This window comes from Pinus tabuliformis, chromosome 6, assembly GCF_031772625.1.
Source record: "Pinus tabuliformis cultivar Carrire ecotype Pingquan chromosome 6, CPIR1, whole genome shotgun sequence".
Classification (NCBI taxonomy): Eukaryota; Viridiplantae; Streptophyta; class Pinopsida; order Pinales; family Pinaceae; genus Pinus; species Pinus tabuliformis.
In genome coordinates this window covers 61,099,810-61,171,898 of record NC_142292.1, presented here as the reverse complement: position 1 = coordinate 61,171,898, position 72,089 = coordinate 61,099,810, and the positions used below count along the sequence as shown (strand labels likewise).

The window sequence follows — 72,089 nt, the reverse complement described above, 5'->3', positions numbered from 1 at the left end:
ATAATTAGTGATTCCACAATTGTCATAGATTGGAAAAGGGAAATTGATATGCAGAATATGACTCTCTCTCCTATTACAAAAAAATAAAACAATGAATTTCTCAAAAAATCCTTTCAATCGTGTATGTAAGATTGAATGATGGAACTATCAAAGGATCCTAGTTCTGGTTTGGTGAACAATTTGTTTCCCCAACTGTGTGTGTTCAAGTCTTCTGAAACATGTTATAACTAGCCCATATGTGGCATTTATGAAATAGTTGTATCTAGTGTAATAATGGGGACCAATGTTTTGAATCAAAGTTATTGATTGCTGAGAAATCTAGGGGGGCAACAAGTGTAGGCGATTTCTTTTACTTTGATAAATGCTTGTGATGTATTTTTACTTTACTTGATTAACTTCTTCTTTCATTTATTATTATTAGTGTTCTCTATCATCAAACAACTACTAAATCATAAAGAACAATGAGACAATAGGACACAAGATATAGGTGATCAACCAGGGCCAAAACCTCTCCAACTGAGAGGAAAACCCACCAAAATCCTTCTCTTCTTATAGAACTTCAATTGATGAATTCCAAGACCTATGACCCTTGACCAAGACCTTCCAAGACCAAGTCATCCTTCCTTCTTGATGAGCTTTCCTTACACCACTTCCAACAACAAACTTTGACCTTCCAGCAACTTCGTCCCGAGCAACAACTTATGCAGCTTCGACCTAGTAGCTTTAGCAACACCTAGCAACATCAACAACTTCGACCTTAATGCAGCTTCACAGCTTCGATCTAAAGGCAGCTTCGATGCAACTTCTGAATTTCATCTAGCCCAAAAATTGTAGAAACCCTAACAAAAGAGAGAGAAAGAGAGAGAGAGACTTCCAAAACTTCGATCTTGATCTTCTTCTTCTTCTTCGTCCTTCTCCAACTTCTATCTTGAGAAGAACGAACTTTCTTGAGTGAGTTTCCAAATGAGGTCGAATTCCTTATTATTTATAGCCTTGTGAGAGGTACGAATTACTATCTTGAGGTTGATTTGTCCCTTCATGTAGACTGACTTGATCTTTATGCCATGACAAGGTCTTGGAGGGTCTTTTGACTCTATTTTGACTCTAATTTTTTATTTACAATATGTAACATGCCCAAATGGACCTTCAATATATAACAATGACTCAATTGACTTTATGAAAACCCTATAAGTACTCAATGGGTGCTTGACCTAAAAATAAATTTCCCTTGAGCATGAAACCCATGCCTCAAGAATATAAATAATAAATTTATTTATCTTTTCTTAAATACATAAAATCATGATTACATATGCCATTATGAAGACCAAACCTAGTTACATATTTCAATATCAATTCTCCTAATATTCTCATTCTGGTGAGAGAGAGTATCGATCTTTCGAATTAAAGTTACTTATTCTCTATAAATCCACATTTGTTAATTTTAGGTATGTTCTATGCTTAGAGCAATTTATTTCAATTTTCATAGTTAGCTCAATATATTTTCCAGATTAGCAATCACATCAGCATTAAAGTAAACTGCAGATAGAACCTAAACATAAATCGCAGAAGACAAGCCAAGACAAGAAGACACAAGATGTGGCGCTAGCCAAGGACGAACCCGAATGTGGGGAAACCCTTGATAAATTCTTCTTATATGTTCTTCAATAGTTCAGCACAGGAAGAGAGAGATAGTACATTTACAACAAAAGTCAACACTTTGACCTATCTAGATAAGAGCATAGATAATCTCTAAGAAGATGATACATGAGATCAGTTGAAGACATGCGGCTTCAACTGATTCTCCAAGGTGATTCCTTCACCTATCATTGTGTTGCATTTCATCATCATGTTGCACATCACCGCGCTGCACATGCTGCACCCATCATCACTATGTTGCATCTCATCACGCTTCATTAATCATGATTGTACCCATCACTGTACTGCATTATGTGCCATTGTTGCACCATGTTGCCATACTGACCTATGTGTAGGTTTCACCTTGCTTGCTTGTTGTCCCTTGCTTAGTTGTTGTCCCTAGCATGCTTGTTGTTTCATGCTAGCTGTCCCTTGCATGTTAGTTGTAACATTGCATGCTTGGTGTATTTGCTGCTAAGTACCATACAATAATCCCAATGTTAGTTAGTTGTCCCTTGCATGCTGCTCTCCTTCGGAGAAAGATGCTCCAGCTGTTTCGGTTGTTCCCGGCAGTTCCCGACAATTCCGGCTTTTTCCCTCTGCGTCAGCTTTCTCGGCTGTTCCGGTGGTTCCCGACAGTTTCGGCTTCTACCCTCTGCGTCAACTGTCCCGGCTGTTCCGACAATTCTAATTGTTCCGACTTCTTCCCTCTACGTCAGCTTTCCTGGTTGTTTCGGCAGTTCCCCGCTGTTCCAGTAGTTCCCGGTAGTTCCAGCTATTCCCGACAGTTCCGGCTTCTACCCTCTACGTCAGCGTTCCTGGCAGTTCCAGCTTCTGCCCTCTACATCAGCTTTCCTGACAGTTCTGACAATTCCCGACAATTCCAGTTGTTCCCGATAGTTTCGGCTTATGCCCTCTATGTCAGCTTTCCCGACAATTCCCAACAGTTCCAGCTTCTACCCTCTGCGTCAACTTTCCCAGCTGTTCCGACAGTTCCGGCATCTTCCCTCTTGATTAGGGCAGCGTTATCCCTTAGGATATATCCTCCTACTAAAACCCAAAGACAAGTAGAGAGGAAGAGATCCAAAGTGTGTTGAAATGACTTGAAGGCCACCTCTATTTATATTAAAACGTTGAGCACAAGTAGGGTTTATTTGGTTGTTAGCTGACCTTGACGAATTGTCCCATAACACAAATAAATTCATATCTGCATGAATACTTATTGGAATCGGATGATCTTTAAATCAATCCTACACCTCTCGATGAGAGGGATCCAAGAAAAATATCAGCTTCCATTAATAAGATGACCCGTATGGAGTTTGGCCCTAGTTGCCAATTTTAACACTCTCTCTCAACTAGGGAGAATTCCATCCGCTGATCCATATGTCCGACTGTACTATCTCTGCGATCAGTGCCCTGCACTGCTCTGCTCTGTTGAGCTTTGCTTTTCTCTACTCTGTTGAACCATGAAGAAGAAGAATTGATCGAGAATGTCTCATACCATTCTCTACTGACCCGAAGTCAGTTTCATCTGAAGAGAGTGTGTCACATCACTCTTACTGGCCCGAAGTCATTTTTATTGATCCCAGATCAACATCACAAGAGAGTGTCTCAAACCACTCATACTAATCCCAGATCAATGGAGGTCATCCTAGCATAGGGATTACGATACATCAATGTGTCCATCGATAGTACTACTATGGTCCCTAACCCCAATTCCCTGCTCATTGATCAAATGAGAGGTACTTCCCATGAGTCCCAGACTGCATGGGTAGGACGCCTCGACAGGAGAACTAATCATCCTGTCCACAGGAGAACAAATCATCCTACCCCCCAGTCACCATGGGAGAACTAATCATCCCGGCCCACAGGAGAACTAATCAACATGTTTCACAGTTGCCACGAGAGAACTAATCATCCCGGCCCACAGGAAAACTAATCATCATGTTTCACAATTGTCGCGAGAGAACTAATCATCCTGGCCCACAGGAGAACTAATCATCTTGTTCCACAGTTGCCACGGGGTATCACAGGGGAAGGTTGAACCTGTCATCCTATACAGAGCGCACAACCAGGGGAGGGTCAGTCGCCCTGTGGTCGTATGTTTCTCCAGTAAGTACCCCAATCCCCTCAGAGCTCCGAGAGCTCAATGCATGCAACATGCAGGACCCTTATAATAAGGTCTCTCAACAACTCCAAGTCATTCGGGAAAGTCACAGATTTGACCTTTCCCCGAGGCTTTGACAAAATTTCTGCGACCTATACATCAGTGTCAATGCAATGGAGCCTCCTCGCTCATCGACTTACCATATCCCAGATAAGGCAGTATCTGGTGTCTATCTGCTGGAGAAATCATCGAATACAAGATTCCTCAATAATCAAATCCCCCCTCTGGTTATCACAGAGAATCACAGTGGTATTCATCATGTGTACAAACAACGCACTTAAGAGCTTCCGCAACCATGCAATGTCACACGAGATCATACTCGTAGCTATGTATTCGGTCTCGACGGTGCTTATAGCAACCGACTTCTACTTCCTGCTCATCCATGATATCGAAGAAAAATCCAAAGAGAACCAACATTAAGAAGTGCTCTAATGATCCTCCACACTCCCTGCCCAATCATCATTCGAATAATCATGCAGTTTCATATTTCCGGCAGTGTATCTCAATCCATGAGAGATTGTGCCCCGAAGATATCTCAAGAGATTCTTGGCACCAATCTAATGAGACTCAACCAAATATTAGCTCACCATGCTAACTGCAAAACATATGACCGGACAGAAGTTCACCAAGAACATCAACACGAATGAGTTTATGAAACTCAGAGGCATTTCCCAAATCTGGTCCGACATCACTGCCATATAACTTCTGAAAGTTAAGATCCTCGAGGTAGTCACAGGCTTGCAATTTATCATTCCACATCCGAAATCCAACTCCCTCTTACTTCTACAAATGAGAGGATCTACACCTGTCAAAAATAGGTCGTCCTCATAAGGTGTCGGTATGAGAGTTCTATCATCCACAACCTTCGAGTAATGGTTTGGATCGGTTTCACTCCTAGTGAATCTCAGCTTCATCAGACAACTATCAATCCTCTCATACTACGCCCAAGGTGTTTTTCTTCAAGCCATAGATGGCTTTCTTCCACCTATATACATGAAATTCTCGATCATGAATCTCAAACTCCTCGGGTTGTTCCAAACTTGTGGACCTGTTGCATGAGGGGAATGGTCCCCTTAAAAGATTTTCCTTCGGTACATCTCAGACATGTACCTTCATGCTCTTCTTGAATTCAAGCATCCCTATCACCATCTGACTCACATTGAGTAGGGCCCCATAGGTAGACCTCTGGTGTTATAGATGCGATATGTCAATTGACATGATCCCCAATGGACCATCATGCAACTTGATACAAATTTCCAACCCTGAACCCATGAGAAAAAGCATCTTTTAAAATTCTATTTTTAACATGTACCTTTCCATCGATGAATGCCACCTTGAAACCTTTGACTTCCATTTCCAAGATGGACACCAGGTTCTTCTTGCGATTAGGTACATAAAACAGATTTTTGTAAATGAATAGAGTTACCCTCATTCAATTGAGGGTTAACATTCCCTACACCCTTTCCAGGATAGGTGGCATCGACTCCAAGTATAATCCCAGGGTTGTTTCCGTCTCTACCAAATTCGAGAGAGCACCCTTCTATCCGATGAGGTGCCTTGAAGCACTACGATCAATAAGCCAGATTCCCAAAAAATCTGAAGGAGAGGGCCAATACAAGATAACGCTTCTTTATCTTATCAGAAACAACATTTGATTCTTCATACCTAGGGTTCCTTGCTTTCTCTGAAGAGTCGGTCGTTTCTTTGATGACCTACATTACTTGTCATTCCTCTAATCATTGAAGATGTCCCTGGAATCATTGTTATCATCATCAAGTGATGTGTCCCTGCCTCAGACACTCCTTCACATAATGGTCGAACTTGTTACAACCAAGGCATCTGCCTTTCCTTCCACCCTTAGATCTCAACTTCCCATTGAAGTGATCTTTAGGTAGGCCATCAGAAACTTTTTTTGCGCCATTTTGATAATATTCTCTGCTTCGACTTCACCCTTGGTGAATTTGAAGAGGGATGAGGAATCCATTGATCATTTTTTCCTTTCGTAACTGTCTTCGGTGATTGCTCTTTCACTCATGCTTGGGCATTGTCTTCACCTTAGCTCTGTTACCATGTTAATTTTAGGTATGTTCTATGTATGCTTAGAGCAATTTATTTCAATTTTCACAATTAGCTCAATATCTTTTCTAGATTAGCAATCACATCGACATTAAAATAAACTGCAAATAAAACATAAACATAAATAGCAAAAGACAAGCCAAGACAAGAGGAAACAAGATGTGGCACTCGCCAGGGACAAACCCCAATGTGGGGAAACCCTTGATCAATTCTTCTTATATGTTCTTCAATAGTTCAGCAGAGAGAGAGATATATAGTACGTTTACAACAGAAGTCAACACTTTGACTTATCTAGATAAGAGCATAGATCATCTCTAAGAAGATGATACATGAGATCAGTTGAAGACATGCGGCTTCAACTGATTCTCTAAGGTGACTCCTGCACCTATCGTTGTGATGCATTTCGTCATCATGTTTCACCTCACCGTGTTGCACCATGTTGCACCCATCATCACTATGCTGCATCTCATCACGCTTCATTAATCATGACTGTGCCCATCATTGTACTGCAGTATGTGCCATTGTTGCACCATGTTGCCATACTGACCTATGTGTAGGCTGCACTTTGCTTGCTTGTCCCTTGCTTGCTTGTTGTCCCTAGCATGCTTTTTTTCCTTAGCATGCTTGTTGTTGCATGCTAGTTGTCCCTTGCATGCTAGTTGTAACATTGCATGCTTGGTGTATTTGTTGCTAAGTACCATACAACTGTCCCAATGTTAGTTAGTTGTCCCTTACATGCTGCTCTTCTTCGAACATAGATGCACCGGCTGTTCCAGCAGTTCCCGGCAGTTCCGGCTGTTCTCGACAGTTCCAATTATTCCGGCTATTCCTCCCAGTTCCCGACTGTTCCCGCCAGTTCCAGCTTCTGCCCTCTGCGTCAACTTTCCCGACTGTTCCGACTTCTGCCCTCTGCGTCAACTTTCCCAGCTGTTCCGGTAGTTCTAGCAGTTCCAGCTATTCCCGGCAGTTGCGGCTTCTACCCTCTGCATCAACTTTCCCGGCAGTTCCGGCTTCTACCCTCTACATCAACTTTTCCGGCAGTTCCCACAGTTCCAGGCAATTCCGATTGTTCCCGACAGTTCCGACCTCTGCCCTCTACATCAGCTTTCCCAGCAATTCTGACAGTTCTCGGCAATTCTGATTGTTCGCGGTAGTTCCAGCAGTTCCGAAGGTTCTCGGCAGTTTTGGCTTCTACCCTCTATGTCAGCTTTCCCAACAGTTCCGGCTTCTGCCCTCTGGATTAAGGCAGCGTTATCCCTTAGGATCTCTCCTCCTATTAAAACCTAAAGACAAGTAGAGAGGAAGATATCCCAATTGTGTTGAAATGACTTGAAGGCCATCTCTATTTATACTAAAACGTTGAGCACAAGTGGGGTTTATTTGGTTGTTGGCCGACCTTGACAAATTGTCCCATAACACAAATAAATTCACATCTCCATGAGTACTTATTGTAATCCTACACCTCTCAATGAGAGGGATCCAAGAAAAATATCAATGTCCATTAATAAGATGGTGCACATGGAGTTTAGCCCTAGTTGCCAATTTTAGCAACATTCCAATGAGAGAGAGAGAGAGATTGAATGATGGAACTGATATACTCTCTAAAATATCTCTCTTCATCCAATTTGTTTCAGGTTAGGAGGTAGGCAACAACTTCTAGCAATAAAATCCATAAATTCTTTCAATCATGTATAAAGAGAATTGAATAATGGAACTAGTGTACTTTCTTAAAAAATTCCCTCTCTTCATCCAAGTTGTTTCAGGTCAGAAAAAGAGGAGTTGGGCAACCAACTTCCAACAATTTATAGATCCATTTATGATTATTCTCTCCCACTGAACGCAAGCATATTTGAAAATTGGCAGAGGAAAATCTGATCTCACTATGGACATGAGACTTTTTGTGTTTTGCATGTAAAGCCTACTATGGCTTTCTTTCATTTGGATCATTGCATAATCACAATGAATAGGACATAATCTATTTAGTTTTGTTAAGTTATTGATGCTCCTAAAAAAACGTTTTTAAGTGCCATTATGCACATACAATATATTCAAACTGGAATATTAGATATATTTTTTTCTCAAATGTTATTAATTATTAAAAAACAATTAAAAAATTGTCATCCTACTATAATATTTGAAAATTGTAATTGATACTTTTTCAAAAGTGCCCCCTTGATCCAAAAGTCTTCCCATTTTTCAGTTTCCAATATGTTCTTGAACAATATTGACTTTTAGATCATTGTTGGCAAGTCTATGGGTTTTTAGATCCATAGGGATTCATTTGGTTAGATTATCAACATACTAAGCACATATTGGAAATTGAAAAATGGGTATGTGTTTACCATATTTGCTCATTTTTGCAACAAGTTTCTTTTCCAAAAATGTTCAACTTGAAATGTCAATTATTTAATCATTATATAGCTTGACAATCATATTATTATTTTTTGAGTTAAAAAATTACCATATCAACTTGTTTTTCATCAAGTTTTCATTTTCGAAATTTTCAACTCAAAATTGTCAATTTGCCTCATTATAGAGCTTAACAATCGTATTATTATTTGTCATTGGGAAACCAATCACTTTCTTTCTTTTCACAATCATATTTCTCCTTTTTATAAGATTGCATATCCCATACCTTTATTTAATCTTTATTCCATACCTTTAATTGATCAACCTCTTATTTGGCTCAACGAATTGTTCATAAATCTCATTTTCTTTTTTTTTATTGTTGAGTTGTGTTATATTATTTCCACGACTAACCTATGTAGTGAACCGGGGAATTAGAGGAGGGGCGGAGCCCCCCCTTTGTTGTGTCGATTGTGCAGCGAGGGCAGGGCTAGGCAACCCTTTCTGTCCAAGGGGTTGCTCGCCCCCCTTTACGGGGTCTGGGGCAGCACCCCAGGAAAAAAAAATTGGACTCTATATTAGATTGGGCAAACCTACCTATGGTTTTCGTTCCATAGTTTTGAATGCGATGGTTTTCGGTCCATGGTATTGGATGCTTCGGCATGTATATATATGTATTGTAACATTGAAAGGAATATAATAAAAATCAAGCTCATAGTCTCAGTTTTGGGATCCAAAGGAAAATCTCTGTGTATATGTGTTTTATGTGTTATGCTCTCACATTGTTTATTTTCTGTGTTTTTTTAGAATTCGTATAGAGTAGTTTTAGCTTCAAGGGGACACCTTTGTCGCTGAGGGGTTTCACTCGGGGCTATGGTAAACCCTGTTCAGTGGAAGATCTACGAGATCGATTCTGGTGGTGAAAGAAGATGGCGAGCAGTGAAAAGATAGAGATCGAAAAATTTAATGGTCAGAGTTTTGAGTTGTGGAAACTCAAGATGGAGGATCTGTTGGTGGATAAAGATCAGTGGATCGCAGTAGATCCGGGTATTAAACCAACAGGAGTGTCTGATGAAGAATGGAAAAAATTGGATCGGAAAGCAAAGAGCACAATACGATTGTGTGTCTCAGATTCAGTATTGATGAATGTATCAGGGGAAGCTACAGTGAAGGCTTTGTGGGACAAGTTAGGGACTTTGTACCAATCGAAGTCTCTGGTGAATAAACTAATCCTGCGAAAAAAAATTGTATAACCTGAGGATGAAAGATGGAGACTCTGTGACAGAGCATCTGAATGTGTTTAACACTGTGGTAAGTCAGTTATCGTCTGTTGATATCAAATTTCAGATGAAAAAAAGTGCATTGGTTTGTTGTATTCTCTACCAGATTCGTGGAATAGTCTGGTTATTGCAATAGGTAACAATGCAACTGCCTTGCAGTTTGATGAAATAGTCTCAGCCTTGCTAACGGAGGAGATGAGACGGAAAAATATGGAAAGCCAGAATGGTGATGCCTTATCTGTACGAGGACGGTCTCAGAACAGAAACAAAAATAAGTCATCCAGTGGGAGATCTAAATCTCCACAAAAACCTGTAAAGGTGGTGTGCTGAAAATGCAAAAATGAAGGGCACTTCAAAAGGGAATGTAAATCTAAAACTCCTAACAAAAGAAAGGGATCTGATGATGCTCTTTCTGTAGAGGCGAAAACCAGTGCACAGTGATGTGTTTGGACCTGTGAAGATTCCATCACTAGGTAAGTCTGTGTACTGTGTATTATTTATAGATGACTTCTCAAGGAATACATGGATATATTCCCTTAAGAAGAAATATGAAGTCTTTGACAGGTTTAAATAATTTAAGGCTCTCGTGGAAAATCACATAGAGAAGAAGATAAAGGTGTTGAGAACAGATAATGGTGGAGAGTTTTGCAGCAAGGAATTTGAAGAATTCTATAAGAAATGTGGTATAACATGACAGAAGACTACTCCATATACACCTCAGCAAAATGGAGTTGCAGAAAAAATGAATAAGACGTTGATGGAAAGGGCAAGACGCATGCTCAGTGGTGCCGGGTTAAAATAGAAATTTTGGGCAGAGGCGGTGGAGACAGCGTGTTACGTGGTCAACAGATCACCTTCATCAGCGTTGGAAGATAAGACTCCACAAGAAGTATGGACTGGTAAGAAACCCTTTCTTTCACATCTGAGAGTATTTGGATGTGATGCATATGTACATGTTCCAAAGGAGAAACGAACAAAGTTGGATAGTAAATCTGAAAAGTGCGTCTTTATTGGGTATAAGGAGGGTTTAAAGGGTTATAAGCTTTGGAACCCAGCGACAAGAAAGGTTGTGTACAGCCGAGATGTGGTGTTCAGAGAGGTGAAAGATGTTATTAAACATTAAGTCCAACGAAAGGAACCTAAGAAGATAGAGTTTGAGCTAAAGGACGAAGAATCAAACTCTACAACAGAGGAGGAATCAGAAGATGAAGAGCCACAAACTCCGGGTGTAAGAAGATTAGTGCGAGAAAGAAGACAGCCAGAAAGGTATAGTCCATCTGCTTTCTGTTCAAATTTTGTTTTATCTATTACTGATGATGATCCCAGAGCTGTGAAGGAAGCAGTGGATTCAGAGGATGGAAAACTCTGGAAAGAGGTCATTGTTGATGAAATGGCATCTTTGCACAAAAATTAAGCTTGGGATCTGGTGGAGTTGCCAGCTAGAAGGAAACCCATTGGCAGCAAATGGGTGTTCAAGAAGAAGACAAATGCAGAAGGAAAGGTGGAGAAATACAAAGCTCCGTTGATAGTAAAAGGTTATTCCCAGGTGTCGAGAATTGATTTTGGTGATATTTTTTCTCATGTTGCCAAGGAAACCTCTATTAAGTTACTTTTATATGTTGTTGCTACTTTTGATTTTGAGGTAGAACATATGGATGTGAAAACCGCATTTCTTCACGGAGATTTGGAAGAGGAGATCTACATGAAGCGACCTGAAGGCTTTGCAGTAAAGGGTAAGAAAGCACTGGTATGCAAATTAAAGAAATCTCTGTATGGGTTAAAACAGTCACCAAGGATGTGGTATCAGAAATTTGATGCATTTATGCGAGGATTTGGCTTCACTAGAAGCAAAACAGATCACTGTGTGTATTTTAAATTAAATGGTGACCGTGTTATTTATCTAGTCTTGTATGTGGATGATATGTTGTTGGTTGGAAATGACAAAGAAATTATCCAAGATTTGAAAACCCAATTGTCCTCCAAATTCAACATGAAAAATCTTCGTGTTGCAAACTATATTTTGGGCATGGAAATTAAAAGAGATCGGGCAAAGAAGAAGCTCTGGTTAAACCAAAAGAAGTATGTCGAGACAATAATACAGAGGTTTAATATGCAGGATAGTAAACCAGTGAAGGTTCCTATTCTTGTAGGTGTAAAATTATCTGTTGAACAGTGTCCCAAGACACAAGAAGAGGAAGAGGATATGTCCCGTGTTCCATATGCAAGTGCAGTGGGTAGTCTGATATATGCAATGGTCTGTACTAGACCAGAGATTGCACATGCAGTGGGAGTATTAAGCAGGTTTATGTCAAAACCAGGGAAGGAGCATTAGACAGCAGTGAAGCGGGTTTTCAGGTATTTGCATGGCACTAGTGATTATGGTTTGTGCTACCAAGGAAGACCAGGATTGGACAGAGTTTTATATATTCGTGGCTTTGTTGATGCAGACTGGGCTGGAGATTTGGATCAGAGAAGATCTACAAGCGGGTATGTGTTTAACCTATTTGGAAGTGCAGTCAGTTAGATGAGTAAAACACAATTTGTAGTGGCACTATCAACTACGGAGGCAAAATACATGACAGCGACTCATGCAAGCAAGGAAGCAGTGTGGTTGCAGAGATTGTGTTCAGGTATGGGGTTAGTACAGGGAACTATAAGGATAGACTGTGACAGAAGTGCAATTTTCTTGGCAAAAAAACCTGCTTATCATTCAAAGACAAAGCACATTGATGTTCAGTATCACTTTGTGATGGATATGATAGAAGACAAAAAGGTGTTGCTGGTAAAGATGGACAATTTGAAAAATACTGCAGATGCATTGACAAAATCTGTGAGCTCTAAGAAGTTCTCCTGGTGTAGAGAAACAATGGGCATTTCAGGGCTGGAAAAATGACTAAGCTCTCCTATGGCCCCCTGTGGAAAGAAAACAAGTGGGAGAATGTTAGGTTGTGTTATATTCTTTCCACGACTAACCTACGTAGTGAACCGGGGGGTTAGAGGAGGGACAGAGCCCCCCCTTCATTGCACCGATTGCGCAACAAGGGGGGGGGGGGTCACAAGGTGGGCAACAACGCCCCTGTCCAAGGGGTTTGAGGGGGGCGAGCGGGCAGCCCCCCTCTACGGGGCCTAGGACAGTGCCCCAACAACAACCAAAACCAAAAAAAAAAAAGAAAAAATAAATAAAATAAAATAGAATTGGACCCTATATTAGGTTGGGCGAACCTACCTATGGTTTTCAGTCCATGGTTTTAGACGCAATGGTTTTCGATCCATGGTATTGGATGCTTCAGCGTTATATATATGTATTGTAACATTGAAATGAATATAATGAAAAATCAAACTGATAGTCCCGGTTTTGGGATCCAGGGGAAAATCTCTGTGTATGTGTTTTATGTGTTGAGCTCTCGCATTATTTATTTTCTGTGTTTTTTTTAAATTCATATGAAGGTAATTTTTGTACAAGGTTAAAACCTAGATTCATCAACTCATTTTCTGATGTTCTTCATTAAGTTATTGATGAAGATGCTCATTGATTACTGTCAATCTAACACTTTTATGTTGATTTGTGCTCCTACAAAAACTTGCTCATTGTTTAATTCTCATTCTTCCCATCTTGTAGAATCTCAGTTCCTTTTAAGGACTCGGGTGACATACAAAAACTAACATACATTTATTTTACTATAAATTGCCTCAGTCATGCATACGGTCTCTCATGAATTCACTCTTCAGGGCTTTGCCCACTGACATTTTGGAAAATAACTTCAATATCTCCTAAACATCCTACAAACACAATTTCTTCAGCAAAGAGAACTCTTTGCAATCTTTTCAGGTCCAACCTTTAAGTCATGACCAGCCAACCTGAGTCGTGACCTGAACTTTCAAAAACTCTTTGCAATCTTTTCAGATCCGCCCTTGGAGTCATGACCTGACCTTTCAAAAACCAAGATTTGACCCCATTTTCAAATTGTATGGCCCAGAAATTGTTATGCTCTTAACCTGCAAAGTAATATCGAACATAGAATATGCGAAGAAAAGATACCCAGAACACAGAATATGCGAAGAAAATATACCCAAAACACAGAATAACAATGATTTTATTACTCAGAGAGAAATGTTCACAGGCCTCTTCGAGGGGGCAACCTCCAATAGAGCAGAGCTCGATTACAAAACAAGACACGATACTCCTCGCAGGGAGTCTCTATCCTTTATATATGACTCATACATGCGATACCACGGGCCAATACCGTGGGTTTTATTAATACCATCTATCTAATACTACCGCCCATTTACCATCTATCTAATACTACCGCCCATTTGCAACTAACTGTGGTCCCGTTATTAATTGCGGGTTAACCACTTACAAATATTAATAAGGGCTTTATTGACTCTTGACTATGATGTGATCCCATGACATAAATAAGGGGGTTAGGGTGGGACCCTAACATGCCCTCCCCCTTAAGACTAGCCTTGTCCTCAAGGCTGAAGCTGCGGAAACTGCTGAAGAATAGTGGCTGGTTCCCAAGTTGCATCTTCCGGAGAGGTGTCTTTCCATTTGACGAGGACCTCCTTAATCATGCGGTCGCGCAGGTGCTTGTCTCGTGTGTCTAGAACCTGTTCGGGTTGAAGCCAGATTGACCCTTCTTCGTCCAATTCAGGTAGACTGGTTTGAACTCGGCAATTGTTCCCAATCACTTTCTTGAGGCACGATACATGGAAAACTGGGTGGATTTTTGCTGTAGGTGGCAAAGCCAACTTGTAAGCCACTTCTCCAATGCGTTGAAGTACTTGGTATGGTCCGTAGAATTTTGGAGAGAGCTTTTGACAACCCTTGTCTTTGAGTGATGTTTGCTTATATGGTTGCAGCCTCAAAAAGCCCTGATCCCCTTCTTGAAATTGGCGCTCTGAGCGATGTTGGTCAGCCTGTTGCTTCATACGGTTCTGAGCTTGATGAAGATTCTCGCGCAGATGGGCGAGCATGGTTGCGCGGTGTTGTAGGAGTTGATCCACGGCTTGTACTTTGGAGCACCCCGTGAGATAAGAAGTAGGGGAAGGCGGAAGTTGACCATAGACTGCTTCATAGGGAGTCATTTTGGTGGTGGCATGATAGTTGGTGTTATACCACCATTCCGCCAGAGGTAACCACTGTACCCAAAGGTGTTGCTTTTCTGAAGTGAAACACCTAAGGTAGGTTTCTAGACATTTGTTGACGGCTTCGGTTTGACCATCTGTTTGCGGATGATATGAAGTACTGAGTTTGAGTTGAGTGCCTTGTATTCTTAAGAGCTCCTGCCAAAAATTACTGGTGAAGATTGGGTCGCGGTCGGACACAATAGAAGTGGGCATGCCATGCAATTTGAAAATCTGATCCATGAAAGTTTGAGCAACCAAAGTTGGTGTAAATGGTTGGGGTAGGGCGCAGAAATGAGCATACTTCGACAGTCGGTCCACAACCACCATGATGACTGACTTGTTCCCAGACTTTGGAAGACCTGTAATGAAATCCATGGAGACCTCCGTCCAAATTGACGCCGGAATGGGCAATGGTTGTAATGTGCCTGGTGTGTTGACGGTTTCCCCTTTGTGGCGTTGACAAACGTCACATTCTGCTACGAAAGTAAGGATGTCCTGTTTCATGCCGGTCCAAAAAAATGATCTTCTGGTGCGAGCATACGTCTTCTGAAAGCCCGAATGTCCTACAATGGGAGATGAGTGCAATTCTGCCAAAATGCGACTTTTGAGGGTGGATGTTGGGGATATTACGACTCTGTCCTTGTAGCGAAGAATATCATTCTGCCACGAGTAGCCCTTGCTGGAATTAGGATCTCCCTGCAATTGAGAAATGAGTTGGGAGAACCCGGGATGTGAAAACCATTCCCTGCGAGCCTCTTCAATCCAGTCTGGAATGGGGAGGGAAATTGCGAGCAGAGTACTTTCCTCCTCAAATTGGCGCGACAATGCATCTGCTACACGGTTGTCTTTCCCTTTCTTGTAAATGATCTCATAATCATATCCCAGCATTTTGGCTAACCATTTATTTTGTTGTGGGGAAGATAGGCGTTGCTCCAAAAAATATTTAAGACTGTGATGATCTGTGCAGATTTGGAAACGTCACCCCAACAAGTAAGGTCGCCAGGTCTCGACTACATGTAAGATGGTCATCAGTTCCTTCTCGTAGGTAGATTGGCCCAGATTCCTCCCACTTAGTTGTTGGCTGGTGAAGGCCAATGGTCGCCCTTCCTGCATTAAGACCGCTCCAATACCTGTACCCGAAGCATCACATTCAATGACAAATGATTTGGTGAAGTCCGGTAGTGCTAAGACGGGAGTGGAACACATGGCGGTTTTGAGAGCAGTAAATGCCTGTTGTGCTTCCTCGTTCCAGAAGAAGGAATTTTTCTTTAGGAGTTGCATTAGGGGCTTCGCTATGCGGCCATAGTTGCGGACAAATTTACGATAATAGCCTGTGAGACCCAAAAATCCTCTCAAGATTTTCAAGGTCTTAGGTTGAGGCCATTCTTGCATTGCCTGGATCTTTTTGGGGTCCACCTTCACTCCTTCACACCCCACAATGTGGCCCAAATACTCAACTTCTTCCATGCCAAACGAACACTTAGACATCTTGACAAATAATTTATGCGTGCGGAGCAGTTGCAAGAGTAGATCTACATGTTGAAGATGTGCCACCCAAGTGCCACTATAGATGAGGATGTCATCGAAGAAGACAAGGACAAATTTTCTGAGATATGGTTTGAGGAGGTGATTCATAAGGCTCTGAAAAGTAGAGGGGGCATTACAGAGACCAAATGGCATGACCAGGAACTCATAATGGCCTTCATGAGTTCTGAAAGCCGTCTTGGGAATGTCGACTTCCTTCATGCGAATTTGGTGGTAGCCTGAGCGAAGATCCAACTTAGTGAAGAATTGAGCCCCATTGAGTTCGTCCAGCAAATCGTCAACCACCGGGATGGGAAATTTATCTTTGACTGTTAACTTATTGAGGGCCCTGAAGTCGGGACACATCCGCCACTCCCCATCTTTCTTGAGGACCATGACCACTGGGGATGAATAAGGACTAATGCTGGGACGAATGACACCTGCTTCCAACAATTCCTTGATGATTTTTTCTATTTCATTCTTTTGGGTGAACGGATATCTGTATGGCCGCACATTTGGGGGTTGGGCCCCTAGAACCAATGTGATGCTATGATCATGTTCCCCTCGCGAGGGTGGAAGCTCATGAGGCTTGTCAAAGACCGTTTTATTTAAAATCTGTTGCATCTCAAGATGAATTGGCAGAGACATGGTGTCGACTACTTGGATGGCATTAAATTGAGCTACCACTCCGTGATGGCCCTTTTTTAACAATTTTTCCATCCTATGCGAGCTGATGATAGAGGGGGCTCCCGCCTGTAGTCCACGGAGGGTATGTGTGGAGTTGTTATGCTTAAAACTCATGTATAACTCCTGGAAATCCATTGTGATTGGCCCAAGAGTGCGGAGCCATTCCGCGCCTAGGACAATGTCGCAACCCCCCATGTGTATTGCAAACATGTGGGTTTTCAATTGATAATCCCCCATTTGAAGTTTGACATTTTCACAGTGACCTTCACATTTCATTGTGCCCCCATCTGCAATCTGGACTTGGAAATTAGAAACTGCCTGGACGAAACAATGTGCTGCTTCAGCGATCTTTTGATGGATGAAATTATGGGTACTTCCACTATCAATCAAGACTACTACTGGGCGATGTTTAAGAAAACCCCTGATTTTGAGAGTTTGAGGGGAAGAAATTCCTGCCAATGCATTTAGCGAAATAATTGGTTCATCAGACACAATCTCCTTTTGGTTATCTTCTTAGATCGCCTCCGGTTCCTCAAGTGGTGGATCTTCCTCGGTGGAGCTGTAGTCAGTGGCATCTATTTGAAAAAACTTGGGCTCTTTGCATTTATGACCCGGGGAATATTTTTCATCACAGTAGTAACATAGTCCTTGCTTCCTTCTTTCGGCCATTTCCGCAGGTGACACCTTTTGAATCTTAAGTGTCTGAGTCGTATTGGGAGCCTGTGAGGGACGACCTTTAGCAGTGAAGTTGGGGCGGCTGGATTAGGATGTTAATGCACGTTCCACCTTACGAGCTACCTGGCAAGCCTCTGTCCATGTGGAAGGGTGGTGGAGTAGAACCTGAGCTTTGATGGCTTCTTTAAGACCGTTGATAAAGCATTCCATGTAGAACTCATCTGTGAGACCCCTAGTGCGGAAGGCTAAGGCTTCAAAAGCAGTAATATATTCCTCCACTGTACTCGTCTGTCGGAGCTTAGTGAGACGCCCCAAAAAAGAGTCTTCCTGTTCAAAGCGACTTCAAAGAGCTTTGGCAAATTGGGCCCAATTCTGAAAATGTCCATTGCAACGCTGATGCCATTCTTTCCATTGCCATCGTTCATTGACCAAGTACATGGTGCCCACCATAAGCTTAGTCCCCTCATTTATGATATGATTCAATTGGAAATACTGCTCCATTTGTGCTAGCGATGCGGACGTGTGAGAACCGTCAAATTTATGCATATCCAACTTGGGAGGTCGCTGACTGGGTGGTGGATGGGTGTGCCAAACGTGATGAGAGTGGCTAGACTCACCCTCATGGTATTCATGGCCATTATACGCCTCCTCGTGGGCTGGCTCCTTGCCCTTTGGGAGTGCATCATGTATCTGGAGACTTATTCCTTTAAGCTCAAGTTCAATATTCTTCACCGCAGTTTGGAGGGAGTTCACATGGTCTTCAATTTTGTCTATCCTTTCATTGGCCATCGCTTGAGCGCAAGTTTCTACCATACACCAACCTGATGAAAAATTGGGACCGCCTAAAAATTTTTTACTAAGAAATTGAATGGTACCACCTTGCTCAGCTCGTCATCCTAATTCTAACGGAGTTTTACTCCTTCCTGATCAATATTGCAGTCGCCAAATCCTCAGAATGTCAATGCCGCCAAAAGTCCTGCGAAAATTATATCCAGGGACAGGAACCCTTCACAACTACTCCGATCTGGTGGATCTGAGAGATCTGAATGGTGGAACAACTGCTGCTGCTGATCTGATGGAGCTGCGGGACTGATGTCGGCTGCTGCTGCACTTGCTGATCTGGAATAGGTGATGTGTGATCCCCCGATAGAAAGGGAACTATGGTCTTGAGGAGTGTCAGGTGCTACAGATCGCAATATACATAAGGGTCTGACAGTAGTACTCGGCCCAATGTTTCAGGGCTCTAACTAAGGAGGATCAACCGTACCCTTAGCCGTACAACCCGACTACCCTATCGTACGGGCGAGTAATCTCTCTGAGTGCTGTTCTCGGTGTACTGTAGCCACAAGACGGCCGAAGGTTTATCTATAGCGAGGTTTCAAGGGAGCTAGGGGGCTTCCTATATACCCAGAGGGTACGTGGAAGACAGTCCGTGCGCGGTTCTGTCTAATGCGCTACTACTCGAAGGGGTACCCACAGGGGTTACAAGGGAGTCCAACAGACGTGACCACCTCTTGTATTTCCTGCATGCATGCCTCCCCAAATCCGCAGGTTTATGCGCTTAACGACAGATCCCGTGGTTTAAAGACGTCGAAACACGTCTCTAGCCAAAAAAAAAATTGCTAAAATTTGGAGATCCCACCGAGTCCTGGAAAGTGCTCTGATACCACTTGTTATGCTCTTAACCTGCAAAGTAATACCGAACATAGAATATGCGAAGAAAAGATACCCAGAACACAGAATATGCGAAAAAATTATACCCAGAACACAGAATAGCAATGATTTTATTACTCAGAGAGAAATGTTCACAGGCCTCTTCGAGGGGGCAACCTCCAATAGAGCAGAGCTCGATTACAAAACAAGACACGATACTCCTCGCAGGGAGTCTCTATCCTTTATATATGACTCATACATGCGATACCACGGACCAATACCGTGGGTTTTATTAATACCATCTATCTAATACTACCGCCAATTTACCATCTATCTAATACTACCGCCCATTTGCAACTAACTGTGGTCCCGTTATTAATTGCGGGTTAACCACTTACAAATATTAATATGGGCTTTATTGACTCTTGAGTATGATGTGATCCCATGACATAAATAAGGGGGTTAGGGTGGGACCCTAACAGAAATCAAATCACGGGTAAAACAAACCTCCCTGCCTCTCGGAATATAAAGCGGGGACCAACCTAACCAATGAAGCCCGCTCATAACCAACTATTCAATAGGTTTTCTAATCAAAACCAAGATAATTTTGAGGATTAATAATCACGTATTGCTTCCGTGAGTTCACTCTCTTCGTATCTCCAAGCATAAGCCCTGTAAAACATACGTTCACTGAGTTTTTCATAGTTATCCATTGTGACAATGGAGAATATGTCCATTATCACCAGCAAACACTAAATAGTTGTCACGAGGGTGCCAAGCACCCAATCAATAATAATCACAATAGATCACATATTTCACATTAATGTTAAAATGTAAAATATAACGCCACATTTATACCCCACAATGCCCATAGAGGGTTAGTTAAATATTGGCCTACATGGAAAACGCTGGGAGAGTCATCTCAACAAGATGACAACAGTAATAACAGCCATGTACTTCACCAATGAGGTTCGAGTTGTTTGAGGTATGCATGTCTACAAGAGGCGTTGGTGGAATCGGGATGAGAACGAACCTAAGCCAAGGTCATCATCAAATACAATTAAGGCATGTGGCCATCATCAAATACAATTAAGGCACAACATGCCGCTCAAAACAAGGCACTGCCTGCAGCATTAGAGGCACCCACATTACATAATTCTACTGTTTTTGCACCGAGTGGGACAGAGGGGCACCCCAATACTAGCAGATGAAATTTTTCATCAAAGTTTCGTACTTTCAGGACCATGATATGAGTTAGGATGTAACAATATCAACCTAAAAATGATAGCGCAAAAGATGGGAACTGATACGAAGGGCTAGGACCTCAATAATAACACAAAAGCAAAATGTCAGAATGAAAGTTCAATAATAGCTCAAAGTCGAAGAAAAATGTCCACCCATGAAGTCTGCAATTGCAAACTTCCTACAACTCCCTCAAGTCTATCTCGATAGAATATGATAAATACAATAACATTGACAAATATTTTCCAGATTAGTGTAAATTAATTGAATATGATGTTAGCGATGAGATACAGAATACAGCTTCATATTTCCCAGGACATGTTGACCTCGTTAAAAATCCTGCCAATTCAAGATCTAAATGCAAGCATCCTCCCATGCCTCTACATATTCAGACCTCTTTGTGCATGCCTGCCCTATCAAGTATGGATAGTACTTTTCTATACTGAAGCACCTAGATAATTTACCATTGTTCATTATTACCAAAAAGCATATATAAAAAAAGGAAGATCCTCCAAAGAATCAAATAGGCGTCTCTTTCCCTGAATGCAGCCAACCAAAATCCCTGTTGTGCAGATGATCCATGAATTCCATGTGAATGAGGATTCATAGTACTGGCTTCCAGAATACAAACACCGTAAATTAAAACCAATTTTTCACTGAGAAATTTACACAAAATGCCTACTTAAGTATTAAAAAAAACTTTCTACTATGGCATTACAACTTGCCAACAAAATCATATAGGGACAAGTATAGGTCTATAAAAATGTCAGAAGTTTGTTGCATGAAAAATGCCTACTTATATTCACAAGGTTGAACAATAATTCGATTAAGAGCATAAACAATTCAAGGCTGCTTAATAGTGCCATCAATAGCATAAAGACCTGTGCATGCAACCGTGTCACAGTTTAACATCTTTCTTTGCTAAGTTTGTGTACCACAACAGACAAATAACAGTCCTTTTTCAAATTCCATGAATAGTAGATAGCACAATAATTTACAATCTTGAGCAATCCAAAATTTGGCATACATAATGTTTGCACTTTGGATTACAGAAGCAGGAACACATATAAGAGACTTCACTATTAAAATGAAACATTTAAGCATTGCTACAGGTTCTTTAGCTTGCTCTCAAGAAAGAAAACCTGATTATACAATGCCATTCTATACAAGGGTACGCTGCAAGGGAAGATCCAGCTCAAAGGACAAATGCCAGACAAACTCCCAAGTTTATGAGAACACAACTGATACACTCATTTGGCAACATCGATGTGCTCAGTTCTGTTTCAATTGAGTGATATCTAAAATTGCTTTTCACTGAATGCACCAGCAACTGTAATCCTGCTGCTGAGGTACAACACCAAAAATTTACAGGTGTCATGAAAATTGCCTATGCAAAATAGAGCCCAGGGTGCTGTTCTGTCCAGGTGATTTCAAGCATCTCCCACAAGGTAGAATTTGTCTGCATCACAGAGAGATAATCATAAGATTAACAACATCAACAGTATTAGTATTACTGATAGAACACTCATAATAAGGCACTGTGATAGCACCAGCTGTCATGGAATTTATCCGTGCATAAGAAGACCATAATACCAGTGTCTATTATCATCTGTGTTCCTGCTGGAACTAATTTTCGATGTGACAAATTTTGATCTCCCTCTTCCTTTACTGCTACCAGAAGCTTTTGAACTGCTGCCTTTAACTCCAGCTTGTCCATTGTTCACATCTGACAGGCCGTTCTCCAAAGCTTGAACAAGATTCTCAAAATAATTGCGTGTTACACTGCATCTCAGTCAAAAATTAGTGAAGGTCAATGGAGATAGAATGAAACACAGGCAATCACCAAGAAAAAACAAATCAGAATTAGGAAATACCTTGTGAGTCCTGCAAGCTTTGTACGAAAATCATTAAAATCCTTTGCAGGGCTGTCACCATCAATATATCCTTGTAGCTCTTTCTCAGCACACTGATGAAGCCGTTCTAAACCAGATTCGGCTTCACCTGAAAGAACAGACAAAAGGCTCAGCAACTATGCAAAGAATTACTACACTGCTAGATATAGCTGAAATAAGAAGCTTACCTTGCAAGTACTCGAAGAATTGTCTTTTAGCGTGCTCATGTTCTGGAAGATAATAACCGTATGCATATGTCCACTTCAAAACACGTCTACATTCAACTATCTGTAATCACAAATAATAAAGAGAACAAATAAGCATCTGTTCATCTCAAAAAGCAAATAAACAACCAAGATAAATAACCAAGTAATGCTGTTGAATGATATGTTTTAACCAATTCATAACTTGAGTAACCATTTTACAACCAACGTATTTCAGAAAGCAGATTAAGAAAAAGCAGAGAATGGCAGATTTATGACATCCTCGAGATTTGCACTGATTACATCAGAGTGGTTTTCTAATTCTGCTGCAGATAAGACTTCTCATCTTACACATCAAGGTCTCCATCGGTTTTACTCAGTATCTTTAATTAGTTCTAATCTCCTAAAGATGCCTTTGGCACCCCTAAACATTAACATTATTGCTTGATGTGTTTCAAATCCCATTAACCTAATTTTGTACCTGTTGACATTAGTTATGATTACTTTCTTTCTCTCTTTCAAACTGTCCATACTAAAAGTCTTACAATTATTTTAAAATTATTCTAATCAATTCAAAGGCATGGGAAGTTTTCTCCACTATTTGCACAACAAACTGACATTATCTTCATAGTCATTCGTTGTACATCTTACTGGTCAGATGTGAAGCACATTGGTGTTAGTGGTAACCCCCAGGGGTACACACCTCAAATTAGCATCCACATCATGAGTAACCCTAAGACCTATTTACAAAGGAGCCTTAGCCTCATTTGTACTTGTCTCACTTGAGAAAATACAACATTATTGATATTAAATTACCGCATTTATTTTACACATAAATAAAGTCATGTACTGGGTTATCTTTCTTAGAAATTATTATTAGTGACTTGAGCTTAATATGTCATACCATTTCTAACAAAGCAGAGTCTCCACATTGCCCTAAAGGCAGCCATATCTAGCTCATTGAAATCAAAACATGTAGAGTGAAAAAAAAAGTATGCATATGCCATGATAGTATAGTTTCACTTTCCAATATTACAAATGAACACCAAATTCGAATTAGAGACCACAAAGCCACCCTAAACAGTTAGGGAAAAATGTCAAGTCTGACATGTAGCTAAAGGTTTCTCAATTTCCATCTGAAACAATACAATTGAAATAATTAATAAAATATTAAATATCGTTAACAATGTTTTCTCGAATTGTACAGATACCTGTAACCATGCTTCAGTAACGAATTTCAGTTGTGAAACAGGTTGACACTGTCTATCACTTAACTTCTCAATCTGCATAGTCCACGGCAATAATATAAGCATCATTATGAAATAAATGGCAACCAAATCGGCATCAGCAAGAACATTTCTATATTTCAACCCCCTTCTATTTACATGGAAGAATAGCATCTTTGCACATCTAAATTTGAAGTTTATCAAGAAGCAACATAAAGATGCATGCTTTTGTATTTCCATTTCTATTCCCAAGTTGCTTGCCACTGTATTGAAAAAGAATGCACTACATCGAAACAGACAAAGGCAACAAGCAAATACACAATGCAACATCATATATGCCCATAGCAAGCCAAAGATGGCTGTAAGAATACTCAAGGACAGAAAAATCCCGAGGAATTCTAATTCACCGAATACAATGCATAACAACCTCATTTGTTCATAAACAGTTTTTTACCACCAGCATAGATCCATCTCAACTCCAGATCTATTAAGCACCGAGACGGATCAAAAAGTATCGAGATCCAAATCTCTCAGTGCCTAAAAGCTCTTGTTATGATAGATATACACTGCTCTCTCTCTCTCTCTCTCTCTCTCTATATATATATATATATATGGGTTAGCTCAACCAGTTGTCACTGATGTTTTTGTGCATTTGACTAGCTCTGTGCCAGCAGGTACCTAGTTCAAATCCCCATGGGTTAGGCACACTAGTATCAACCAATGGCTTTGATAGGGATGCCATCCATAAAAGACTTTTTAAAATTTAAATATTATACTGGACCAACTTATGTCATGTGTCACACAATGTAAGGCACAAACGTTGCACATGCTTCATACCAAGTTGTAGAATGCACCTTGCTTCTCTCAGTGCAAACAGTTTAGAAAATAATATGAATATAGCAGAACCCTTCTGCCTGCAGCTCCTCTATTTTGGAAGGGCACCAGATGGGACAAAGGCAAAGAGTCTTAACGACCATACTTGGACATTCGGGGAAACTCCAATAGACAAATGCAGTGCACAGTCCGTATGCTTTTAGTACCTAAAATCATGTTTATAGTAATGATAAAACATCTGAATGCAAGGAGGCTTTCAGTGCACCCATAATACAGATTTTGCCCCCATCTGCAAAAAGAGAATAAAAAATAAATAGAAGCAGCATCCTCCGTAGACCCTAAAAAGGACTCCAGCAAGGAAAAAGGCAAGCAGCCTTAAAGGTTTAGATCCCTATCATTTTCAGACTACAAATACAACAATCTACTGCTTTCAAGTTCCAATACATAGGCAATGGTACTTTGAATTATATTTGTGGGGCAGTATCGTCCAAAGCTGACATATAAATGTGGGACCAAGTTCCACACTCTCAAGTATATTCTTTTAGCTTTAGTGGCTGAGCTTTTGAAGGATGTGCAATTTAAGCAAAGGTAATAATGACAACCATATAAACAGTGGACCAAACTGACACCTAAATTTTGAAAACAGCATTGAATGTGCATTGTTGCTCTGTATTTCCTATTGTAGCTTTCTAAAGCTATATTTTATCCATCCATGCTCTACAGCAAACTATGATTACTAGAATATAACATAATCCAATGTGCCATGATTGCATAAAACACATACCTGTACAGCTTGCATTTGCTGCAGATCTAACAGTGCCTTTGCCCTAGACTGTTATAAAAATGCATTCGAGCATATGTTAGAATTCACACTGAAAATAATAGCCTCCTAGACATGATGAATTGATATATTGCAGCAAAAAAAAGACATGCTGGAATTTATGAATAAAAAATGTGGAGCAATTTAAGAATAAAAAAATTAAGCTACTTCACGAAATACAATCTATAATAAAAACAGATGAAATTTACTGATTCATTTGTCGCCCATCGCTCATAATAATGGGTGTATCTCTCCAAGGAATTTTTGGCCATCTCTCTTCTCCGTTCTGACTCATCATACTGGATAACAGAATATGGCATTTAGCATTAGCAGAATCAATCATATAATGAATGATGAATTTCAAATTCCACAGGCTTTATTCATGTGGTGTAGGAAAACACAAGAAGAATGACAACAAAAATACAAGTACAATGATCAAAAGAAACATACAACTCCTTCCTGTTTTGCAGTTTCATATCGATTGCATGCATAAAAACCACCTGTGCGTTCACCATGCTCTGACCAAGCACCAAGGCATAGCCTGCAGTGGCATAGTAAACATTTATTATGTAATATGAAGTTTATTTTTATTACATAAACCAATACAAAATATATGCCCTTGGTCCATCTAGGTAAAACCTTAGCATGGGTTTGATTGAATATACAGCTGTGTTCATCCACCAGATAAATGCATTCATTAACCACATAAAAATGACAAAAACATAGACTCCCCAGGGAAAATTTCCAGTAAAACATAACAAAGGCAACCATGATTGAAATGGAAAAGATCCCAATATGAGACAACGTGAGTGATTTCATAATTATTTCCAAAACATGATAGATGCAAAAGAACAAAATATGATTAACAAAAGCTTCTAATGCCAAAAATGCTTCAGCATTTACTTACCAGCAAAATTCGAATTTACATGGAGGTGTACAAGTAATATGCATACAGCCTTGATTTTTCTCAATTGGCCGTTTACACTTTGGGCAAGGCTTTGAATTTGCCAATATCCTGAGAAAACACCATGCTTTTAGAAAAAAATCTTGTAATAAGAACAAGACAAGTTATCAAACAAAAGACAAGCTTACTTGCATAACCAATCAGGAGTATGAGTCTAAATAAAGAACTAAAAACATACATATTTCAGAGAAATAAGCAAAACTAAAAGAGAGAATATGTGCGTAAGCAAAACTAAAAGAGGAATTGGTCGTTTACACTTTGGGCAAGGCTTTGAATTTGCCAATATCCTGAGGAAACACCATGCTTTTAAAAAAAAATCTTGTAATAAGAACAAGACAAGTTATCAAACAAAAGACAAGCTTACTTGCATAACCAATCAGGAGTATCAGTCTAAATAAAGAACTAAAAACATACATATTTCAGAGAAATAAGCGAAACTAAAAGAGGGCATGTGAGTAAGCAAAACTAAAAGAGGGCACGTGAGTAAGAACACCTTCTAATCCAATTATAGTAATCTGGGAATGTAATTGCTTACCTTCCAATCCAAATAGAATAAATATTTTTCTAAGCAAGCAATAAATAATCTGGGTAAGTGTAACAGTTGATACTAGCAGTCAACTTCTCTGTAAATACATATGAATGGTTCATGCTCACCTCAATAGATTTTTCCTCTGGGAAACCACTCATAAGTATCTTGCAGGCAGTCACATGAGAAAAATATACAAGACCTAGCAGCAATGTAAATAATCCTAAATGACCCCAATCAGCCAGGAAGGTAGTCAATTATTTAACTCAGGCAATGGAAACATCTGAATGATCTTAGTTCAATAAAAAAAAAATCTCTTTCAGACACATAATTCAACATATACAATGCCAAAAAGCACAGGTTTCCAGAGGCCAATAAAACATGACATAAATAGAATCAGAAATCATAGTGCTGACGCCAGAAATGAGAAGCAAATGGACAAGACAGGAACAAAAGACAACTACCATTAAATATCCTTTACTTACCAGTTCATGTTCTCTGATTCTGCACTGTTCTTCAAGATCCACTTTTCAACTGTTTCACAGTCTACTGGGCGGTGAGCTTCCTCACAGCACTGTATTTAATTCAATCAAAAATCAGTATATGTGTTTGCTTTCATGTAAGTAAATTTAACTATAACAAAAGCAACTTTGATAGAAAACAAAGGTTTGTCACCAAAATTATCAAAAAAAAAAAACGGATAAAAGAAACTTACATTCCAGCAAAAGTTATGTGTGCATTTGCAGCTAACATCATAAGGGCCACTTCCCATAACAAAGTCCACACCATACTCACAGCCAGGAGCTGGACACCACTTGGTCTACAAACAAAGCCAATTTACTAATTCTCAAGGAATTCCCCCAAGTCAATCAGTCTACCAACTATTGTAAAAGATCTCAATTCGTAAATGAACTCACAAATTAAAAACAGCATATGAAACCCAACAAAATGAAAATCTAAAACTGGTTCCAGAAAAACGAGACTAGTAAGAATTGAATGTCACTCTCAAAGAGAACTGATGAGCATATTTGCATATTCGCAATGATCTCTTTCTCTATCAAATGATGCCAAAAAAGAGAAAGAAAAGACATTACAGGAAATCATTTAGAGAGAAATAATTATTTAGCTAATTAAAATTAGGAACAAACTGGATGACAGCTTAATCAACCTACAAGGACAAGGAAAAGAAGCAAACCTTTCTATTGTCCTCAACATATGATCTCAAAAGATACCGTGTATACTTTGTTCTATCTTCATCAGATACTAAAGAAAGGACCATATCTTCACCCACAGCAGCACTACATGACGGGTCTGGACATCGTAAAGTAAGGCATCCAGGACCATCATTTACTGAAGTATGAATGTAGCCTGCATATGACACATAATTTGGCTCAACCCTTTCTACTTTGCATGAAATTTCACGAATTCACACATTGGTTACAAAACTGTCAACTGAAACATTTATCCATACAACAGTATTAAAGGGCTAACTTTCACTTCTGCAGTCTGACCTATCTTAAAAAAATAAACCTATAATTCATGCATCCCCATTATCTACAATCATATAATGCTATGTAATACCTGATACTTCTATGCTCATAGTTGCTAAAATTTAAGAAGCACAAATCTAACCAGTCTATTCATTTGAGTACTGACCTATCCAACATGCATTACAAAAGTGATGGCCACAAGCAGCCGCCTTCATTCTGCTACGGGGGAAAAAATCGAAGCATATCCCACATAGCAACTGCCAGAATTGGATCATAGTTAAAAAACCATGACAATGGAAATCAGAAAATACTTACGTAGCATTAAGTCAGATTATTCATACACTACCCAATTTTTTTTCTTTTTCCATCGGAAATATCTTTATATGCCATATAATCAAATTATAATGCAATGCCCCAGTACATATTTTTCATTGTAAAATATAAAAAGGGCATTTAAGCCACAGATGATTTACCTCCTTTTCATATTGTCTAACCACCACAACAGGCTTTTCCAACAACCCCACCTCTGCTCTAACCTTCTCCTCGTTTGCAAACCATTCATCATTGACCTTACTAACACTCCTGCAAAAAATACCAATGCATCTTGGAGGCCATGTATGGATAAACTCAATGATAGCCATATGACAAAAAAAAATATCCACGAGAATTAGAAAAATCTAGTTGATGGGAAAGAAAACAAGAAGCATACAATCATATAAAAAGGAATGAGTTACAAAGTAACCCCAGATATCATAACTAACTTATTTTCTAAACTTTCTTAACGACAGACTCAACAAGAAAAATGAATGTATTTCAGCACACGCACAGAAAAATAAAATAATATCAACACCTTGTCTTATCCCTAATGATCCCTCCCCTCAGCAATCGGCCAGCAGTCTGATTCGGGACTACCTAGTTTCGAACAGAGAAAAGGAGCCAAGGGTCAGAGAAACTTAAACATGTCTTCCTCTGAGAATCGGAAGTCCGATAGAATCTACTTCACTCTTGATGAAGCCCGAACCAAGAAGTTATGCATCAATCCTCGCATACCATGCGTGCGGAGCCTACTTCAGCCCATAAAGGGCATTTTTCAACCTGCATGAGTCTCTCTCACATTCACCTCAAAGCCTTGAGGCCACTCAATATACACCTCTTCCTCAATCACCCCATTAAGGATGGCAATCTTCCCATTCATCTGATGTATCCTCCACTTCATCTCTGAAGCAATAGATATGACCACCTTAACAAATGCATTCATGGCAACAGAAGCAAATGTCTCCTTATAGAGCACTCCCTCCTTTTGGGAGAACCCTTACACCACGAAAAAGGGGTTACACTAAAAAGAGGTTCTATCTTTGGCGACAAGGTAGATAAGGACATCATTCCATGGCTGCTTGGTACTAGGTTCTCTACAAGCATGCATACAAAAGATTCTAGGGCAGTAGATAAGATAACGTAGGACAAGATAATTATATTAATGTCCAACGAATGACCACATTGTCATAGGGAAAGTTTTGAGACATTGTCCACGGAGCAGAGAGGAATTCAAAACAAGGAAGGCGATAGGAAACCAAAAGTCAAGAGGAAACAGAAAAAGAAGCAAATTGGGCAACACGAAGACTCATTTTTCCCAAGAATGACTACCAAATCTCCTTGGTTAATTTTTTTTCCTTTTTTTCAATATTTTCGTCCAAGTCCTTGAACAGTTCCCCAAGGAAAAGAAACATGGTTGTCCCAACTCCCACTCGAGGAGTGGTCAATGTTGGTGGTGCTTGTAACATTTTTTGTATATTATTTGTTACCTCCTATACTGCATCAAAGTAACTCTTGTGATTTTCATCCCATATTATAAAATGCAGCATCATACCCATCAAGATTTTGATGAATTAAGGGTACACACCTTTCTTTGCTTGAAGATGATGCTATCATTTGGTTGCTTGTTATTAGATTTTGTAGCTTGGATAGGCGTTCTAGTCTTGAGAAGTGTCATTGAGGCTAAGAGCACAATTATCTCCAAGCCCAGAAAAAATCTCTAAGGAAAAATATCTTAATTAGATTATTAACAAGTTTTTAATACTTTTCCTAAATCCAACTTAGGAAAAAAGGCAAATTAATCAATATTAATTGAGATAAATAGATAAAGTGTTTGATGAAGTCAAGATAATTTTGCCATCGATCGGGACTATATCTTGGTTGTTGAATTCAACGAGAGATTATAAGAGGAAACCAATGGGCATCTTCGAGACACAACTAGTTGAGGCGTGATGATACCATGGGGTTTGACACCAACGAGGGTTTCAACAATGATTGATCAAGAAGACATTTTATGGAGCATATTTGTCATCTGAGAGTCTTCCAACTTATGAGTTTCATAGGGAGATTCTGTAAGGGACAAGTTGCTTTTAAGAGGGTCAATTTTCTCCAGTTGTACAAATTACCAGAAGGACGTCAATTTGCCAGGAGGAGTGCAAATTGCCAGAGAGAGGTTGATTTACAAGAAGGTCGAATTGCCAAAGGTGGCCGATTTGCCAATGGAAACCGAATTTGTTTCTCCAAAAGTGCAAGTTTCCAGTGGAGGCCAAATTCCTTTAGGTCACATGTGTGGGCCTTGTTTGTGTTGTATGGGAGGGTTGAGTTGCTTCCAGAGGGTCGAATTTATTTGTCCGAGTGAAAATCATTTTTTGTCAAAGCTTTGCCATTTTCCGGCAAGTAGTTGTAATTTCTATCAATTATGAAGAAATAATAAAACCCTCATCTACAAAATTGGTTTTCCCATGTTGGGGTTTTTCCGAGGACATTTGTCCAAAAACATTAGTGACCATTTTGTGTGTGGTTTTCTCAGTTCTTGTGTTTTTGGTGAATATTGCAGTAGCGTTTTTATTCAGTGTCTACAGTAGATATTTTTGCTTCGAAAAATTACTGCAATAAGTTCTAGATCTAGAATTTTCACACTTGCTTTCCTTGGTTGGAGGAGAGTTGTTTCTCCCATTGTGAGGATTATCACTTATATGTGTATCTTGGTGTCGTGTGCTTGGTATATTGCTCATGTCTAGATAGTACTAGTTGCATACATGGCTCTAGCCCCAGAAGGGGTTGGATGGTGATGATACTTAGATGATGATATGACTTTTGTAGTGGACCAACATAGTGATTGTTTATAGATTGATAGGCGACCTGGTATGATTCTAGCGCATGGTGTTATTTGTTTGTCACTAAGAGGGGGGTGTTCCACATTTTCTAGTCACCACATGACTAGACCTAGATGTTGTTAATATGGGGTCCTCATTATTGTATTATGGAATTAGCCACATGCTTATCTCCTTGGGCTCACATTGATAGCACATATGTGAAAGCTAGTAAGCAATATTTTATAAGCAATTTTCTTTGCTTATTCTACAAGTTGATCGAGTTATGGGCTAGTTGTTTGCACCTTTGGGCTCACAAAAATGTTATGAGGATGTGATATCACTTTAGGGGCACACATTTCAATGCATTTTAATGTTGATGGGATCATCCCCTTACCTCTTTTAATGTCTAATTGATGTCCATACGATGGAGTCGTCTCACTTATGACGGGCTTTGGTTGCAACTTACAAATTTATGGAAGCCATTTAATGGAGCGACTTATCATGGGGCACCCTTCTAATTACATGTGCATGCATGTCATGGTCAATTCTTATTGGATAATTTTATGAAGATATTTGAAGCACTTGTCAAAGTCAATTGACCACTTAGATGAGAGGTTGATCTAATCTAACGATATTAGTGGAGGTTGTTGCATAACAAGCTTCATTATTTGATTATTGTTGACTTGTCACATGGAGTTGGTTACATGAGAACATTATTGTATTGTTTTCCTTGGATGTTTTTTTATTTCTTCTTGAAGAAGAAAGTAGATCTCAACAACAATTGCTACTTTTAGTAATGAAGTTGTTGAAAATATTATTTTTATTGTTATTCCTTGGAGAACAAATAGATCTATAAAAACAAGTACTTCGTTATCGTTAAGCAGATAGGAGTTGAAATATAAGGGTTTGTTTTCTTCATTTGATATATGGTTGGATTTGGGAGAAATCTCTTGTTTGGGTACCAGAGGACAAGTGGTTCCCTAAGGCTTTGATCTTTGGCCTAGGGAAAAGTGTCCAAATTTATTTTTTACTTTTCTCCTAAAGTGACTTTATAAGTGGTAAAGTCAATTTAATTTAAAAGTGACTTTATAAGTGGTAAAGTTACATTCTAATCTAAACGTGACTTTATTAAAGTCAATGAAGAATTAGAAAGTGACACAAGAGGTTGACGAAATGGGGTGGTAGTTTGGAATTCGACTATTGCTTAGCTTTAGAGCCAATCAACTGCGCACTAACAGATTCTGTACGTGGATTTTCCCCCAAGGGTCCCGCTTATCCGACCAATCATTGTTGATCCCTCGTTGACTTCTCCTTATATCAAGCGCTTCAATCTGCGCCCTTGATCTCACTTCTCCAGATCCAACGAATATCGCGTGGTCCGCTCACCAACTAACCCGAACGATCTCCACTGTCAATGTGACCCGTGCAATCTCACGCAGATTCTTGCACGACCGATATCAAGTCGAGACCGCACAAGAAAAGTGGTTTTCCCGTGCTACGTGTCAACCGCTAAGGTTAATCGCATGAACTTGGAACAATACCATTTACCTCTTCTTAAGCACACGAGATACCATTTACCACTTGGGAATACTGCCCACGTGCTTAATACATAACTTTAAGAAACACGGTTTAATAGAGGTTTAGCTTAATCTCAGAATAAAGCCTTAATGCTAATTGACAGCAATTAACAATAAAACACATAAACGGAAATTAATACCTGATTAGGGTCCAGAACGCCGATACACAGCTACAAATGAATTTCTGCACCAGAACAGTGCGTCCACACCACACTTCAATCATTTATTCAACAAAATGGAAATTACAGAGTCATGGCCCTCTGGGATAGATTACAAAAGTTTGTTTGATCTTTGTTTCAATCTCAAACCCTATCTCTCACTCAAACTCCCACTTACTCACTCTATTCTCAATCATCTAATCTCTCTGTGATTACATTCTTTCCTCTTTTATGAATCAAATCCTATCCTAACTGCATTGATTACTCAATCTCTATTTTTATCAACTCAACCATTAAATCCCTATTCTCAAGCTCTGATACACACCTATACTAACAACTTATCTCATATTCTAAAAATAATACAATATTCTAAAAATAATACAATATTCTAATTATTACAATAATTAGAGTAAAGATAATTTTCGAGAGATCCAACCCTCTCTACTAAGAATTGATTTTGACCACTCAAGTCCATGAAACTCATCTCGTGTTAGCCACAACATGTGAACATACAATCACATTGCTGGCTAAGTCCAGATGCTCTTGCATCAGACTCCCGGGGAAGAAAAGAATCCTTCATCAAACTTTCAGGTTTTACTCGATACTTCTGTAATTCTGTTGTTGTTATCTAACTAGCATCCTCCACTGGTTGTCCCTTCCATTTGACTAGATACTGAAAATAAACCTGTCCTCTGGTTCTTTTGGATACTCTTTTCTCCAAAACAGTTTCCACCTCTTTCTTGACTGTCTTTGGCATTTGTTCTTCCCAATTTAAAGTTTGAACTTCATTTATTGCAAGTTCCTTCTGTAGCTCCGATTCTGTCTCCTTGTATGGATAGGTGATATTCCAATCCCTTCTGGCAATTCACTTTCATAAACATTAGTTGAAAACTTCCTCACAATTATGCATGGTCCTATCTTTTTCATCTTTAATTTATTGTAAGTCCCAACAGGAAATCTTTCTTTTCTCAAGTATACCATCACTAGATCTCCCACTTGGAATTCTTTTTCTCTCCTCTTCATATCAGCTCTCTGTTTGTATTTGCCACTGCTTCCCTGCAATCCATCTTTGACATCTTCTTGTAGTCTCCGCATTTGCTCTGCAAACTCTTCAGCTTTTGCACTTCTTGTCTCTTGCTTACCCAAATTTATGAGTTCATACACACCTCTTGGATTCATTCCAAAAACAATCTGAAATGGACTCATTCCAGTGCTTCGGTTTGGAGTGTCCTTATAAGCAAACTCAACTTGAGCAAGTGCTAAATCCCACTGCTTAGGATTGTTATACACTAAACTTCTCAATATGTTTCCCAAGCCTTTGTTTACCTCTTCGGTCTATCCATCTGTTTGAGGATGATATGCTGAACTGAAACTAAGGTTTGCACCTAGTTTCTTCCAAAGAGTTCTCCAGAAATGCCCAACAAACTTTGTATCCCTATCAAACACAATACTTACAGGCAATCCATGTAACCTTACAACCTCTGGAAAAAACAAATTAGCAATATGTGTTGCATCACTAGTCTTTTTACATGCAATGAAATGTGCCCTTTTGGAAAATCTATCTACCACAACATAAATGAAATCATTCCCTCTTTGAGTTCTAGCTAACCCCAAAACAAAGTCCATACTAATTGCATCCCATGGTCGGTCTGGTATTGGCAATGGCTAGTACAACCATGTATTTTGGTTCAAAACCTACAACACCAACTCTTAATTCTTATACAATGAAATTTACCCTGCTCAAAGCATCAGCAACTTTGTTCAACTTACCACTTGTGTGTTTTATCACAAAAGTAAAACTCTGTAAAAACTCTACCCACTTGGCATGTTTCTGGTTCAATTTTCGCTGGTTGTTTATGAACTATAATGCATGATTGTCAGAATACAATACAAAATCCTTTGGTAGCAAATAATGTCTCCATTTTTTAAAGCTTGCACAATAGCATAAAATTCTTTATCATAAGAAGAATACTTCTTCTTAGCTTCATTTAGTTTCTCACTAAAGTAGGCTATTGGTCTTTGTTCCTGACTCAAAACTGCTCCAATTGCAACTCCACTAGCATCAGTTTCAACTTGCAAAACTTTTCCAAAATCAAGTAAAGCTAAAATTGGTTTCTCTGTAATTTTCTTCTTCAGCAACTTAAAATTTCGGTCTGCTGCTTTTGTCCACTTGAATGGTTGATTAGTCTCTTTGATTGTTTCAATAATTGGTGCACAAATCTGACTAAAACTTCTGATAAATTTTCTATAAAAACTTGCAAGACCATGAAAGCTTCTTACCTCAAATATGTTTCTTGGAGTAGGCCAGTTCCAAATTGCTTGGACTTTCTCTGGATCCATTTTCAAACCTTCTTTAGAAGCTACAATCCCAAATAGATTAGTTCTTTCATGAAACTACATTTCTTCAGATTTATCAGCAGTTTCTCTTTCTGCAGAGTTCTTAAAACCAACTTAAGATGCTCCAGATGTTCTTCTTTGCTTCTACTGAAAACTAGAATATCATCAAGATAAACAATGACAAACTTGCCTGCATATTCCTTCAAGACTTCATTCATTAATCTCATGAATGTGCTAGGTGCATTAGTGAGTCCAAAAGGCATCACTAACCATTCATACAACCCACTATTTGTTTTAAATGCAGTCTTCCATTCATCTCCTTCTCTAATCCTTATTTGATGATATCCACTCTTCAGATCTATTTTAGAAAAATACTTTGACCCACTTAAACAATCCATCAAATCATCCATGCGTGGTAAAGGAAATCTATACCTGATAGTAATCTTGTTTATGGCTCTGGAATCTGTACACATACGCCATTCACCACCTTTCTTTGGACTGAGTACTGTTGGTACAGCACATGGACTAAGACTCTCTCTGATTAATCCCTTATCCATCAGTTCCTGTACTTGTCTTCCAACTTCTGCATTTTCTTGAGGAGTTAACCTGTATGCTGCTTTGTTTGGCAAACTTGCTCTAGGTATTAGATCAATATGATGACTAATACTCTTGATGGGTGGTAATGCATTTGGCAACTCATCCACAATAATATCAACAAAATCATTCAACAGAGTTTTGATTTCTTCAGATAAATCATCTAAGTTTGTGGAAGTTAAAATTACCTTAGGTCTCCTTATGACAACAAAATGCATCTGTTCATCCTTCTTGACTTCTTGCAGCAATTCTTTCCCACTCATCAACATAACACTGTTTCCAGGCGCTTCTTTGCCTGCTTCATCCTTCAATGGCAGCAGTGTGTGTTTATTTCCATCCTTCTCCAGAGTGTAAGTATTTCTTCTCCCATCATGAATAGCTTTCTGATCAAACTGCCAAGGTCTTCCGAGCAACACATGGCATACATCCATAGGCATTACATCACACAACATCACATCCTTATAAATACCAATTTGTATCTCTACCTTGCATTGTTCTATCACAATAAGCTAATGTCGTTTTTGCAGCCATGATACTTTGTAAGAAGTAGGGTGTATCGTTTTCACTAGTCCTAACTTGTCCACCATTTCTGTAGAAACAAGGTTATCAGTGCTTCCACTATCAATTATCATTTTACAGCATTTTCCTTTGGACTTACATGTAGTTTTGAATAGACTCTTTCTCTGAGCTGGTTCTCCTGTCTCTTTTTCTGCCTTAAGCAATACCCTTTTCAACAACAAGGATTCTCCTACTTCAGGTGATTATTCCTTGTTTGCAATTTGAAGTTTTTATTCCCTTGCCTCAGCCACATTCACATTCTTCTGATTTGTTACTTTATTATGAGGACAGTCCCATGATCCATGTCCCCATTCTCCACATGTGTAACAGCGAATTTCTCTTCCTCGGCCTCTTCCTCTGGGTGCAAATCTTCCTCTACTAAATTCTCTTCTCTGTGGTGGTCTACTACTTGAACCTCCTGTTTCACCTTGAGGGTGTTGAAATCTTGATCTAGTAGTTCCTCTACCTCTTGCTGAACTTTTTCCTCTATTCCCTGATTTTGCTTTCTCAACATCTTTTACTGCTTGATAGGCATCTTCAATTGCCTTCCGACTCAGCAAGCTGATTTCATCCTGTAGGTCATATCTCAACCCATTTATGTATCTGCCTACCTTTTCTACATCATCCTCTGCATGTCCTGCTCTAATGTTCAGCTTATCAAACTCTTCTGTGTATTCTTTGAAAGTGATTCCTTTTTGCCTCAAATTTCGTAACTGCCTGAAAAGATTTAACTGATAATATTTTGGTATAAATTTCGCTTTCAATCTACTTACCATTTTATCCCATTGTTTAGTCATGGGCTTCCCTTTTCTTGCTATGGATGTTTGTAGTTCATCCCACCAGATAGCTACATGACCCTTCAATCTGGTAACTGCAAATTTCACCTTCTTTTTATCATCAACCTCCTCATAGTCAAAATACTTGTCTAATGCACTGATTTAGTCCATCAATTCTTCTACATTGAGATTCCCATCATACAAAAAGGTATTTCCACCTTTGGTCTTCCACTTGCCTTGGCCAATATCTTGACAACATCGCAGCTTCACTTTCATCCTCTTGTTCTTCCTTAGAAGATTCTTCTGCAGCACTAGCATCTCTTTCATCAGGTGCTCTCCTTTGAGCAGTCTCCATTGTCTCCATCCTTGTATGCAGATTTCGGATCTCATCCAGCAGAACTACATTTGCTAAAGGTCTCCCCCGACCTATGCCTCCTCTCCTCAGTGGCATGTTTATTGTAGCAAAACTTAATCTTTGTGCTCTGATACCAAAAATGACACAGGAGGTTCACGAAATGGGGTGGTAGTCTGGAATTCAACTACCGGTTAGCTTTAGAGCCAATCAGCTGCGTACTAACAAATTTTGTACGTGGATTTTCCCCTTGAGGGTCCCGCTTATCTGACCAATCACTGTCGGTCCCTCGTTGACTTCAATCCGCGCCATTGATCTCACTTCTCCAGATCCAACGAATATCGCGTCGTAGGCTCACCAACTAACCTGGACGATCTCCACCGTCGATGTGACCCGTCCAATCAAACGGTTGTCGTGCAATCTCGCGCAGATCTTGCACGACCGATATTAGGTCGAGAGCGCGCGAGAAAAGTGGCTTTCCCGTGATACATGTCGACCACTAAAGTTAATCGCACGAACTTGGTACAATACCATTTACCTCTTCTTAAGCGCGCGAGATACCGTTTACCACTTGGGAATACTGCGCACGTGCTTAATACATCACTTCAAGAAACACGGTTTAATAGAGGTTTAACTTAATCTCGTAATAAAGCCTTAATGCTAATTGACAGCGATTAACAATAAAACACAAAAACAGAAATTAATACCTGACTAAGGTGCAAAACACCAATACACATCTACAAATGAATTTCTACACCAGAACAATGCATCCACACCACACTTTAATCATTTATTCAACAAAATGGAAATTTTAGAGTCTTGGCCCTCTCAGCTTGATTACAACAGTTTGTCTGACCTATGTTTCAATCTCAAACCCTATCTCTTACTCAAACTCTCGCTTACTCACTCTATTATCGATCATCTAATCTCTCTGTCATTGCATTCTTTCCTCTTTTATGAATCAAATCCTATCCTAACTGCATTGACAACTCAATCTCTATTTTTATCAACTCAACCATTAAATCCCTATTCTCAAGCTCTGATACACACTTATACTAACAACTTGTCTCCTATTCTAAAAATAATACAACATTCTAATTATTACAATAATTGGAGTAAAGATAATTTTCGAGAGATCCAACCCTCTCTACTAAGAATTGATTTTGAACACTCAAGTCCATAAAACTCATCTCTTGTTAGCCACAACATGTGAACATACAATCACATTGTTAGCGAAGTCCGGATGCTCCTGCATCAAAAAGTGAAAAAGTGTCTATGGAAATAAAAGGCTAAGTGGGTCTTTATTTAAGTGGGTAAATTAAAAAATAGAAAGTGAGAATTAAATGCACATTTATTCTCATCCCTATATCTAAATGAATCTCAGCCATTAGATCTTAGGGTAACCCAAAAGGTCATTTAGAGAATAAAAGAAGACGAGAAGAGGAAAAGATCAATTCATTCTTTCATAAGCATTTGAGAGAATGAGAAGAGAGCAACGAGAAAATTTCTGAGCAGTGAGAAAGTGAAAGAGAGCAACAAAAAGACATTTCAACAAATTTGGGCAGCTACATTTATTGGCACGCATCCCAAGGCAAAACCATACAAAAGGAGAAAGGCACAGATAATGAGAAAGAGGCACAACACAGAAATCGAGGAAGAGGGACAACAACAAGGGCATGAATTTTGAGGCAGATTTGGGCATGAATTTCGAAGCAATCGTACTGTTTGTACAGTCTGTACAACAAGTCCTGGGCACGTTTTTCGAGGCTGGTCGTACAACATTTAATGTTGTTTTATTGCTGGAAAATTTATGTTTTGGTCGTTCGCTGATTGGCATGATTTTCGAAGTGGATTTCAAACACGAAAATCGAGATAAGTTGTAATTTGTGGTTGCTAGAATTTTTATTGTGTATTTCAATTTTTCTGTAAAAGCATTTTCAGAAATAAAGAAGAGCTCTCAAACTGGCCCCAAAAAGTTGTAGGGGGTTTTTCCAAGGTCAAATTGACCAAAAATCACAATGTTATTTTCTATGAGTGGCTGTCATAATTTTGCTGTGTTTTATTTCTGCAATTTCAGCAGTTGTGAAATCTCTAAATTTGTGTTTTCAGAAAATATTGTCATTTCTAGATTTTAGAAGTTTTATCATGCTTGGATTTAAAACTAAATGCATGGAGTGATAAGGAAAACTAATAACCGAAGTAGGGGTTGAAATTTCTTTGTGGCATCAAAGCTTGGTTGGTTGATAAGTGCAGTTTGGAACAGAAAAGTGTAGTTTGGGACAGCAAAGTGAAAATTACAGCAAGCTGATTTTTACACAGAAACCTTTAGCACAAATTTGAAAATTTCAGTTTGGTAGGATAGCGACACGTCTTTGGGTTTGAGAGTTGAAGAGAGGTTGGAGGGGCAGAACAACTACAGTGCATGGAAGAAAAGAATCCAAAGCATCCTTGAGGAAGCAGAAGTCTGGGGCATTATGGTAAATACCACACAAAATCCAGTAGTAGTACCTGCTGACCCTATACAGTTGGCAAAGTTTAACAAAAAGAATGCTAAGGCAAAAAGATTGATTCTTGAAGGAATCAAAGACCATGTCATTCCTCATGTGAGAGGAAAGACTTATGCACATGAAATGTGGGCAGCCTTGACCAGTCTTTACCAGAGCTCAAATGAAAACAGAAAAATGGTCCTAAAGGAGACACTGAAGGCCATTAAAATGGCTAAGGCTGACAATGCTACAGCATACCTCACAAAGAACACTTCAATAAAAGATGAGATGGCAACCGTAGGTGAGATCATTGCACCCACTGAATTGGCGAGGATTGCTTTGAATGGTCTTCCCAAGACTTGGGAGAATTTTGTGGATGGCATTGTTGCACGAAAAAACCTTCCCGATTGGCAGAGGTTGTAGGATGATAGCATTCAGAATGAGAGATAAGAAAGAACCATCTTGGGGCAGCCAAATAGGTGGAGGAGGATGACAATGTGGCATTGTTAGCAAGAGGTAAGAAGGGCAGAACAAAGAAACAAGCTTCCAACAGTGGAGGCAAAGGTAAAGGTAAACGCAGGCAGCACAACAAAGAGAAGGACTTTTCCAAAGTCAAATGTTGGAATTGTCAAAAGTTGGGACACTATGTTGTTGTGTGTCCGGAGAAGAAGAACAAGGGAGGGAAAGACAAACCCATGGCAACTTCTGCAGAGATAGAGAGCTTCTCAGAGAGCTTTGATCGGGAGTTTGGGTTCATAGCTTGTGAGGCCACTAGTGCAAGATCACCTGCCATAAAGGTTAGGAGAGAGTGTGCATTCCCCGCTACTAGCAGAGCATCTTCTAGCATTTGGTATGTTGACAGTGGCGCTTCCCGCCACATGACAGGAATCAGAGAGTACTTCTCAGAGATTTCAGAGGGTGATATTGTTATGGAGGTAGTACTTGGTGATGACAACATTGTTAACGCAGCCGGTGTGGGGACGTTGACATTTGATAGGGGACCCAAACCTCCCTTGAAAGTGTCAGATGTTCTATATGTGCCTGGAATGAAGAAGAACTTGATATCTGTCTCAGCACTTTAGGACAGAGGGTATGATGTGTTGTTCAGGAGAGGGCAGGTGCTTATATATCCTAAGGGAACTCCCAGTGTATTTAACTAAAGAGATTGGTGTGCGCCATGCCAAGGTGTACAAGTTCTCATTCCAGCCCCTGATGGCATTGAGTAGTAGCACCCGAGATAGGACCGGCAGCAGATATAGCAGTTCAAAGTTGTGTGAGATTTGGCACCGCAAGATGGGGCACATGTATCAGGGGACCTTGAGTACATTGTGGGAGATCACCTCTGGTGTGCCAGATTTAAGTTATGATCTCCTTGATGTATGCAGAGGGTTATGGGCAAGTTTGTCAGATCCCCTTTTCCCAGTAGTGACAGCAGAGCAATCGAGATCCTTGACTTGATTCATGCCGATGTGAGTGGTCGGATGTCTCATGTATCCTTGAGTGGCAATGAGTACTATGTTTTATTCATTGATGACCACTCCAGGAAGACCTCGATTTATTTCTTGAAGACCAAGAGTGAGGTCTTCAAGCGGTTTCAAGAGTTCAAAGCTCTTGTGGAGACCCAGACTGGTAGGAAGATCAAGGTCCTTAGGTCGGACAATGGAGGGGAATATACCCTTGGTGAGTTTGTTGATTTTTGTGCTAAGGAAGGCATTAGAAGGGAGTTCACAGTTCCTTACAACCCCCAGCAGAATAGGTTTGCAAAGAAGAAGAACAGATCCATTGCAGGGGCAGCCAAAGCCATGCTTCATTATTAGAGGTTACCTTTATTTTTGTGGACAGAGGCCTGCAACACTGCTGTGTACTTGCAAAACAAGAGCCCACATCTTACCTTGGGGAATGTGACTCCGAAGGAGGCTTTTTCTGGGAAGAAGCCTGATGTTGGGCACTTTCGTATCTTTGGGTGCCTTACATATTCCTATGTCCCCAAGGAGAATAAGACCAAGCTAGAGCCCACTGTAGACAAGGGTATCTTTGTGGGTTATAGCGAGACCTCAAAAGCTTATCAGATTTATATTCCTGCGCAGAGGAAAGTGGTTATCAGGCAGGACATGAAGTTCGAGGAGGAGAGAGCTTTCAATAGGTCACAGGAGTTAGAGTATCTGAGTCACCAGACTCTCAGGAGCAGCTGAGTCAATCACAGGGATCTAGTGGTCAGGGATCAAGAGGTACATCGATTACAGTGTCAGGTCCATCAATGAGCAGTTGCTCTCAGAGTCAAGTGGGTGGTTCTTCAGGCAGCATGCAGGGCAGTGCGCAAAGCAGTTAACAGGGTAGTCCACTAATGGACAATTCACACGATATTTCAGCATCTACAGGCACAGATTCAGGCATGAGGTCAGTTAGCAGGCCTTCATGAGTTCAGGCTTCTGATGATGATGAGGATTCTTTCACTCCAATGGGAGAAGTATGCTCAGGGAAGAGGAAGCCCAAGTGACTTCAAGATACCTTGTGCGAGGCCACATCAGTTGTTGGGCCAAAGAGACAGGTTAGAGAGAGTAAACCACCTGAGCGGTTCTATAGTTACATGGCATTGGTAACAAGCATTGTTGACTCCGAGCCTTCTAGTTATGAGGAGACAACCAGCTAGCAAGTCTGGAGAGAAGCCATGATGGATGAGTATTCTTCTATTATGAAGTACGATGTTTGAGAGGTAGTGTCGAGACCTGAAGGTAAATCAGTTGTTACTTCCAAATGGCTCTACAAGATGAAGCATGTTGCAGATGGCAGCATCGAGAAGTTCAAGGCTCGATTTGTGGGGAGAGGGTTCTCATAGGTAAAGGAAGCTGACTATGAGGAGACCTTCGCTCTCGTAGCTCAGTATACATCTATCCGCTCCATTATATCGATTGCAACAAAGATGGGTTGGAAGATCCACCAGATGGATGTGAAGACCACATTTCTCAATGGCTTCATTCAAGAGGAGGTTTATATTGAGCAATCGCATGGCTTTGAGGTGCATGGGAAGGAGTCCCATGTATGTGAATTGAAATAAGCACCCTATGGCCTGAAGCAAGCTCCTAGAGCTTGGTACTCTAGGATTGATACATACTTGCAGCAGTTGGGTTTCACAAAGAGTGAGGTTGATCCGAACCTATACTTCATTGTGGTGGGTGAGGAACCTATACTTCATTGTGGTGGGTGAAGAACCTATACTTCATTGTGGTGTTGTATGTTGATGACTTAATCATCAATGGTGCAAAAAGACTCATTGAGCACTACAAGAGAGATCTTGCTTCAGTGTTTGAGATGAAGGATATCGGCTTGATGCATTATTTTTTGGGATTGGAGGTGTGCCAAGGGGAGGGGCATTTCTTCCTAGGACAATGGATATACATTGTGGGTATTCTTAGCAGATTTCACATGGAGGACTACAAACCCATGTCTACACCTATGATCACTAACTGGAAGAAGCTTCACGCTTCTGATTCCGAGTTGGTGGATCCTACTCTATACAGACCCTTGATTGGTTGTTTGATGTATTTGATCAACACTCGACCAGATATATGTTTTGCAGTTAACACTATGAGTCAATTCATGTGTGCGCCCAGGAGAGTGCACTAGGTGGCTGCAAAACACATTCTTTGCTACTTGCAAGGGACTGTGGATTTTGGTCTGGATTATAGATAGGGTGATGGAGTGGGAGTCGGGACTAGCAGGGTACACGGATTCAGATTGGGTAGGTTGTGCTTTAGATAGAAAGAGTACTTCCGAGTGTTGTTTTGGGTTGGGTTCGGCAGTTGTGTCGTGGATCAGCCAGAAACAACAGTCAGTGGCATTGAGCTCAGCTAAGGCAGAGTATATGGTTGCTAGTTTGGCTAGTTGTGAGGCCATATGGCTTCGCAAGATGTTGTTTGGTATATTTGGTCACACATTGAGACCTTCAGTAATTCACTGTGATAATCAGAGTTGCATAAAACTCATGGAGAATCCAATTTTGTAGAAATTTTTGTTTTCCCACCCCGGTTTTCAGTTTCACCTTATTTCTCCCATGTAGTTAAATGTCATTTCCCATAACCATACATTTAACAAGCTGAAAAAATAAATATTGCTAAAAACAGAAATTCTGGAAATTTTACAGAATGCTGGAAATTGCAGAAATAAAAATCAGCAGTAATAAACAGCCATTAAAACACATTTTAACACTGAGATTTTTGATCAACTTGACCCTGGAAAAACCCCCTACAACTCTTGGGGAGAACCAGTTTGAGAGCTCTTCTTTATTTCTGAAAATTGCCTTTTTCACAGTGAGAAATATTCAGCAAAAAAAAATCGGCAAGCAAATTTACAACTTATCTCTTTTCCACAGCAAACTGGAAATTACAGCAAACATGACAGCAATAAATGTTGTACGGCCTCCTCGATTTTCGTGCCCACTTTCAGCATTAAATGTTTTTGTACGGCCATCATTAAATGTGTTGTACATACTGCAATAAATGCATTGTACGGCCTGCAATAAATGCACTGTACGGCCCTCGTTTTGCGTGCAGAAAAACCAGCAAACTACTCCTCGATTTTTGTGCAAACCACTCCTCGAAAATCATGCCAAAATCTGCCTTTCACTGTGCGCTGAACTAGCTGTACAAATCTGCTCAACTGCTGCCTTGGAATGTGTGCCAAGCTGATGTCTCCTTCTCCTCCCTGCTCAGAAATAGATTGAGATCTAAGGCTGAGATTAAATGCTCATTTAAATCTCACATTTTATTTTTTAATTCACCGCACTTTAATAAAGACCCACTTAGTCATTTATTTCCAAAGTCACTTTTCATTTCTAATTTTTTCATTGACTTTATAAAAATCACTTTAAAATTAAACTTAATAACTTTATCACTTAAAGTCACTTTTAAATTAGATTTAACTTTATAAAAATTATAAAGTTACTTTAGGAGAAAAATTAAATTCTTTTGGACACTTTTTCCTAGGCCAAAGATCAAAGCCTAAGGGAACCACCTGTCCTCCGGTACCAAATTTCAACACTCCCTCTTACCGAGGAAGGTATTCCTCACCACACCCATCTTGTCTCTAAAGTAGACATGCTTGCCCCGTGGTAAGGCTTTGGTAAGAATATCTGCAACCTGCTCATCAGTGGAAATATACTCAAGCTTCACAGCTCCCTTCTGAACATAGTCTCTGATGAAATGATATCTGATCCCGATATGCTTTGACCTGTCATGAAAAATTGGATTCTTCGTGAGTTTAATGCAACTCTGATTATTACAGTAAATAATTGAAGGTCTCAACGGCTGACCAACTCTGCTTTCACTGAACTCAATGCTACTGACTGCTGCTTCTGGCTGAACCATGACACTACTGCCGAACCCAACCCAAAACAGCACCCTGAAGTGCTCTTCCTATCAGAAGCACAACCTGCCCAATCAGAATCAGTGTAACCTGCCAATCTCACTCCATCTGTAAAATTTTCTGTTTTCCCACCCCGGTTTTCAGTTTCACCTTATTTCTCCCATGTAGTTAAATGCTCATTACCATAGCCATACATTTAACAGACTGAAAAAATAAATATTGCTGAAAACACAAATTCTGGAAATTTTTCAGAGTGCTGGAAATTGCAGAAATAAAAATCAGCAATTAAAAACAGCCATTAAAACACATTAAAACACTGATATTTTTTGTCAACTTGACCCTGGAAAAACCCCCTACAACTCTTGGGGAAAACCAGTTTGAGAGCTCTTCTTTATTTCTGGAAAATGCCTTTTTACAGAGAAAATTTTCAGCAAATAAATTTCAGCAAAAACAGAAATTTCCAGCAAGCAAAACTTATCTGTTTTCAGCCCAACAGACAATCTGAAAAGTGCTGTACGAGATGTACGGACCGTACGGATGTACGGACCGTGCGGATGTACGGACCGTGCGGATGTACGGACGTACGGACTGTACGGACGGCCGTACGGACTTGTACGGACAGCCCTCGAAAAATGTGCAGAAAATCGCCTCCTCGATATTCGTGCTGAAAATTAATTTTTCCACTGTTTTGCTCACAAAAACTGCCTTTTTCTGCTTGTTCTTTATGCTGTTCGGATTTGCTGAAGTGCTGCCTGTATGTGTGCCAAACTGCTGCCTCTTTCTCCTCCTTGTCCAGAAATCTCCCTTGCTCTCTTGCTCTCCTTCTCCCAATCTGCTCATGAAAGAATGAATTGATCTTTTCCTCCTTTTCCTCCCTTAACCCAACCCTAAATGACTTTTGGGTGATCCCTAAATCCAATGGCTGAAATAGATTTAGATCAATGGTTGAGATTAAATGCTCATTTAAATCTCACTTTCTATTTTTTAATTCACCCCACTTTAATAAAGACCCACTTAGTCATTTATTTCCAAAGTCACTTTTCCTTTCTAATTTTTCATTGACTTTATAAAAGTCACTTTAAAATTAGACTTAGTAACTTTATCACTTAAAGTCACTTTCAAATTAGATTTAACTTTATAAAAAATTATAAAGTTACTTTAGGAGAAAAATTAAATTCTTCTGGACACTTTTCCCTAGGCCAAAAATCAAAGCCTTAGGGAACCACCTGTCCTCCGGTACCAAATTTCAACACTCCCTCTTACCGAGGAAGGTGTTCCTCACCACACCCATCTTGTCTCTGAAGTAGACATGCTTGCCCCGTGGTAAGGCTTTAGTAAGAATATCTGCAACCTGCTCATCAGTGGAAATATACTCAAGCTTCACAGCTCCCTTCTGAACATAGTCTCTGATGAAATGATATCTGATCCCGATATGCTTTGACCTGTCATGAAATACTGGATTCTCCGTGAGTTTAATGCAACTCTGATTATCACAGTAAATCACTGAAGGTCTCAACGGCTGACCAAATAAGCCAAACAACATCTTGCGAAGCCAGATAGCCTCACAACTAGCTAGACTGGCTGCCATATACTCTGCTTCCGCTGAACTCAGTGCTACTGACTGCTGCTTCCGGCTAAACCATGACACTACTGCTGAACCCAACCCAAAACAACACCCTGAAGTGCTCTTCCTATCAGAAGCACAACCTGCCCAATCAGAATCAGTGTATCCTGCCAATCTCACTCCATCTCCCTGCCTGTAGTCCAGACCATAATCCACTGTCCCCTGCAAGTACCGCAAAATGTGTTTTGCAGCCACCCAGTGAACCTTCCTAGGCTCACACATAAACTGACTCATCGTGTTGACTGCAAAACAGATATCTGGTCTAGTGTTGACCAAATACATCAAGGAACCAATCAGCTGCCTGTACAATGTGGGATCCACCAACTCGGAATCCGAAGCATGAAGCTTCTTCCAGTTGGTGATCATTGGTGTCGACATGGGTCTACAATCCTCCATGTGGAATCTGCTAAGGATGTCCACAATATACTTCCCCTGCCCCAGGAAGAAATGCCCCTCCTCCTGCCACACCTCCAAACCCAAAAAGTAATGCATCAAGCCGATGTCCTTCATCTCAAACTCCGCCGCAAGATCTCTCTTGCAGTGCTCTATGAGTCTCTCTGCACCTGTAATGATCAAGTCATCCACATACAGCACCAGAATGAGAGGCTCCTCACCAATCACAATAAAGTAAAGGTTTGGATTTGCCTCACTCTTTGTGAAACCCATCCCCTGCAAGTATGCATCTATCCTGGAGTACCAAGCTCTGGGAGCTTGCTTCAGGCCATAAAGGGCCTTCTTCAATCTGCACACATGGGACTCCTTCCCATGCACCTCAAAGCCCTGTGGCTGCTCAATGTACACCTCCTCCTGTATGAAGCCATTGAGAAATGCGGTCTTCACATCCATCTGGTGGATCTTCCAACCCATCCCTGCTGCTATCGATATAATGGAGCGGATCGAAGTATATCGAGCCACGGGAGCGAAGGTCTCCTCATAATCAACTCCCTCTACCTGGGAGAACCCTCTAGCCACAAACCTCGCTTTGAATTTCTCAATGCTGCCATCTGCAGCATGCTTTACCTTGTAAAGCCATCTAGAAGTAACCACGGATTTGCCCTCAAACCTCGGCACCACCTCCCAAACATCATTCTTCATGATAGAAGAATACTCCTCCTGCATGGCCTCTCTCCAGACCTGCTGGCTAGCTGCCTCCTCATAGCTAGAAGGCTCAGAGTCAAGGATGCTGGTAACCATCGCCATATAACTACAAAACCTCTCAGGTGGTCTACTCTCTCTGACCGGCCTCTTCGGCTCAGCAACAGATGTGGCATCTCTCAAGGTGTCCTGAAGCCACTTGGGCTTCCTCTTCCCTGAGCATGCTTCTCCCATAGGAGAATGAAACTCCTCCTCCTCATCACCATCAGTAGCCTGAACTCCTGACTGTCTGTCTGCTGTCCTCCTGCCTGCACCTGAACCTGTAGAAGCTGAGGTACCGTGTGAACTCTCCATCAGTGGACTCCCTAGTGAACTGCTCTGTGAACTGCTCTGCATGCTGCCCGGAGCACCACCCCTCTGGCTCGGTGAGCCACTGCTCACTGATGGACCTGACATCCTCATAGATGTACCTCCGGATCCTCCTGATCCCTGCCCACTGGATCCCTGCGACTGACTCAACTGCTGCTGAGGGTCTGGCTAATCCGGATACTCTAACTCCCGTGACCTCCTAAAGGCCCTGTCCTCCTCGAACTTCACATCCCGTCTGACAACAACTCTCCTCTGTGCAAGAATGTAAATCCGAAAGGCCTTTGAGGTCTCACTATAGCCCACAAAGATACCCTTCTCTGGGGTGGGCTCTAGTTTGGTCCTCTTCTCCTTGGGTATATAGGAGTATGTAATGCATCCAAAGATATGAAGATGACCAAGATCAGGCTTCTTCCCAGAGAAGGCCTCCTCCGGAGTCATGTGCCCCAAGGCACGATGCGGACTCCTGTTCTGCAAGTAAACAGCTGTGTTGCAGGCCTCTGCCCACAAGAACAATGGCAACCCCTGATCATGTAACATGGCTTTAGCAGCCCCTATGATGGATCTGTTCTTCCTCTCCGCAACCCCGTTCAGCTGGGGGTTGTAAGGAACAGTGAACTCCCTCCTAATACCTGCCTCCGCACAATAGTCAACAAACTCTCCAAGGGTGTACTCTCCTCCATTGTCCGACCTCAGGGACTTGATTTTTCGACCTGTCTGAGTCTCCACAAGAGCTCTGAACTCCTGAAACCGCTTGAAGACCTCACTCTTGGTCTTCAAGAAATAAATCCAGGTCCTCCTGGAGTGATCATCAATGAATAACACATAGTACTCATATCCACTCAAGGAAACATGAGACATCCGACCGCTCACATCGGAATGAATCAAATCAAGTATCCCGGTCGCTCTGCTGTCACTGCTGGAAAAAGGGGATTTGGCAAACTTGCCCATCGCACAACCTCTGCAAGTATCAAAGTGATCAGTACTGAAATCTGGCACACCTGTAGTGATCTCCTGCAATGTCCTCAAGGCTCCATGATACATGTGTCCCATCTTGCGGTGCCAAATCTCACACAGCTCAGAACTTCTAGCTCTGCTGTCGGTACTACTGCTCAATGCCAGAAGGGGCTGGAATGCAAACTTGTACACCTTTGCATGGCGTACACCTATCACTCTAGCTGAATCAGCTGGAGTGCCCCTGGGATACATCAACACCTGTCCTCCCCTTAACAGTACCTCATATCCTCTGTCCTCCAAAGCTGAGACGGATATGAGGTTCTTCCTCATCCCTGGCACATAAAGAACATCTGACACTTTCAAGGGAGGTCTGGACTCCCTCTGAAATGTCAGTGTACCCACCCCGACTGCTCTAACAACTCTGTCATCACCGAGTACTACCTCAATATCAGTGCCACTCTCTGAAAGCTCTGAGAAGTACTCCCGGACTCCTGTCATGTGACGTGAAGCCCCACTGTCCACATACCAGATACCTGTAGATGCTCCGCTAATCGAGGGAAAAGCATGCTCCCTCTGAACCTGTGTGGCAGGCGATCCTGCACTAGAGGACTCACATGTAGTTAACGCAAACTCCCGGTCAAAACGACCTGCAAAGTCCTCAATCTCAGCTGAAGCTGCCACATCCTGGTTCTTCCCCTTCTTCTTCTTCTTCTCCGGACACACAACTGCATAGTGTCCCATCTTCTGACAATTCCAACACTTCACTTTGGAATAGTCCTTCTGTGAGTTACCCTGTTTACCTTTACCTTTGCCTTTGCCTCCACCACCGCTTGTGGAAGCCTGCTTCTTCCCTTTGCCTTTCTTGCCTCCTGCCACCAGTGCTACGTCCTCATCCTGCTCAACTGGCTTGGCTGCCCCAAGCTGTCCTTTCCTGATCTTTGTCTGAATACAATCATCCCAAAACCTCTCCCATGTGGGAAGGGTCTCACGCAATGTTGCAGGAAGCGCCACCCCCCCCGGATCCTAGGCCCGAAGCGCGCCCCGTACGGAAGCGCCCCCGGAAGCGCGCTTCCGAAAATGGCGAAGCGCGCTTCCGAAAATTTTAGACGCTTCCTGGAAATTTGGAAGCGTTGGCGCTTCCGAAGCGCCGAAGCGCGCTTCGTACGGCGCTTCCCAGACGCTTCCCAGAAGCTTCCAGAAAAGCTTCCGGAAAAGCATTTAGAAAATCTTTTTTTTTTCAATTTTTTTTTAAATTTTAGGTGAGTTTGCTTGTTGGGGGTGGGTCCACCTTGGGTTAGGGTGACAAATGAAAGCAAAAAAAAATATAAATATAGCAGATGCTCCCTCATCTGGTCCCTTGGTTCCTAGGTTCCATGGTTCAACACCAACAGCAGGGGGTTCTTCTTCATCAGTTTCAGTGCCACGATTTCCAGAGGCACCATCTTCTTCATTGCCACCACGTGGAGGCCTGCCACCACGTTCTATTCGTGGTGGAAGGAGGAGAGATTAGTAGATATATTCACAATCTACTACTTTCTGTCATAGATTACTCATTAGACTTGTAGACTTGTGAATTTGAATTTTGGACCTTTTTGGCTTGGCGGTGACCAAGTGACATATTTTGTAAACATTATTATTTGAATTTTGGACATGACAAATGTTGACAGTTGCTCACTTGCTAGATAAATCATAATATGCTCTATGTTTTATGTTTTATAATATGCTTAAATGTTTTATGTTTTATAATATGCTTAAAAATTTGATGTATGTTTGTAATAGCTAGAATATAGATGATTGTTGTACATACTAGTAACTACAATGGAATCATGGATGCCATATCTATCTTGATTTATGCAAAAATATGCATGTTTTCATGTCTTCTACAATTAATTTGGTATTTGGGATGTTTGTTTTGAGTATAAATGCAAAAAAATATAAAAAATATATATATATAGCAGACTCTTCCGCGGACGCTTCGCTTCCTAGATTTTTGGAAAATGACGCTTCCGCTTCCGCTTCCGCTTCGCTCCCGCTTCGTGCAACATTGGTCTCACGTGCACAAACCCCATCAGCAAAGTTCAACCATGAACGGGGAGGCCATTCACTGCAATACGCACCAACTCAGTGGATGGAATGGCCTCTCCAATCGCTGCCAACTCATCTCTCACATTGGTAATCTTTGTGAGATATCCAGCTGCACTATCATTCCCCATCTTAATGTTCTTCAGCTTCTCCTTCAGGACCATCTTCCGGTTCTCATTGGTACTCTGGTAGAGATTGGACAATGCTGTCCACATCTCATGGGCATTGCTCTTTCCTCTCACATGAGGAATGCAATGGTCTTTGATTCCGTCTAGAATCAGTCTCTTACCCTTGTTGTTCTTTCTATTATAAGCTGCCAACTGAGTAGCATCAGTAGGCACAACAACAGGGTGCTGTGCTGTATGCACCATGATATCCCAGACTTCTGCCTCCTCAAAGATACTCTGCATTCTCTCCTTCCAAACGCTGTAATTTGTATGCCCATCCAACCTATCCTCCACCCTCAATCCCAATGACATCTTGCTGTCCTAAAACTGAAAAATAGCACTGTTGTGGTAAAGATAAAACTGTTGTTTATGAAAAATCCGCTTGCTGGAATTTCTGAGTGAAAAAATCAGCAGCTGTATTTTTTTCCTTTTGCTGTCCCAAACTGCCCTTCAGCACTCAAGCTTTGATACCATGTAAAAAATTTTGTTTTCCCACCCCGGTTTTCAGTTTCACCTTATTTCTCCCATGTAGTTAAATGCCCATTCCCATAGCCATACATTTAACAAACTGAAAAAAATAAATATTGCTGAAAACACAAATTCTGGAAATTTTTCAGAGTGCTAGAAATTGCAGAAATAAAAATCAGCAAGTAAAAACAGCCATTAAAACACTGATATTTTTGGTCAACTTGACCCTGGAAAAACCCCCTACAACTCTTGGGGAAAACCAGTTTGAGAGCTCTTCTTTATTTCTGGAAAATGCCTTTTTACAGAGAAAATTTTCAGCAAATAAATTTCAGCAAAAACAGAAATTTCCAGCAAGCAAAACTTATCTGTTTTCAGCCCAACAGACAATCTGAAAAGTGCTGTACGAGATGTACGGACCGTACGGACTGTACGGACGGTCGTACGGACTTGTACGGACAGCCCTCGAAAAATGTGCAGAAAATCGCCTCCTCGATATTCGTGCTGAAAATTAATTTTTCCACTGTTTTGCTCACAAAAACTGCCTTTTTCTGCTTGTTCTTTATGCTGTTCGGATTTGCTGAAGTGCTGCCTGTATGTGTGCCAAACTGCTGCCTCTTTCTCCTCCTTGTCCAGAAATCTCCCTTGCTCTCTTGTTCTCCTTCTCCCAATCTGCTCATGAAAGAATGAATTGATCTTTTCCTCCTTTTCCTCCCTTAACCCAACCCTAAATGACTTTTGGGTGATCCCTAAATCCAATGGCTGAAATAGATTTAGATCAATGGCTGAGAATAAATGCTCATTTAAATCTCACTTTCTATTTTTTAATTCACCCCACTTTAATAAAGACCCACTTAGTCATTTATTTCCAAAGTCACTTTTCCTTTCTAATTTTTCATTGACTTTATAAAAGTCACTTTAAAATTAGACTTAGTAACTTTATCACTTAAAGTCACTTTCAAATTAGATTTAACTTTATAAAAAATTATAAAGTTACTTTAGGAAAAAAATTAAATTCTTTTGGACACTTTTCCCTAGGCCAAAGATCAAAGCCTTAGGGAACCACCTGTCCTCCGGTACCAAATTTCAACACCATCCCCCTGCCTGTAGTCCAGACCATAATCCACTGTCCCCTACAAGTACCGCAAAATGTGTTTTGCAGCCACCCAGTGAACCTTCCTAGGTTCACACATAAACCGACTCATCGTGTTGACTGCAAAACAAATATCTGGTCTAGTGTTGACCAAATACATCAAGGAACCAATTAGCTGCCTGTACAATATGGGATCCACCAACTCGAAATCCGAAGCAAGAAGCTTCTTCCAGTTTGTGATCATCGGTGTCGACATGGGTCTACAATCCTCCATGTGGAATTTGCCAAGGATGTCCACAATATACTTCCCCTACCCCAGGAAAAAATGCCCCTCCTCCTGCCACACCTCCAAACCCAAAAAGTAATGCATCAAGCCGATGTCCTTCATCTCAAACTCCGTCGCAAGATCTCTCTTGCAGTGCTCTATGAATCTCTCTGCACCTGTAATGACCAAGTCATCCACATACAGCACCAGAATGAGAAGCTCCTCACCTATCACAATAAAGTAAAGGTTAGGATCTGCCTCACTCTTTGTGAAACCCAACCCCTGTAAGTATGTATCTATCCTGGAGTACCAAGCTTTGGGAGCTTGCTTCAGGCCATAAAGGGCCTTCTTCAGTCTGCACACATGGGACTCCTTCCCATGCACCTCAAAGCCCTGTGGCTGCTCAATGTACACCTCCTCCTGTATGAAGCCATTGAGAAACGCAGTCTTCACATCCATCTGGTGGATTTTCCAACCCATCTTTGTTGCTATCGATATAATGGAGCGGATCGAAGTATATCGAGCCACGGGAGCGAAGGTCTCCTCATAATCAACTCCCTCTACCTGGGAGAACCCTCTACCCACAAACCTCGCTTTGAATTTCTCAATGTTGCCATCTGCAACATGCTTTACCTTGTAAAGCCATCTGGAAGTAACCACGGATTTGCCCTCAGGCCTCGACACCACCTCCCAAACATCATTTTTCATGATAGAAGAATACTACTCCTGCATGGCCTCTCTCGAGACCTGCTGGCTAACTGCCTCCTCATATAGCTAGAATGCTCAGAGTCAAGGATGCTGGTAACCATTGCCATATAGCTACAAAACCTCTCAGGTGGTCTACTATCTCTGACCGACCTCTTAGGCTCAGCAACAGATGTGGCATCACTCAAGGTGTCTTGAAGCCACTTGGGCTTCCTCTTCCCTGAGTGCACTTCTCCCATAGGAGAATGAAACTCCTCCTCCCCATCATCATCAGGAGCCTGAACTCCTGATTTGTCTGTTGTCCTCCTGCCTGCACCTAAACCTGTAAAAGTTGAGGTACCGTGTGAACTGCCCATCAATGGACTCCCTAGTGAACTGCTCTGTGAACTGCTCTACAGCTGCCCAGAGCACTACCCCTCTGGCTCGGTGAGCCATTGCTCACTGATGGACCTGACATCCTCATAGATGTACCTCCAGATCCTCCTGATCCCTGCAACTGACTGCTGAGGGTCTGGCTGATCCAGATACTCTAACTCCCGTGATCTCCTAAAGGCCCTATCCTCCTCGAACTTCACATCCCGCCTAACAACAACTCTCCTCTGTGCAGGAATGTAAATCCGAAAGGCCTTTGAGGTCTCACTGTAGCCCACAAAGATACCCTTCTCTGCGGTGGGCTCTAGTTTGTTCCTCTTCTCCTTGGGTATGTGGGAGTATGTGATGCACCCAAAGATACGAAGATGACCAATATCAGGCTTCTTCCCAAAAAAAGCCTCCTCCGGAGTCATGTGCCCCAAGGCACGATGCGGACTCCTGTTCTGCAAATAAACAGCAGTGTTGCAGGCCTCTGCCCACAAGAACAATGGCAACCCCTGATCATGTAACATGGCTTTGGCAGCCCCTACGATGGATTTGTTCTTCCTCTCCACAACCCCGTTCTGCTGGGGTTTGTAAGGAACAGTGAACTCCCTCCTAATGCCTGCCTCCGCAAAATAGTCAACAAAATCTCCAAGAGTGTACTCTCCTCCATTGTCCGACCTCAGGGACTTGATCTTCCGACCTGTCTGTGTCTCCACAAGAGCTCTAAACTCCTGAAACCGCTTGAGACCTCACTCTTGGTCTTCAAGAAATAAATCCAGGTCCTCCTGGAGTGATCATCAATGAATAAAACATAGTTCTCATATCTAATCAAGGAAACATGAGACATCCGACCGCTCACATCGGAATGAATCAAATCAAGTATCCCAGTGGCTCTGCTGTCACTGCTGGGAAAAGGGGATTTGGCAAACTTGCCCATCGCACATCCTCTGCAAGTATCAAAGTGATCAGTATTGAAATCTGGCACACCTGTAGTGATCTCCCGCAATGTCCTCAAGGCTCCATGATACATATGTCCCATCCTGCGGTGCCAAATCTCACACAGCTCAGAACTGCTAGCTCTACTGTCGGTACTACTGCTCAATGCCACAAGGGACTGGAATGCAAACTTGTACACCTTTGCATGGCTTACACTTATCACTCTAGCTGAATCAGCTGGAGTGCCCCTGGGATACATCAACACCTGTCCTCCCCTTAACAGTACCTCATATCCTCTGTCCTCCAAAGCTGAGACAGATATGAGGTTCTTCCTCATCCCTGGCACATAAAGAACATCTGACACCTTCAAGGGAGGTTTGGACTCCCTCTGAAATGTCAGAGTCCCCACACCGACTGCTCTAACAACTCTATCATCACCGAGTACTACCTCTATATCAGTGCCACTCTCTGAAAGCTCTGAGAAGTACTCACGGACTCCTGTCATGTGACGTAAAGCCCCATTGTCCACATACCAGATCCCCGAAGATGCTCCGCTAATCGAGGGAAGAGCATGCTCCCTCTGAACCTGTGAGGCAGGTGATCCTGCACTAGAGGACTCATACGCAGTGAACCCAAACTCTCGATCAAAACGAACTGCAAAGTCCTCAACCTCTGCTGAAGCTGCCACGTTCTGGTTCTTCCCCTTCTTCTTCTCCGGACACACAACTGCATAGTGTCCCATCTTTTGACAATTCCAACACTTCACTTTGGAATAGTCCTTCTGTGTATCACCCTGTTTACCTTTACCTTTGCCTTTGCCCCCACCATTGCTTATGGAAACCTGCTTCTTCCCTTTGCCTTTCTTGCCTCCTGCCGACAGTGCTACATCCTCATCCTACTCAACTGGCTTGACTGCCCCAAGCTGACCTTTCCTGATCTCTGTCTGAATGCAATCATCCCATAACCTCTCCCATGTGGGAAGGATCTCACGTGCACAAACCCCATCAGCAAAGTTCATCCATGAACGGGGGAGGCCATTCACTGCAATCCGCACCAACTCAATGGGTTGAATGGCCTCTCCAATTGCTGCCAACTCATCTCTCACATTAGTAATCTTTGTGAGATATCCAGCTGCACTATCATTACCCATCTTAATGTTCTTCAGCTTTTTCTTCAAGACCATTTTCCGATTCTCATTGGTACTCTAGTAGAGATTGGACAATGTTGTCCACATCTCATGGGCATTTCTCTTTCCTCTCACATGAGGAATGCAATGGTCTTTGATTTCGTCTAGAATCAGTCTCTTACCCTTGTTGTTCTTTTTATTATACTCAGCCAACTGAGTGGCATCAGTAGGCACAACAACAGGGTTCTGTGTGGTATGCACCATGATGTCCCAGACTTCTGCCTCCTCAAAGATACTCTGCATTCTCTCCTTCCAAACATTGTAGTTTGTATGCCCATCCAGCCTATCCTCTACCCTCAATCCCAATGACATCCTGCTGTCCTAAAACTGAAAAATAGCACTACTGTAGTAAAGATAAAAACTGTTGTTTGTGAAAAATCAGCGTGCTGGAATTTTTTGAATGAAAAATCAGCAGGCTGTAATTTTCCTCCTTGCTGTCCCAAACTGCCCTTCAGCACTCAAGCTCCGATACCATGTAAAAAATTATGTTTTCCCACCCCGGTTTTCAGTTTCACCTTATTTCTCCCATACAGTTAAATGCTCATTCAATATCCATTCATTCAACAACTGAAAAACAAAAAAAAAATTGCTGAAAACACAAATCCTGGAAATTTTACAGAACGCTGGAAAATGCAGAAATAAAAATCAGCAAGTACAAACAGCCATTTAACACATTTGAACACAGTGATTTTTGGTCAATGTGACCCTGGAAAAACCCCCTACAACTCTTGGGGAAAACCAGTTTGAGAGCTCTTCTTTATTTCTGGAAAATGCCTTTTACAGTGAGAAATATTCAGCAAAAATCAGCAAGCAAATTTACAACTTATCTCGATTTCTGAGCCTCACAACCCACTGGAAATTTCCAAACAGCAACACAATGTTGTACTGCTACTGTACCGACTGTACAGAGCGTTGTACCGATTGTACGGACAAGCTGTACAGACCTCGATTTTTGTGCAGAAAATCAACTGCCTCGATTTCTGTGCAAAAATCTGCCTTTTATTGTTTGTTCATTCAACTGTACGGATTTGCTTAACTGCAACCTTGGTATGTGTGCCAAGCTGCTGCCTCCTTCTCCTCCCTGTCCAAAAATCTCTCTTGCTCTCTCTCTCTCAATCTGCTCATGAAAAAATGAATGATCTTTTCCTCCTTTTCCTCCCTTAATCCAACCCTAAGTGACTTTTGGGTGATCCCTAAATTCAATGGCTGAAATAGATTGAGATCTAGGGCTGAGCTTAAATGCTCATTTAAATCTCACTTTCTATTTTTTTATTCACCCCACTTTAATAAAGACCCACTTAGTCATTTATTTCCAAAGTCACTTTTTCTTTTTAATTTTTCATTCACTTTATAAAAGTCACTTTAAAATTAGACTTTAGTAACTTTATCCCTTAAAGTCACTTTTAAATTAGATTTGACTTTATAAAAATTATAAAGTCACTTTAGGAGAAAAATTAAATTCTTTTGGACACTTTTCCCTAAGTCAAAGATCAAAGCCTAACGGAACCACCTGTCCTCCGGTACCAAATTTCAACATTTGGGAAGTCAACCATTTCCGTATCGAGCACCAGAAGCATTCCTTTTTCCTTTATTATTGAACTTTTTGTTCCTTTGATTATCATTGCCTTTGTTGTTGTTATTGTCATCATCCCTTGGAGAGTTCTTCTTGTGAGGACACTCTCTAGCATAGTGGTCGAACCTGTTATAATTGACACAACTTCCTTTTCTTCCTTCTTTGAATCCTTGCTTGAACCCTTGACCCTGTCTCCTTGGACCAACATTATTTTTCTTCTTTGCATGAGCGGAGAAAGCGGTGGGTTCATTTCCATCTGAAGGCTTTGTCTCCTCTTGAGGGCATCTAGCCAATAATTCATCGAAACTAGGAATCCTTTCATTGTTGAGAATAGTGGTGTCAAACACATCCCATGCTCATGAAAGACCCCCAAGTGCAATGAGAGTGAGCTCCCTATCAGCAATAACTTCTCCAATAGATAAAAGGTCATTCTTGATTTGTGTGATCCTCGTGAAGATTGGATGAACTCCCCTTTATCCATCTTGATGTCCTTCAACTTGTTTTTGAGAAAGAGGATTTGATTTGCATTGTTCACTTTGAACATCCTAACCAACTTATCATATATTTCCTTAGAAGTTCCCAAATTAGAAATATAGGCAACCAAATGCTTTTGAATAGAATCAACCAAAATTTTCTTTGCTTTGACCTCACCTTTCTATACTTTGTCTTAGCAGCAGTTGGTGCATTTAAAGGAGGCTCCACAACTTTTTTCCCTGCACATAGTCCAATACTTCATGTTCCTCCAAAGTCAGGTCCAAAGTCATTTTCCATGCATGATCATCAAATTTGTCATTGAGCTTGTCCTCAATCTTGAAGTAAGCTGAAGAAGCCATTGAAACTTGTCCAATAAACCTTTCTTGGTGATTCCTTTTCTCTCTCTTGCTTGGGCTTTGTCTTCACCCAAGCTCTGATACCATGTTAAATTTAGATAACAATGGTATGTTCTATGTTTAGCACAATTACTTCAATGTACTTTTTAGCATCCCAATGACAATTTCCAAATCAGTTTCTAACAATGTTCCACCAAGGTTCTGGGACGAGGGGGCGAGGGAGCGAGGGGGCGCGGGAGCGGCCTATGCAAAAGCTCCCTACCATTTTTTAGGAAACGTGGGGGAGCGTCGGGGTCTTAAAAATTTATAAATATAAAATATAATTTATTAATTGAGTCCACTATGACAATTTGGTTTGAACTGAAAAGCTGCAAAGCATGATCATTGATATGAATATCATTTGACATTATCCAAATTTATAATATCATATAAAATAATAAATTTAAAATTCTAATTCAGCTTGGTCAAATTCTAATTTAGATTTTGGTCAGACAGAGGGAGAGCTTCAGCTTGATAAGGTAGCCACTGAATTCTGTGAAAAGGTAAATGAACAGATCAGGAACACTGCATTGGCAGTAGAAGGGGCAACTACAATGGGTTGTCCAGCTGTATTGGATCCAACAGCTAGAAAGTTTGTTATATTATACATAATATAGACAGTACACCATATGCTGAAAGAAGAGTTTTAGTTCCAGGAGAGATGAGAAGATCACATTAAAGAGTTTCTGACAGTTTGCTATCAAATGACATTGACTGCAGGATGACCATCTGCAAACCAACTTGGGTGACCAACGATGGCATGGATAATTTGTCTACCTTATTAGAGCAATGCCATGCAGTTCAAACTTCAAACTAGCAGTGTATTTCAGGGGTGAAAATAATTTTCAGACCTGAGAATTCAAGCTGAGCAACTGTGGTCTGTGTAAATTTTGTAACTGTATAAATTCATATATAACGACAGTTCCAGAGATTTCTTGCTGCCCATAGTATTTTGTCATGCTTGCAGTAAACGCATGTTAGTCTATAGTCCACCCAATTATTTCCCACATGACATAGGTGCTGCTTCCATAGTTTGTATGTCAAATGTCATGCAAATTAAAAACACAAACTGAATGTCTCATATTCTTTGCTTGTCACTCCAGTTATCTCCCCACTGTAATCCAGCCATCACTTGAGAAAAAAATGAGAAGTTTTAAAAGGGAAAATTCATGTACGTGCTATATGGTCCAACAAATTTCCATGATACTGACCCTCTAAAATAACGCTTGTTGAAACCAAAAGACAGCACAAGACATTATCCCCAAACAGAACATGAGTAGCTTTGTACCACTTTAGGTCTATTAAATCGTAAACTATAAGCAAGGCCATTTTTTGGGGAGCGTGGGGAAACGTCCCCTCAGGGAAGGGAAACGTTTCCCTGGCACGTCCCCCTGAGTTTCCTCCATTTTGGGAGCGTGGGGAAACGTCCCCTACTCGTCCCCAAGTCCCCGGAGCGCGGGGGAGCGAGGAAACTAGACCCCTAAGGGGGGGGGCGAGTCCCCGTGGAACACTGGTTTCTAATAGCAATCACATTAACCATAAATCACATTGACAATCACTGTAGATAGAACATAAAATAAAAATGCAAAAGACGAGCCAAGACAAGAGGACACCAAATTTGGCGGAGGGAAAAACCCCAATGTGGGGAAAACCCTTTGACCAATTCTTCATATTATTATATCAAATGTTCAGCAAAGAGAGGGAGTACAAAAGGTAAAATTGACTTGCCAAATCAAAGTCAAAACAGCCCTGGCAAATCTGCAGTCAACTACAATCAAACTCAGCCTTAACCAGAAAGTCAAATATGGTCAACACAACAGTCAAACAGTTCACTTGAAAATTGGTCAAACCCAGTCAAATTCAGCTTTCCTTGCTGGTCAAAGTCAGCCCAAAACAGTCCTTCAAAATCCAGTCAAATTTGGTCAAAGGAGAGAGAAAGTCTGATGTAATTTTCTGCGGTCAAAGTTGCAGTCAACCCTAAAGTCAACGCTGGTCAAAGTGCCCAGATTTTCTCAATTTCTATGCTCAGAAATGCAGCCTGGAGGAAAGAGCAATAATCCTCCAAAAGTCGTAGTCAAAGCTGGTCAAAGAGTCCTTAGTCAACACTGGTCAACCGTCAAACTAGGTCAACTCCTGAAATTTTCGGCCCAGCAATTCTGTCCATGTGAGAGAGAGAATGCCCAATCGCTGTACGAACCAATGAGAGGAGGAGAGAGAAGAATGTCTGAATGATGATGCCAAATGAGGTGAGAGGTCACTTGTATTTATACAAGTCGTTGAGGGTGAAGTGACACATCCATTGGGCTTCATTAGCCTATATGATGATGTGGCCGACCTAAGCAATTTGCACATGCGTGGGCATAAATTCAAAAACACACTTCTGCTTGTCCAAATTAGATGATCTTTACATCAATTTTGGTCCTCTCAAAAAGCGGAATTGAATGCAATCATCATCTCCATCAAATGAGCTGTCCCAAGGTGGAATTTGGCCCTAGTTGCCAATTTTAACAGGATGCCTTTGGAGGATTAATGAAAATGCTTTGTGGATGAGGATGTCTTGTAGATCTTAATGCTCTCTCATATCGCTGGAATTATATTGACAAACGTTATGAAGTAGTGAATTTGGTAATGCTATTCTTTTTTCCTTTATCCTATCCTTGAGATGTTGTTTATGCATACATTCTTTCTCTATGCTCGGCTAAATGCAGAATTGGAGTTTATCTCCCTAGTAATCTCTTTAGCTAAATTTCTGCAGTTTGGGTCAGAGAGGAAATGGTTGTTGCTTAGTACATTTCAGTCTCAATGGCCATTATTCCCCATTAAGATAGTCTCCCACTAAACCTTGATTTGATCCCATATGCCAAATGGAAAAACAATAGTCATTGGTCCATTCATCCATATTATTTCCTAAACCTTTGTAATTCCTTTTGCTACAGCCATCCCTTCATGTCATCTTGGACTTCATTGTATAAGCTCTAGTAATCCTATTCTAGGGAAGCCCCCTTGAGGCAGAGGAAAGCCAGCATAAACAGACTGACAGCATCAAAATCAAACCACTAAAGACAATGAAATCAAAAGGGTAATGAAATCAAAAGGGTGGCAAGTACAGGATTTTTTTCTTCCAGTTCCTTGAAAGAATTTATGCAGAAAATTTAAGAAGTATCATGTCAATGACAGAACAAGTGAAGGACAAGAAGTTGCCAAAAAGGTTGTTCTGCTACCACCAAGACATGGCTGAATGTACGTTCAACAAAAAATTACAATAGTCCTGAAGAAGCTTAAAGAATATAAAGCAACAGATACTAGTAACTAGAAAACTTGAGGTTACTATAGAATAACAGCTGCTGCTCTAAATTGAATGAAGTGGCAGAGAAAATAGAATTGGATATCCTTTCATACAAAAAGTTTGTAGAAAGGTTGTAGGTGAAACAGAAGTTGAAACAAATATTACAATGAAGTATTTTCAATGATGTTAAAGGACGATTTTATATTTAAAAATTAAAATAATATAATACTATACCACTTGAAGTGACACAGAATCCCATATGCCAAATGGAAAAACAATAGTCATTGGTCCATTCATCCATCTTATTTCCTAAACCTTTGTAATTCCTTTTTCTACAGCCATCACTTCATTTCATCTTGGACTTCATTGTATAAGCTCTAGTAATCATATTCTAGGGAAGCCCCCTTGTGGCAGAAGAAAACCAGCATAAACAGACTGACAGCGTCAAAATCAAACTACTAAAGACAATGAAATCAAAAGGGTGGCAAGTACAGGATTTTTTCTTCCAGTTCCTTGAAAGAATTTATGAAGAAAATTTTAAGAAGTATCATGTCAATGACAGAACTAGTGAAGGACAAGAAGTTGCCAAAGAGGTTGTTCTGCTACCACCAAGACATGGCTGAATGTACGTTTAACAAAAATTACAATAGTGGTGCAGAAGCTTAAAGAATATAAAGCAACAGATACTAGTAACTAGAAAACTTGAGGTGACTACAGAATAACAGCTGCTGCTCTAAAATGAATGCAGTGGCAGAGAAAATAGAATTGGATATCCTTTCATACAAAAAGATATGTAGAAAGGTTGTAGGTGAAACAGAAGTTGAAACAAATATTACAATAAATTATTTTCAATGATGTTAGAGGACAATTTTATATTTAAAAATTAAAATAATATAATACTATACCACTTGAAGTGACGCAGAAGAATCCCATATGCCAAATGGAAAAACAATAGTCATTGGTCCATTCATCCATCTTATTTCCTAAACCTTTGTAATTCCTTTTGCTACAGCCATCCCTTCATTTCATCTTGGACTTCATTGTATAAGCTCTAGTAATCCTATTCTAGGGAAGCCCCCTTGTGGCAGAGGAAAACCAACATAAACCGACTGACAGCGTCAAAATCAAACCACTAAAGACAATGAAATCAAAAGAGTGGCAAGTACAGGATTTTTTCTTCCAGTTCCTTGAAAGAATTTAAGAAGAAAAATTTAAGAAATATCATGTCAATGACAGAACTAGTGAAGGACAAGAAGTTGCCAAAGAGGTTGTTCTGCTACCACCAAGACATGGCTGAATGCACGTTTAACAAAAATTACAATAGTGCTAAAGAAGCTTAAAGAATATAAAGTAACAGATACTAGTAACTATAAAACTTAAGGTGACTATAGAATAACAGCTGCTGCTCTAAAATGAATGCAGTGGCAGAGAAAATAGAATTGGATATCCTTTCATACAAAAAGATATGTAGAAAGGTTGTAGGTGAAACAGAAGTTGAAACAAATATTACAATGAATTATTTTCAATGATGTTAAAGGACGATTTTATATTTAAAAATTAAAATAATATAATACTATACCACTTGAAGTGACGCAGAAGAATTCCAGCCTCCACTGTAGATATAGAAAGCACTGTAGAAACAGATGCTATAGCTTCCTTTTGACGTTGAAGAATGTCTTCCTCGCTTAAAATAGTGTAGTTCGACTGCAAAGTAACAAAATTTAACAAAGTAATAATTTTCACATCACGTTAAAGAGAGAAATTAAAGCTCGATTTGCACAATTGTTCATTTCATATCTTCATAATACTTTAAGCCAACCCATACCTAGGCTAGCTAGCATTTTGAAAACAAATAAATAAACCCTTTCAAGGGGCCAACACAAGAATTATATTTTTCCTTCTAATTTTGGAAAAGATAAATAGATAAATATTTATTAAACCCATTACTTCTCATGGATAAGAAATATTAGGCATTGAAGACAATCATTTTTAAAAAATGACAGCATATTTTCAATTATGAAATCAATTTAATAAGATAGATGGAAAACTTCCCCTCAAATGAAGGTATGCAGCAAAACTCCAACCATGGACAGCTCATTTAAAAATTCATCCCACAAAGTTGTTTCATTCAAGCTTCAAACAAATCTTTAAGTTCCTTTTTGAGTATAGTCAATGACCTTGGTGACCATTTAATTTTAGAGAAAATGAAAAAGATTTTAAATAAAAATAAATTGATTGGACTGCTATTTTATAAACTTAAATCCTCTCAGTTTTACACCGTGCAGAAACATTCCTATTTCAAAAACCCCACCTTTTTCAACTTTTTAGTTTCTCATCATTACATCCTCCCAAAAAAGCATGATCTCAGAATAAAGCATGATCTTAATCAAATCCTTCAGCTACTTGTTCATTAGTCATCCACCAGAATTTAAATTGTTCATCTTCTACACATTATTTTTGCATTGTGTGAAGCAAATCAATAGATGCATTGTAAGGTTGGCTAACACAATGTCCTTTTATTCATTTAGCAACCAGTTAACTTTAGCCTTTAGGGAAAGGAAAAAATTTTAAAGAAAAATAATTGATTGAACTGCCATTTAATAAAACTCAAACCCTCTAAGCTTTACTCCAATTCAGGTGCAATGTACAGAGCAGGTACAGAAATCTTCTCAGCATTGCCCTGATAAACTGATGCAATAAATTTCAAGGTAATCCAAGCAAATATTTTAGTACCATGCATATTTGGTGCTTGAAATCAATACGCTTGGGGAAAGCAACTAATGTTGGATAGGTTTAAAAACCAGCCTTTACAATAACGTATTAATTGGTTGACAAGGCATTTTAAGCCAAAGAGATGGCAACTCAGATTCCCAACCCATTGAACTCCAATCTCCTTCAAAATCTTGGCTTATCAGCATTACATCCTCCAAAAGAATAAATAAAAAAATAGATTTCTGAGTGTTCACCCTAATAAAGGTTCTCTACTTTTTTATCTAAATTAAATACCTTGGCTATTTGTTCATTTGTCTTCCAGCAGAACTTAACTTGTTCATCTTTCAGGCACTATTTTTGCATTCTCTGATACAAACAATAATTGCCTTGGAAGATTAGCTAACACAATTCCAATTTTCACAAATTATAATACCTTGTTGACTAAAAATTAAAATTAAAATGGACCCGATTTGAGTATTTTCAGCCACAATAAGCCATAAAATTTGGTTTAGAAGCTAATATAAATTAAATTTTAATTAAAAAACTTAATGCCAGAAATATATCACCGAGGGAGCCTCCTGTAACGTCGCTTTATTTTCGTTTTATCTTCACACTGACCATGCTATACATGAACCTTTACAAAATTCTTCTAACCTCGACACTCATTCAAACACATGGGCAGTAGGGGAAATTCACTTGCAAATTCTACATAAATCAAATGTCCTGTAGATAAAAACCTCCCACACAGATGCTGTTTGTTTGTCTTTCCTTATAAAGTCGTCTGAGACCAACCTGGTCTAAATGGACATATTTTCATCCGAGTCAAGAGTCAAATTTAACTATAATTTAATTGTAAACGAACAAATACACAGAGATATGTTTGTTTATCTTTTAACGTCATCGGAGACGTACCTGGTCTACAGGAACTATATTTTCATCAGAATCGAAAATCAAATTTTATCAGAATTTAATCTTAATCTCTCTCTCACATACACACACATGGCAAATAAACACAATAAATGAGAATAAGTTTTTCTAATCCCCTTTAGAAACAAAACCCATGATTGACAACAGAAATAAGAAATACACTGAAAGGCTTGGAAGTAAAACTCAAATATGCATAACAAAGTCCCTTTTTTTGGCAAATGCTCGCTTAAAAGATTCTAAAGGATGGAGACTGATATGTACCCAAAACTGCCTCGTGTAAGGGGTTAAAAGTCCAGGTTTTCCAATGACAATCCAAAAATCAGCCTGGCTGCAATTGTCTTTGGTCGACAACCGATATTGTTCCTACAGAACTAAGCGATCCTTTTCCGGGCAAACATCTAACTGTTAGTTATAGAGAAGCAACTAAATTTACCTGAGGACGGCGAGAAATGGAGGTATTCTCCTCAGAATCATCATCGCTGGCGTTTTCGACAAAGCCATAGTCTTCCTCATCATCATCGTCTTCTTCCATCGCATATCCTTCGCTGTCATATACATCGGTGTCATTGGCATCGTGCATATCGTCCTCAGAATCCATTTCTCCTAACGATGAACGAATCGAGGGTTTTGCTTCAATTAAATCTCCAAACACAGAATGCAAAGGCAGCGATCGCTCTGAAACGGGCCGCAAAATCTGACCCAGCCTAAATGGAACAATTACAATACATAACAAAGGGGTTACGGCCCCCGAAAAAATTCCTCGACTGTAACAGCAATGGATGAAATTTGATATAATGAAGGTCGAATTGGAGCAGAAAAGGCTAACAATGAACTTCCAGGCTCTGAATTATGAGGAATTCTGGCGAGAAATTGATCACCTGTATGAGGGTTTCAAAGACGGATTCGCGGAAATTATGATAAAGGTAGAGAATTAGGAAATAGGATCATTCATATAAGGCTATTCTAACACATTTTCTATCTGCCATTAGATTCCGCCAAATTTGGTGGAGCGGAGGTCGAGTTGTTTAATTGGCGGCTCTTTTGGCAAATACGTGCCATGTCGGTTGCATAGAGAGCGGTCACATGGAAAAGCCCTTTCTGGCATTGGTTAAAGGTGGGATACGTGGAGCGCAAGTGACCGGGCGCTAGAGAAAAGCGGTAGTGGCAGACAAACGCCCGAGATGAGGTCGGCAAGGCAGCCTTAAAAAGGAAAACCCAAAAATAAAAGATGAAATTAAATGATTCTTTTCCAAGGGGCCTCGATGACATGTATTCAGTGGCGGATTCCTATTTCCCCGTCCTTGTCTTTTCAGTCTTTGTGTTTTGCCTTCGAGTTAAGCAAGGGTCGTTATTTATCTCATATATTAGAATTTTTTATTATATGTTTTATATTTATTTTTATATATATTAATTGGAAAAAATAGAATTTATTATTAGAGGTTTTATATTTATTTTTAAAAATAGTTTAATTGATCGACAAAAATGGTTTTTTTACAACATGTTTTTAGTTAATTTTAATCGGAATTTTTTAGAAATTTTTAAAACTTTCCATTTAAATTGTGGAATTTGAGTGTCCTAAGCTTTTTTATGTGGAATCTATTTATGCATTCAAAAATGTATTTTAAAGAACAAAAAATCTTGAAATGATATTCTCAGATTTTTGGTGAATTCTGATCAAAAAGGCTATTTCACTAAATTAGACTACGCCTTATATATATATATTAATAGAAACTTTTGTTTATCCTATGTAGTTTAAATATGTTGTGATTTGAAAAAAATTGTTCACATAATTTTTTTTTAAATGGTTGAAATTGTGTAGATAAATTGTTGAGATTGCACACCCTAAATATAATATTAATTTTTGATGCAATTAAAAATACAAATTTAACTATGAATATTTGAAATTTGATGGAAAATATTTAAATTATAAATAAATAAATTGAAAACATTTTTTAGATAAAATTGTTTTTAAATGGTTGAAACTGTGTAGATAAATTGTTGAGATTGCACACCCTAAATATAATATTAATTTTTGATGCAACTAAAAATACAAATTTTAACTATGAATATTTAAAATTTGATGGAAAATATTTAAATTATAAATAAATAAATAAAAATTTTGAAAACATTTTTTTAGATAAAATTGTTTTTTCCTTATGTTCTTGAAATGTTATGTGAAGTTTAATTATTGTATGTTTTTGTCTTTTTCTTCTTCTTTTTTTAATTCAATGATAGAAGTTTAATTATTCTATGTTTGTTAAAATTCAATGATAAAATTATTTGATGAGAATGTCATTTTGTTTTATTGGAAATGTATTTTTAAATGTATAATAAGATTTAAAGTTTTCAAAAAACCTCTAATTACTTAATCTATATAGATTTAACAATTGAAATTTATCATTCCAACAATTTTTAGCTATATTTTAGATCAAACTTATCCAAAAAAACATACCTAAAATGTAAAATTCTTAAACCATACTTTCATCTAGATCACTCCTAAATTTTTAACATAAAAAAATATAATTATAAAATATTCTTAAATTTACATACATATAAATTTATCGTGTGCAATAAACTATAACATAATAGTTTATTAATGATGACCATTTTGTGTAAAGGGTTGTCTAGCCAAATCAATTTAAAAATCAGTGATTTCCAGTGGACTCAGGCTCTAGGCTATGAAAATACTACTTTTGTCATCAAATGGGCCACTTACAAAACTCTTGCTTGGTGTTTAATTCTCAATAGAAGCGGAACATCTGCAATTCCAAATCTAAAAGTTAGAAGCCCTTTAACCCTCCTCCTACGGATGGCAAGGCATTTTTGTCAGAGAAAGACGATGAAAAAGATGATGATGAAGTCCAGCTGGGGGACAAGGTCTAAGATTCAAGGCCTCAAACATCTCCTATGATTCCTGGTGTGGACCATGCTCCTTTGGCAAGCACAAAAATATTGAATAATAATGCTTCTTCGGGTATATTGAAACAAGATCATGAGTCAGCATCTTTGGACTTTAACAAGGAATCTCTTTTAGCACGCAATGATAATTTGCAGATTGCTTTGATCAAACTGCCTTCAGAAGGTTGGGTCAGGATTTTGAAAAAGAAAGGAAAAAGTATCAATTGTTTCCTCTCTAATTGTGCCTTATGTCCTTTTATGTTTACTGTGTTATTCCTTTTACCATTCATCTATGCTTTGAAACCGCTAGTATAAGGCAAATTGTGCCAGAAAAAGAATCATAATGACATGATATAATTTTTTTATGTTTGATCAATAAAAAATTTAGACTTACAAAAAAAGATAACTAACTTGTTAATAAACCACAATATCATTTACCTCCCCACCTCCGCAAACTAATGTTGAACACCCACATAAAAACAATTTTAAGAAACTTTGAGGTGAATTGATTCTCATATAATGTATTAATTTGAACACCCACATAAAAGAAATTTTAAGAAACTTTGTGGTGGATTGATTCTCATATAATGTTGTATTAATTTTATAAGGAAAATGATTAACAATGATGAAAATTTGAAATTGTTAAGATGGGAACGAGGTTATATGGACCATACAGCAAAGTGTTTAATGTCTCATATATATATGAGTACTTTAAATTAAACAATATATATTTTAATGTATATATAATTATTTATTTAGTTTCAGGTGAATTTTTGGATCAGTCATTTTAAAATCTGTGATAAACAAAAAAATTGGTAAATATTTGGGTCTACAGTGAATTTTTATCAGTAAATTTTCGGACCTACAATGAATATTTCTCGGTGAATTTTTAGACCTCCGATAAATTTATGAGCAATTTAACATAAACCAAAAATTGAACAACAGCATAAACATGTACAGAACATCATCAAAAACAAATTACAACACGCACATGATAAAGGAGTTCACCCCTCATGGGCTACGTCTCCTTGGTCCAGCTTCCAATGGCTTGGGCCTCTCTATTATGCTCAAAAGTGTACAAATTTGTGTTTACAATGCTCAAATGCTTCTGAAACTTGCTCCAATCAGTCAAGAATCTCCAAAAATGGCTATCCAGCCTCTTTTTGCATCCAATTTGTTGAAAAACTGAAGAAGTTATGACTTTCCCTTGTTTTCCCATTATTCGCTCCACAAATTGCCCCATTTTTGGCATGATCCTACAAATTAGCCCCAAAAATGCTCTAACTAGGCGAAAATTTCGCCACACAGCAGATCATACCCTGTCGGCATTGATTGTCTTATCGCAAATCGCAATCAGCAGAGTCTTGCGGGCTTACGGTCTGTGAACAAGGTGGCAATGTGCAATTGTGATATCGGCGGACCTAACGAGACATTAAACTGCAGCCTATAACCTTATCGCATCTGGGATATCGCAATTGGTGGAAAACAGGTGGTCTTATACATATGCGGGACATGTCTTGTTGTGATATGCGATTGTGATATCACATCACGCCTCCGGCCGACTCTTGAATGCCTTCCCGCCTACCTTATCGCATCACAACCCTTCCCTGCTCGGGGGCCGATTTTTAACACCGACCTTCCTGCGATTGCAATTTGTGACATGAAAGGGCCAATGGCGGCTTGCCACTTGGCTCCTCCTCAGTCGCTGAAGGACCTTGCCACGTCATCCAATCTTGCCATGTGTCCAAGTCAAACCTGAGCTTTGACTTGCTCTAACTTCTGCATATGAGCTCGAATTTGAGTGTCGTTCTCACCGTTGGAATCAGAATGACGAGTTCTTTGATCTAAAGCTAAGTTTATCAAGATTATAACACTTTGAGTTTTTAGCCTAATTTTAAGCACTTGATCACTCCTCCCCACTGGAAGCCTTTTTTACCCCAAAAGGATAACTTTCAATTGTTCAGTAGGTGAGGATACAGTTCCCTCACCTTTTCAACCTCTATCCATTTGGATTTTGAAGGAATTGTACCCTTGAGCCCCACTCAAAGATAATCAATACTTCCCCTTTTTGATGTCCTTGTTCTTTTGTCAAGTATAGTGTCTTGTTAAAGCACATCAAGGAATTCTGGAGAAAAGTCTTCAATAAATGGAATTTGAATATTCTCTCCTTGATATTCAATCAAAGGAGGCTCATACAACCTTAAATTATCAACATTAACAACAGCATAAATTTGCATATATGAAGGCAAATCCAATCTGAAGGCATTGTTACCAATCTTTTCCAAAATTCTGAATGGACCATATCTAATTGGTTTGAGTTTATTACCTTCTCCTTGGAGCCTCTCTTTGTTAATGTGAAGGCAAACTTCACCTCCAACTTGGAACTTGTGATCTTGACGATGCTTGTCATGCCTTGCTTTGTACTTGACTTGGCTTTTCTCAAGCTGTTCTTGAACCTTTTGGTGTACTAATTGTATTTGTTCAATGAAATTTCTTGCTTTGTCTATGTCACTATGACCTTCAATAGCAACATCTTTGCCAAAAATAAAATCCAAAGGAGATTTAGGCAAGTATCCCATGCATGCCTCAAATGGCGAAGTTTGAGTGGAAGAGTGCTTGGCTCGGTTGTAAGCATGTTGAATATAATGCAATTGTTCATCCCACAACTTAGGATGCTTGCTGCAATACCCACACAGAAGATGTATCACTATTCTGTTCACTACCTCTGTTTGACCATCTATTTGTGGATGAAAGGTTGTACTCTTTTTCAATTTGGTGTCCATGAATCCCCACAAGTTTGACCAAAAATTCCCCATAAAGCGAGAATAT

General features: G+C 39.9%; 1 protein-coding gene across 1 annotated transcript; it reads right to left on the bottom strand.

Annotated features, from left to right (window-relative positions):
- Positions 1–21,313: 21,313 nt before the first annotated feature.
- LOC149257223 (putative E3 ubiquitin-protein ligase ARI7) lies at positions 21,314–67,293 on the bottom strand. The gene is made up of 16 exons (XM_089413759.1): positions 66,796–67,293; positions 64,303–64,427; positions 28,844–28,952; positions 28,537–28,627; positions 28,076–28,248; positions 27,596–27,700; positions 27,366–27,454; positions 26,298–26,405; positions 25,841–25,931; positions 25,600–25,689; positions 25,355–25,402; positions 23,722–23,793; positions 22,496–22,595; positions 22,290–22,416; positions 22,009–22,197; positions 21,314–21,874 (listed from the first exon to the last, which is right to left on the bottom strand). Coding segments are annotated over exons 1-16 (1,683 nt in total). The 5' UTR covers positions 66,961–67,293; the 3' UTR covers positions 21,314–21,873.
- Positions 67,294–72,089: the final 4,796 nt, after the last annotated feature.

Coding starts and splice junctions, on each gene's coding strand:
- LOC149257223 (XM_089413759.1), bottom strand. CDS start 66,960: ATGGATTCTGAGGACGATATGCACGATGCCAATGACACCGATGTATAT. Junction 27,701..28,075: donor ATGTTGAGGACAATAGAAAG/GTTTGCTTCTTT, acceptor CTTTGTTTGTAG/ACCAAGTGGTGTCCAGCTCC. Junction 22,417..22,495: donor ATTCTTCGAGTACTTGCAAG/GTAAGCTTCTTA, acceptor CTGTTCTTTCAG/GTGAAGCCGAATCTGGTTTA.